The sequence below is a fragment of the Rutidosis leptorrhynchoides genome, chromosome 1 (genome assembly GCF_046630445.1).
Source record: "Rutidosis leptorrhynchoides isolate AG116_Rl617_1_P2 chromosome 1, CSIRO_AGI_Rlap_v1, whole genome shotgun sequence".
NCBI lineage: Eukaryota > Viridiplantae > Streptophyta > Magnoliopsida > Asterales > Asteraceae > Rutidosis > Rutidosis leptorrhynchoides.
Window position 1 is genome coordinate 609839532 of NC_092333.1, and position 72089 is coordinate 609911620.

At 34.5% G+C, this 72089-nt stretch overlaps 1 protein-coding gene and 1 long non-coding RNA gene across 6 annotated transcripts; one reads left to right on the forward strand and one right to left on the reverse strand.

Annotated features, from left to right (window-relative positions):
• Window positions 1–39822: 39822 nt before the first annotated feature.
• LOC139857159 (uncharacterized) lies at window positions 39823–42984 on the forward strand. Of its 5 annotated transcripts, XR_011762873.1 has the most exons (8): window positions 39823–40013; window positions 40079–40207; window positions 40304–40468; window positions 40782–40921; window positions 41664–41743; window positions 41830–41890; window positions 42225–42332; window positions 42615–42984. It is a non-coding gene; the product is annotated as an uncharacterized lncRNA (long non-coding RNA). The 5 variants fall into 5 exon arrangements; XR_011762771.1 differs by having other exon boundaries at window positions 39823–40207; window positions 40286–40468; XR_011763009.1 differs by having other exon boundaries at window positions 39823–40207; window positions 41830–41967.
• Window positions 42985–46715: 3731 nt separating this feature from the next.
• LOC139884799 (uncharacterized) lies at window positions 46716–50143 on the reverse strand. The gene is made up of 9 exons (XM_071868782.1): window positions 49102–50143; window positions 48966–49019; window positions 48783–48885; window positions 48625–48699; window positions 48374–48530; window positions 48185–48254; window positions 47934–47999; window positions 47193–47315; window positions 46716–47112 (listed from the first exon to the last, which is right to left on the reverse strand). The coding sequence occupies exons 1-9, from the start codon at window positions 50093–50095 to the stop codon at window positions 46925–46927; spliced, it is 1830 nt and encodes a 609-aa protein (XP_071724883.1). The 5' UTR covers window positions 50096–50143; the 3' UTR covers window positions 46716–46924.
• Between the last annotated feature and the right edge of the window lie 21946 nt (window positions 50144–72089).

The window sequence follows — 72089 nt, forward strand, 5'->3', positions numbered from 1 at the left end:
AATTTTTTCCCAATTATTTTCGTGGCTAAACTAGTCTTGGATATCCGATTTTGTTTCGGTCATAGTTTCTTCGTTACAACTCCGTTTTCGTTGATTCAACTTGCCATCTCCTTGGATCGAGTCCCTCTTTAAGACTATGAACTGTAAATACCTTAGTTTGTATTCAAAATCACACGGCATAGGTCAAACTTTAGTGAAACTTATGAAGTTAATCATTTTCCATCATGTAAACAACCTCAAATGATTATTTTTCTAAAAATACTTATACTTTGAGTTAAATCATGAAATTTTTATGTGTTATCATATTCATAGTAAAAATCATTTTTCCAGAAAATAAACCTCCAATTCAAAGTTTAAGATGGTTTTTAATTATCCAACCCAAAACAGCCCCCGGTTGCACTCCGACGTCGTAAATTCAGTTTTTAAGGTGTTCTTTGAAAAACCAAGTTATACCTTGTTAAGTTAGCATATAATTAAGATATGTTACAGGTCTTGAAGTATTTTAAAAGTTAAGTTAGAAGGATCTATTTAGTTTGCGAAAAAGTTTGAAATCATTCAAACTATGTTCTAGTTTATAAACTCTTATATATATAGCTTTAAATATATGAATTGAAAAAGAGTTGAAGTAGAGTTTTTACCTCAAGTTTAAAATGTAAAGTTGCTGGAAAGAAGTAGTAAAATAAAAGTTGAGAGAGTTCTTGCAAGTGTGTGTGAAAATTGGAAGTAAAATTTGGAAAATGAATGTGTAAAAATGAGTTAGAAATGGTGCTTATTTATAGGCTTGAAAATTTGGTTTTTAGTGAAAATATCTAAGATAAGTTAAAATTTATTATGTCATGAATGACATATTATTCCAATAATTGAAGATTTCTATTGGTATATACCAATAGTAAATACTTCTAGAAGCTGTGTATAGTACCCTAGATATACGTATAGGATTATTGAGGAAACGGAACGAGAATTCAAATATAACTATCTTTTGTAAATATACTTATATTGTTTTATGTATAAAAGCCCTTTAAAAATGATTAAATACATTACTTATACGATATATGTATAAACATTATAAATCATCAGTATTTATGTCAAATAACGTTACGTAGGTTATTGTTTTGAAAACTTAAGTTAGTAGTTTCAAAATATACTTATGACTTTTTGTTATTAATACAAAATGAGATATTAAAACATCCTTAGATCATGTTAAATATGTATGTATAATTATCATATATTGTATAGTTCGTGATATCATCGGTCAAACTAGACGGTCAAACGTTGTGTAAAACTCTTTTCAAAAACATAAGTCTCAACAATTTGGATTGCTTATCATGTTGGTAAGGTTTAATTTATGTAAATATTAATCTCATAAGTATAGAACGATCGGAAAAGTGCGGGTCGTTACAAGTAGTATGTTGAGGGGTGATGCCAAGTTGTTGTGGGATGTAAAAATCCAACTTTATGGTGAAGAGCAAAGTATGAGTTTGACGTGGGATGAGTTCAAGGCGGAATTTTTCAAAGAGTACCGAACTTCGGCAGATCTTTCATGGCTTAAGGACGAGTTGCGTGCCTTGAGGCATGTGTCAATGGATTTGAACACTCTCAAGTCCACTTTCTTATCAAAGACCCAATTTTTTTCGGAGTATGTCGGGAATGATCATATGTTGAAGGAAGATTTCTATCGAACCTTGAATGACAACTATCAAGAAAAGATTAGTAGGAACTCGGTGAAAACTTTTGATGAGTTGTTTGATATAGCTAAAGGCTTTGAGTTGCTCGTTCTGAAAAAAGAGTGACTTTGCTTTTAGTAAGAGAAAGTTTGAGGCTACTAGTCATTCCAACAAGAAGAGTAGGGGTGCGACCGAGAGCGTCGGTAGTGTGAAGAAGGGTGCGTCCGGGGGTTATGATCCCAAGTGTTATAATTGTGGACGACAAGGACACATGGCTCGTGATTGTACAAACTCATCTTCAACACCCAAACTCACTTGTTACAATTGTCAGAAGGAAGGGCACCGAAGGACGGAATGTCCCGAATTGCTGAATGATCAAGTTAATAAGTTAGAGAAAGCGGCGGGTACGGCTAGGGGACGCAACTATTTGATGACTAATGATGAAGCCAAACAATCCAATGAAGTTGTCTCAGATACTTTCATGGTTAACTCTAATCTGGCAAGGATACTATTTGATAGCGGTGCTAATTTATCGTTTGTGTCACCAAGATTTGTGCCTAAGCTTAATAAACCACTAGCTAAGTTGAGTCAACCGGTAGAAGTCGAAATAGCGGATGGTAAGACGGTGCTAGGGGTTGATGTGTGTAAAGATTGTAATGTTGTGTTCGGTGCCGAAACCTTTAAACTCGATCTTATCTCTATGACTTTGGGTGAGTTTGATATCATTGTTAGTATGGATTAGCTAGATCGTTCTAGAGCCGATATTGCATGCCATGAAAAATTCATTCATGTAAAGACCCCAAGTGGGGGAGAGTTAATTATTCATTGTGAGAAACGGAGAAGACTTGTTCCATTATGCACTTATGCACGGGCACGTCGTTTCCTTGGCAGTGGTGGCATGGCTTTTCTTGCTCATGTAGTTGATACCCGTGAAGAGCCTCCATCCATTCGTGAAATTCCGGTGGTTAATGAATTCGAAGACGTTTTTTCGGATGAGTTACCGGGTGTCCCTGTAAAGACCCGTCCTAATCCATAAAAATGAATACAATAACATATGATTACATTGCGAGGTATTTGACCTCTATATGATACATTTTACAAACATTGCATTCTTTTAAAAGACAAACTTTCATTACATCGAAAGTTGACAGGCATGCATACCATTTCATAATATCCATCTATAAATGATCTAATCTGTCATTTACTTAATCATAATCTTTACTGAACTCAACGACTTGAATGCAACGTCTTTTGAAATATGTCATGAATGACTCCAAGTAATATCTTTAAAATAAGCAAATGCACAGCGGAAGATTTCTTTAACATCTGAGAATAAACATGCTTTAAAGTGTCAACCAAAAGGTTGGTGAGTTCATTAGTTTATCATAAACGATCATTTTCATCATTTTAATAGACCACAAGATTTTCATTTTCATTTCTCATAAATATACGTCCCATGCATAGAGACAAAAATCATTCATATGGATTAAACACCTGGTAACCGACATTAACAAGATGCATATAAGAATATCCCCTATCATTCCGGGACATCCATCGGACATGATAAAAACGAATTCAAAGTACTAAAGCATCCGGTACTTTGGATGGGGTTTGTTAGGCCCAATAGATCTATCTTTAGGATTTGCGTCAATTAGTAGATCGGTTTACTAATTCTTAGGTTACCAAGCAAAAGGGGCATATTCGGCTTCGATCATTCAACCATATAATGTAGTTTCGATTACTTGTGTCTATTTCGTAAAATATTTATAAAAGCGCATGTATTCTCAGTCCCAAAAATATATATTGCAAAAGCATTTAAAAGGGGAGTAATGAAACTCACAATACTGTATTTTGAAGTAAAAATACATATGACGACATTGAACAACTGAACAATGTAGGGTTGGCCTCGGATTCACGAACCTATATCATTTGTATATATATTAATACACATTGTAATCGAACAATTTATATACTATTATTATTAATGATATATTTATTATTTTAATGAATTTTATGTTTCATTAATTAATTAATTAACTATATTTATTTTATAAATCCTTAATATAAAGTATTAACATAGTTAGGTTATATGTTTTAACTATATTTTTATAAAAATATTAATTCTTTGTTAAAATAATAATTATAGTATTACTACAATAATTATAATTATAACAATAATAATAATGATAAAAAATCATAAATTTAATAATAATGTTACTAAAAATGATAATTTTTCTAATAATAATAATAATAATAATAATAATAATAATAATAATAATAATAATAATAATAATAATAATAATAATAATAATAATAGTAATAATAATAATAATAGTAATAATAATCATAATAATAATAATAATCATAATAATAATAATAATAATAATAATAATAATAATAATAATAATAATAATAATAATAATAATAATAATAATAATAATAATAATAATAATAATAATAATAATAATAATAATAATAATAGTAATAAGTAATAAGTAAAATACCTCAAGAAGTAGTCCTTAAAAAAAATGCTCAGGCCCGGGTTTGAACCCGCGACGTCCCGCTAACCCGAAAACGTCCTTAACCATATTTATTATTATCGTTATGAGTCATAATCATCATCATGATACATCGTCTTATTATTTATATTTAATTCGTTATTCGTTATCATCGTCTTCATAATCACCAATAACGTGATCATAATCATAATCAACATTCGTCAACATCATCAAAGGTTTTTAATGGATTCCACCATTGTCATTCGCTAATTACTCCGTAACCCTCATGATCATTTACACCATGATAAACATTATATTTATGATCTTCACAGATTCATTATCCATATCATGTATCCATTTTTTTCATAATCACCAACTATACTCATCGTCTAACCTCATTTCTGTCTTATTTCATCATCAAATTATCATTATTATCTCCATGATTTTATCCACCATTATCTCATTCGTCATGATCATCTTCATCCTAATTTTTGTATATTACGTATCATTATTGTCTTATGTTTCATCCTGATCTCATATAACGAGTATCATCTTAATCATAATACCTTAGTTTTAAGAACAAGTGTATGTGTCGTATGTGAGTTTTGTTCGAGATCAGGAACAATCAAAACAAGTGATCGAATAGATTTGTTCTTGAGTGGTTTCTTGGCCCATCAAAAGTTCAATAACATATATGATCTCAGCCCAACGGCCCAATAACAAAAGGAAACTCTCATCCCAAGAATTAGCCAAATCATATCACAAGTCCACGGCCCAAGTAAAAAAAAATTTACGGCCCAAGTTCAAAATAATATAAATGAAGTAAGTGGATTTGCCTGGTACAATCGTATGGCATAGAAACAAAATGTGAACATCCTTCTCCTAACAACCACCCTTATTAAATCAATAAATTTCACAAGTGGATCTTTTGGTGTGGATTGTCGACCACTAGGGAAAGGAAAAAAGAGAGAAAAAAATGTCCTTATCAACTTCCACCAATGTTATTATTTTATGTACCTAGTCAATCATCATCTTGTTTTATACATGGTTTGCAGGTTGTTTGTCGACAAAAGAAATACAATTTAAAGTGCAGCAACAGTAGTTTATTGTGGTTTAAGGTGGTTTTAAAGTGGCGGGTAAACCAGGAAAAATAGGTACGATGCAACAGCAACACCACGATAGTTGTAGCAGCAAGTTACAGTTACCTGGAGTGCTTTTGCAGCTGGAACAGGCACGACAGAAAAATCATGAGCTGCTGCAGTATATAATTGCTTGTTTGCAACAGAAACGGGAGAAGAAAAGGATGACGGGTTTTGTGTGTTAACTCAACATTATAATAGCAGTATAAAGGGTGACGATTTAATATTGTTTGGGGTTTTGATGTTTAGTTTTGGTTGCAAAAGCGGTAGTAAAGTGGGTTCAAAAGGTGGCGGTTTTTGGTGGGTTTCTATCATAACAGTAAACACGAAAACAGTGGTGGCGTATCATAGTTGCAGTGGTTGTCGAAAACAGAAATAAACATATAGTATTCATGTGTATCTATAGGTGGAGGGATAGTGAACATTAATGGTGTTGATGTTGGTGTTTGTTTGACTAGTATGCAATCGAAACACATGAAATGGGTTTTAATTCCTTTGGGATTGGGTAGTCGATTAGGTTGCAGTTGTGATGATCAAAGACGAAGGTGGTGAACCAAGATGATGGTGGCCGATGGTTGGGTTGATCTATGATGTTTATTTAGTGGTGATAATGGTGATCGATATTAGGGGGGAGAGGAGAGAAAGAAAGAGATAGGTGGCGGATTGCAGTGGAGAAGGGTGATAGTTATAGATATTGCACTGAATGATCATATGCTTATGCTTGTAGGCAATTGCATATATATGTATAGATATTTGTATTCAGATAGTGGAAGGCAAAATTATGTATAGTGAATCTCAATTAGTGCATCAATTAGCCACAGTACTTGTTTCACTTCAGTTCACGGATATGAGATAGACAAAGTTTAGAATAGGATAATAATAATAATAATAATATAATAATAATTACTAAACATGTGAAAATATATTAGCATCCATCTATTTGATTTATAGTTTCCAACAGTTCTTCATGGAATGCTATATCGTACTCCGTTGTAAATTAGTGGCGGATAAAAGTTTTCGAAAAAATCCCAAATTTTTACCGTAATTAGATTTATTTATTTTAGTCATTACTGTAAAAGAATTCGGTCATTAACTAATTAAATTTATTAAATAAAAATTAAATTAATTATTAGCTCCCAACCCTAAGTAAAATATGCTAAGTGTAAAACTTAACAAATAACTCCTAAATATATATTTAATAAGCCTATAAATTATATATATACACTCACATATCTATTTACAATTAGTTGTTCATGAATCATCGGGAACATTTGAAGGTCAATTGCATAAATAAAACAGTTCAAAATTTTTGAGATTTAGTTTAACAGACTTTGCTTATCGTGTCGAAACCATATAAAGATTAAGTTTAGATTTGGTCGGAAATTTCCGAGTCGTCACAGTACCTACCCGTTAAAGAAATTCCGTCCCGAAATTTGATTGGGATCGTCATGGTTGACAATAAGTATGTTTTCATGACGCATATGAGTTGCTAAATAGAGTTTTATTACTATTGATTAATATAGATAAAACGATTCGATTACTCGAAGCGTACGAATGAAGTTATCACAAAAGAGTGAAAATGAGTAAATGCAAATTCGCCTTGTCTGGTGAGGTAGTCACGGTTGATTTTCGAAAATCAAGGAATTTAGAGGAAATCTTCGTAATAAGATTTGGTTCTTCGATAATTAAGGAAATTAGGATCATCTTTAGTTAAATACGATAATCTGTTTTGATTACTCTGTCTGATATTTCACTATAAATCCACCCCTTCGTTTCCTTTCAACTCACACCTTCTATTCTTTCTCCCTCAACTCATACTTTAAAGCATTCGTTAATATGCTCCATCCCGTTCTGATCCTTGATATACTCCTAACTTTCATATCTGTCATTCTTCTTTTTCATCTACCACCGGAGGATTTTATTTACTTTTACTATTACCTTGGGGTTATAGTATTTTTAATTCTCCTGTGCCTTTACGTTGCAATACGTATTGATATGCACAGTTTGTAATTTACGTGTTGTTGTCGAGCTTTATATTTTCTTTTATATTCAAGGGTTCCATACTTTTGTCTCCTCTTCCCGACTTCAAGTCAAGTGAATAACGGTCCAGAATTCGTAGGTATGGATTTCGAAATGAACATAGTTAATGTTCTAAGAAGGAAATCGTAATGGCACGATCTTGATTTGTCAAATTACCAGAATATCCTAGAAAAGACCGAATCATCAAGAAATATTTTCTTGATATGTTTAGAGGTTAAGTAGAATACAAGAGTCATGTAACATGGCACATGATGATGATGTTATGATCTGTGAATCATCACGTTCCATTTAGAAACTCAGCATGACTTACTGTAATATAATCACGTTGATCAAGTGTCATTATATTATACTAACTCATGCTTCAGTTCCCAACACTACTTCAAAAGTATTCATATTTTTAAACTTTGAAGGTTTCAGAATTTAGTAACTAAAATAGTTTCTTTTATGATGTAACACAGATAGCGCGAAGAGGTAAATAATTTCGGATAACGATAATTATGGAAATATCTTCAGAAATATGGAGGATATTTATAATGAAAGATATGATGATGTCTTAGAATTTCTAATATCAGAGGATGTTGAAGAATATTGTTCACAAGGGTTTAGAGTCAGGAGCAAGGTATTCGATAATAACTTCAGCAGACACTGAATCATTTGGATTCTTTGAAGGCATGTTTAGTCTCTGTGATTAAGTTGACAAGGAAGAATGCGGGATTTAATTGGGAAAATGAGCAAGAAATTGCTTTCCAATTGTTAAAAGAGAAATTGTGTCAAGCTCCGGTTTTGGTGTTACCGGAAGGTGTAGAAGATATGACGGTTTATTGTGATGCCTCATTCAATGGGCTCAGATGTGATCTAATGCAACGGGGTAAAGTCATCGCTTATGCCTCTAGCCAATTAAATGAACACGAAAAGAGATATCCGACTCATGATCTTGAATTGGCGGCGGTGGTTCATGCGTTGAAGATTTGGCGCCACTACTTATATGGTGTCAAGTGTACGATATATTTGGATCATAGAAGTTTGAAACATCTCTTCGATCAATGACACTTGAACAATAGTCAACGACGTTGGATCAATTTGGTAAAAGATTACGATTGTGAGATACTTTACCATCCGGGTAAGGCGAACGTGGTCGCGGATGCGTTGAGCCGAAAAAGTCAACATCCGGTGATACGAGTAGGATCATTACGCATGACTATTACTAACGATTTTCTTGTAAAACTTGGTGAGATTCAAATTGAAACTTTTGTTAACAACAAGCATGAAGAACGAATCATGGGGAAAACGAAGTCTATTACCTTAGACCCGCATGGTTTGTTATCCTTTCAAGAAAGATTGTGGGTACCTAAATGGGTGATTATCGACAAGTGCTACTTGATAAAGCACATAAGTCAACATATTCCATCCATCTGGGTGTGACAAAGATGTACCTTGATTTAAAGAAAGAGTATTAGTGGCCCGGAACGAAACGTGACGTGGTTAAGTACGTTGAACAATGTGTTACGTGTTTGAAAGTTAAGGCCGAACACCAAAAGTCGTATGGTATGTTACAACCGCTAGAAATCCCGAAATGGAAATGGGAGCACATTACCATGGATTTCATTACAAAGTTACCAAAGGCGGCGAGAACTCAATTTGATACAATATGGGTGATAGTTGATCGATTGACGAAAAGTGCATTGTTTCTTCCCATTCGAGAAATGATATCATCGGAGGCTTTATCAAAGTTGTTTATCAAGGAGGTGATATCGAGACATGGGGTTCCTATATCTATTGTTTCGGATCGGGATACTCGTTTTACATCTCGATTTTGGAATAAGTTTCATGAAGATATGGGTACACAAAAGAAGACGAGCACGGCATATCATCCTCAAATAGATGGTCAAACCGAACGTACGAATCAAAAGCTGGAGGATATGTTACGGGCATGTATTATTGATTTCGGTGGTACTTGGGGTGAGCACTTGCCTTTGGTGGAATTCTCGTACAACAATAGTTATCATACTAGTATCGGGATGCCCCCCCCCCCCCCTTATGAGATGCTCTATGGGTGAAGTTGTCGAACCCCGGTTTGTTGGGGTGAAGTGGGATAAAGGGAAATCGGGAGTACCGATTTGGTTTTAGAGAAGAATAGTAAATTTGAGATGATTCAGGCTCGATTAAAGGCGGCGCAAGATAGACAAAAATCTTATGCCGATAAACGTAGGTGACCAATTGAGTTCCAAGAAGGTGACATGGTGATTCTTAAGGTTTCGTCGTGGAAGGGTATTATCCGATTTCGAAAACGGGGAAAGTTAGCTCCACGGTTTATCGGGCCTTTCAAAATTTTGGCTCGTGTCGGTGAGGTTACGTATAGGCTAGAGTTACCCGAAGAACTTGCGGGAATTCATAACACATTCCATGTTTCCCATCTTTGTAAGTGTATTACGGATGACTCGACGTAGGTACCGTTGGATGAGATTTCTTTGAACAACAAGTTAGAATATGTCAAGGAACCGATTGACATTCTTGATGAAAATGTTAAAATGTTGCGTAACAAAGAGGTGAGGACTTTTAAAGTCCAATGAAAACATCGAAAGGGTTCCGAGTTCACGTGGGAATCCGAGGAGTTTGTTTTGGTGTATCTTCCTGCTTGTCATGCGGCTTAGATTGCGAGGACGCAATCCGAATCAAGTGGGGAGAGTTGTAGGACCCGGGATTCGAATGTACATATTGTATATATAAATAAAGCTGGCAGCCTTAATTTCCTACTTTAGGGCGCGGCGCGGCCCATGGGGGCGCGGCACGGATACGATCTGATGAAGAATTCTTTTTTTTAATTAATTTTAAGGAGGGGTATTGTGGACTTTTCACTTGTGGCCAGTTTTAAGACTATCAAAAGGGTGGATGAGGCTCATTAACCTCATTCAACAACCTTATCATCTTCCTCATAAAGTAGAGACAGAGTAGTGAGAGAAAGTTGATTTTGTGAAGCATTCTAAGTGGGTTTTGCTAGATCGGCTCCAATTCTTCGTGTTTCTACCTCCTAGCATCTTATCAAGTTTTTTGGTATGTCTCTAAACCAAATTTTGTAAGTTAATTGTGTTAGTGTTCATATTTGGTTCTTGCTAGTAACCAAACCCTTGATGGTTGTGAAATTGGGGGTTTATGGTTTGAGTGAAAGTGTAAGTAACTTAAAATTGGTGATTTTGAGTTAGTTGAGGAAATTGATAATAATATGAGTAAATCTTGGTTAAGGTTCACTAATGAACTTGTTTTATTAGTGATTTGGAGAATGAGACTTACAAGTTTAGGGTTTGACCCATTATTAGGTCAAAATGGGTTTTGGGGTCAAAGGTGCACTAGCACGAATTTAATGACCTAGTGGTGTGTATTTGGGCGATTTAATGCCATGATCACTATCTTTAGTGATTAGTGGTGATTTAGACCTACGATTGGCATTGTGAGTGCAAATGGTGAACACTTTCACTAGGTGTCCATTTGGGCGGGGCGGAAGCTCTATTTAGATAAGTGTTGATTTATTTTAATGTAATAGGTGATTTCATTGACGGTTGAAGAGATTGTTGGCTTACCTTCGTTTTGGATACAATGTGAGTGGAATAATTATGCATGTATGTATATGGTGTATTTATTTGCGTGTTATGGTATGAACCACGGAGCCAATAGTGCCATAGCATGTGCGAGGCTGCTATGATGTGAACCGCGGAGCCGGTAGCATCATGGTAGGTGTATTGTAGTGTGAACCACAGAGCCGGTAGCACTATGGTACGTTTGTTGTAGTGTGAACCACGTAGCCGGTAGCACTATAGCACGAGTTGTTGAGGTGTGAACCACGGAACCGGTAGCGCCTAAACGTAAGTATGACTCAAGTTGTGATGTGAACCACGGAGCCGGTAGCATCAAGACAAATGCGTATGGTGTGAACCACGGAGCCGGTAGCACCATGACGCGTGTATGGTTAACCATATGGTTTTTGTATGTGTGGTAGCGTAGCATATTATATTATGTCATTTATATGCTATTGAATATGCTAGTTGCGATATTGGAGGTTATTAGCTTTTATACTTGAGATGGTTTGCTAATTATATTGCTAACATGTAAGCGGTATGTGAGTAAGTGTATGCAAGTAGGTATTTTATATATGTATGTGTATAATTATTTCATTCACTAAGCGTTTAGCTTACCCTCTCGTTGTTTACTCTTTTAGGCTCCGGCGTGGACAAGGGCAAGGGTATACATTTGGACTAGCGTTTTCCCTATACAATTGTGCTAGAGAATTCTTTTGAAGTTTGACCTAGATGTGGGCAGTTTAATCCCAAACACCATGCTCGGGTTTTCGTTTGGTATTTAAACTTGTCGGTCGAAACTTATTTATTTTGGTTTGTAAATCGGGCGAATGTGGCTCGGTTGTTAAAATACTCGAATTGTGGTTTAAACATGTAATTTCCTTAAATATGTCCTTGGAAGCCCTTTTGTGTCGATGTGTGTTTAAAGTTGATAAATTGGTGGCCTTATGTTTGTAATGAAAGGCAGAATCTGATCAAGGGTGGAGCCGCGCCGCGAAAAACAGTGTAATTTGGTGACAGCCGTTTTTAAGGCTGTTAACCTTCAACTCCCAGTGCCGCACCGCTGCTAGGGAGTGGCGCGCCGCGCCTCCACGCTGAAAACGGTGGTTTGCTAAAAAAAAGTTTTGCGTTAAATAACGGGTTGGGTCGTTACAAATTGCTAGTTGAATCGATGAAAACTCATAATTATCCTAAGGTTTGTTTTATTGGGGGGTTTGTATTTTGAAAAGTTTAGAAAACACTTGTAATATAAACTAGCAAAATTGAAATGATTAAGTAACTATCAATAATAAAAGCATGCACACTTGACTATTCTACTTGAAGCATTCGGATTTGTTCTTTTGTCTACTTAAGATCAAATTGTGTTCAAACTATGTGTTCTAGTATCCCAGTTCTAATGATCAAATCAACACTTACGAATTCCCATAAGCTTATATCAATATGATCTAGTTGAATCATGAGAGTGTCATTAGTACTTAACTTGGATTGAAGTCCCCTAAAATCCTTTGGTAATCAAAATCTCTTAAGAAAATCAAACTCCACTCTTTTTACTAAGGACCAATTGAAAACCAATTCAAACCAAGGACCCAATCCCTTGAAATTCCCAATTTGATTGTCTAGATCACCTAAGTGTTGAATTACAAGTTGCTATACTAATCAAATCCCTAAGAAAGCTACATAACTCATACAATCAAATTAAAAAACAAAGATAGCAAAGGATCTTTTAGCTAATTCTAACAACAAAACTCAATCTTCAACTCATAAATTCATCCAAACACAATCATAAACATAAATTTAGAACAATCTTTAGCTTACAAGCTTCATAATCAAGTGTACATAAAGGATTCTAGCCAAACATGGCTAGAACAAACACTAAATTAGTAGTAAAAGAAGATTCAAACATCATTGTGCAATAATAAAGATAAGATTGTACCAAAGTATGAAAATTACAAATTGACCTAAATGAAGAAGATAAAGATGATGAAGAACAAGCCCTAAATCTTGAACTAGCCCCAAATCCTTAACGTAGATGTTGAAAATTGATGGAAACTTGATGAAAACCCTAATTATTTAGCTATCAAGCCCTAATTACCTCAGCCTCTAACTATATGTAAGAGAAAACCCACCATCATTTCTATTTATACTCCAATTAAAATTCTGCCCAGAAATCACCAGTGGAACGTCGTTCCTTAATTTGGAACGACGTTCTTGTTGCCCGATAGGAAGGAACGCCGTTCTACTATGTGGAACGTCGTTCTGGTGCCCTTGAAAGTGGAACTATGTTCCTTTATAAGGAACGTCGTTCCCAATTCGGCCTCTAAATGCTCAAATGTTCTGTTTTTATATTCTTCATTTCCTTTGTAATGGGACATCATTCTTCAGACCTGAAACGTCCTTTTCTGCAGGTGGAACGTCGTTCTTTAATTTGGAACGTCGTTCTGGCATATGGAACGTCGTTCCCATGGACTGGAACTTCGTTCTTGGTCAGATTTCAGCACTATGGAGTTTTCTTTATCTTTTTCACACACTTTGGTCAATTTTGCACCAATTATATCACCAAGACTGCAATCATGCCTAGAACGCGACTTTACTCAATTTCTTAACTTTTAAAGCACAATGGACATCAAAACCGGAGTAGAACGAGGTAGATATTGCGTGAGAAACGTAGTGTAAATGATGGGAACAAAATGAGATGCCAATTCTTGTTAGAGTTTGAATGATACATGTCAAGTAATAATTAACTTTGGTCATATTACTCCAAATGGTATTCATCTTTCTTTTACGTAAAAGATCCAAACTTTGTGTATGATCCTACTCAAGGTTGCAAAATTCGCTATTCGGGGATTAATCAGTCAGGACTTTAGAAAGATTAATCGGTAATTCGGAGATTAATCGGGGATTAATCGGATTGTACTTTATACATTTACATATTAAATTTTAAAATTATATGTGTAAATATAGAAAAAACCATTATATAAAAATAAGCTTTAACATAATTGTCTAAAATTATTCATTTTGCTCAAAAACTATAATGTTCTAGTTTAAATTCATGTTAAAATGTTAATCATTTTTTACTTTGACCGACTTTAATTAACAAATTCGATTTTGACCCATCAATTGACGTTGACCGTTTAATTAAACGAATTTTTGAAAATCGAACGGATTGCTCTTAAAAATGATTAATCTGAAATTAATCAGTGAGTAATCGTGTTTATTACAATACTGATCCTACTCATAGGAAGAGGATTGAACATACAATTTCATTACCATTACTCCCTAATGCTAAAGTAGTGTTACTTTTATTTATATACATTACATTGTAATCTTATTTCATAAACTATATTACAAAATGCTTTTACTTTTACAGTACATATTCATTTTCATCATTCATATTCCTGATTTGTGTACTCGATTTTTAACAAATTGGCTAAAGAAGAAAACGTACAACTTATCAAAATCTAGATCTTTAGTTAATATTACGATATTTTATTTTCATCTATCACACTCTTTATTTGTGGTATTTCATCATTTTTTTAGCGGCAAAATTTTTTAAAGCTACCACCCCGTAACAAGGCACTAGAAGCGGAGAGCAACAAGCAACAAACAACAAACAACGAGAGAATTCCACGGGTTTTAAAAGCCAATCCGTCCAAGTAATATTTTGTTTGCCTCTACCACTAACCCAATCAAAAGAAAACAAACAAATAAAATCGAAAAGGTCTTGTTTTTTCATCGTATGAGTCGCAAAGAGAACTATATTCCGATATCTCCAAACAATCCAAGTCGTCGCCGCCACGATAGAGAACAGACGAGTTTTCTTTTTATCATTTTTATTTTGTTTGCTATTGTTATACGTAAATATTTATTTAAGACATTAAACCACTAAAAATAATATAATATAAATTTATTCATCAACTCGTGAATTCATGAATCACTAAACGTTACTGATTAAACTCCGATTATATTATGTAACCACATGCCATTTAAACGGTAGATTTCGAGGTAATACCAACGACCCAATTTGCAAGTCATATTTTGGTGGCCAAAAGATGTGGCAAGTAATCACGTAATACAAGAAAACGACAAGAAGGTTCCGTTGTCCCATAACATATTGGAGTAACATGTTTAGGTATAATTATAATATAATAAAATTATTGCTATATAAAATTAAGCATTCAATCATTCATTTTTTCATTACTCATGGAGTATATAACTTTAACTTATATATAATACTCGTAATATAATATTTCGTATGACGTAATCGACCACATTTTCAGAATATACTTATTATATTTTCGTTTAGATTTTCATGAATCCAGTATAACTATAATTTTATCAACAAATAAATAAATATAATAAGACGTATAGTGGAGAAAATGATTATTCTCTAAATAAGCGCCTTCACCGGTATCTTGTAAAACAATAAAATAGTTATTTTATTTTCTGTGATATATATGGTTACATATTTACTATTAAAAGTTCATTTACCGTTAGACTTATATTTTGCTTTCAACCCTATAATGAAATAACTTGTGACGCCCCGTACAAAACCATCGTGTACGATTCGTCATCAACAGGATCTTTACACGGTCAAATACTATATGCTGTTTGAAAACCAGTTTTGCATTCATAAAAAGATAGCGTTTACAAAAGATAGCGTGACACAAAGGTCGTTACAAAGTCATTATTTGAAAATAACATAAACTACGAATGCAAAAGAAAAGTTCCATGATTGAGACATCTCTAAGTTATGCAGCGGAATTCTAGCACAGCAGGTCCTTAACAGCAAGTTTAAACACCAAGACAGCAAGCCTAAACAGCGGAAGCAACAAACCTCTAAGCACCTGAGAAAACATGCTTAAAAACGTCAACAATACTGTTGGTGAGCTATAGTTTTAGTTGTAACAGTAATGTAAGGTAGGCCACGAGATTTCAGTGTTCCAAAATAGTATGAAAAGTATATGTTTAACCGTGGGCACTTGGTAACTAACTTAACGTTTATAACCCCCTAAAAGTACACTTGGCGAGTGCGTATGATTACGAAGTATTAAACACCCGTTAAATGCTAGCGCGACTAGCCCGAGTGGGGATGTCAACCCCTATGGATCCATATCTAAGATTCGCGTTCACCGGTTCAAAAATCAATGACTAAACGTTACCGAGCTAAGGGGGAAAGTTTATGCCGTTGTATAACCCACACATATATAAAGTTTAAGTACTCGTGTCTAGTATGTAAAACGTAAAAAGCGCATGTATTCTCAGTCCCAAAATAGTTAAAGTAAAAAGGGATGTTATAACTCACAGTGATAAGAGCGGTAAAGTCGATAATGAAAGTACGCAAGTAGTAAGTCGGTCCGAAAGGTCGTCAACCTAAGTCAAAGGTTACTAGGTCAGTATGTTATCCTCATAAGTTCTAATAGTGCATAAAATAAGTTTAAGTGTCATCATCATCATCATAAAAGCTAAGTAAGTTTGACAAGAATAGAGATCGAAACAATAGGCTGACTTCGGTCAGCTGCTACGACCTCTATACAAAACGAAAAGACGTGTTGATGTGCGTAGAGGTGTATACGAAATAGTTATATTTTTACTACGAAATACGACGAAATATGATACAAGTTTACACAAGTTATTTATTTATTTATAGAGTAGATATACCTAAACTCTGCTACAACACTATAGGCAGTGTACCTAATCGTAGAGTAGTATAGTTTTTAGTAAGTCCGGTTCGTTCCACAGGGAGACGACTTATTTTACACTATATTTTAAACAACTATATTTGTACAAAATATATATTTATATATACAATAATAATATAAAAGGGGGTTTACCGTTTAATGACCGGTTTGTCGATTTTATATTTTAAGTCATAATTAAAACCTAATGAAAAATATAAGTTGCGATAATTAAAAAGTACGATAATTAAAAGTGCAATTAAATACAATGACAGTAAATAAAAGTATGATAATTAAAAGTGCAATTAAATATGAAATATATAAATTATGCTTATTTAAACTTCCGTAATCATGATGTTTGACGTGTTGATTTTAGTTTATTACCATGGGTTAATTGTCCTTTGTCATGGATTATTCAATATGTCCGTCTGGTTTTTGTCCATAACAGTCCATCGGTAATAAATTTAGAGTGCGAGTGTCCTCGTCAAATTATCCTTATATCCGAAGTCAAATATTCCAACTAATTGGGGACTTAAACTGTAACAAGGTCTTAATACTTTGTTTAATAATTATACCAGGATATCGACTGCGTGTAACCCAAGGTTTTAATACTTTGTTAACAATTATGCCAAGTATCCTTGTACATAATTCACCCCTGTTTTAATAAGTCTATTAACTATTAATCCATTCCCGTGTCCGGTTAAATGAACGATTATTCGTACATATAAATATCCCGCCCATCGTGTCCGATCGAGTGTATGTGGTTATTTATAGGTACGTCCAATTGTAAATCTTTATATTAAATTAACAAACTATCATTTAATTAAACAAATATAAAGCCCATTAATAGTCCATAGTCTAATTTTCACAAGTGTCGTTCTTTTGTTCAAACCCCAATTATGGTACAAAGCCCAATTACCCCATCTTTAATATTTAGCCCAACATCATGATTACTTCGATTTAAATAAGCATAATAATAACTTAGTTACAAGACATTAATTTAAAAAGGAGAACATAACTTACATTGAGTATTTATCGCGTAGCTTTACACAGACAGAACTTCGACTTGAAAACCCGTAAAATAAACGTTACGCTACCCAAACTTGTAGAAATCTAACCACTAAATTAACCTACTCCTACTCCTAAAACTAAATTACATAAAATAAAAATTAAAAACTGAATTTGAAAATATAAAAGAGTGTCTTTGAAGCTCGAGCACAGGCCTGGTATTTATAGCATTTTGGCCTGCTACAGTAACCCATGCGATCGCATGGGTTTTATGCCTATTTCCCATGCGATCGCATGGCCGCCAGATCCAGCTCACATATTTTTTGTACACTAGCTTGTCGACATATTTAATAAATATATATAATATATATATAATTTTATATAATTATATATATATATATATATTATATTATATTCTTGTGCATAGTTGACTCGTAATTTTGGCTCCGATGTTTCGTACATTTACGCCCGGTTTATGTCTCGGTTCCGGTTTCTCGAACGTCTTTTCATACAATTTAATATCGTGCAATTTGCGTTCCGCGACTTGTGTTCTTGTTAATCTTTAGACGTTTTTCTTCGATAAATTAAACCACTTGGAGTGTAACTTGTACGTTTGAGCATTTTGGATGTTTTCGCCTTTTAAATCTTCGTTTTCGACTTTAAATCTTCGTTTTCGAGCGATCTTCGTCTTTCGTCTTCACACTTATTTATTTTAAACAATTACAACTAAAAATAAGGAAATTACAATTAAAAACATTACATTTTGGAATGATATTGTGACTAAATATATGTTCTTTTGGAGCAATATCATTATCCCTACACTTGAGCGTTGCTTGTCCTCAAGCAATACAGAACTTGAAATTAAATCACACGAATCACTTCTTTATTCTTCACACTTTATACATTAGTGATTTTGATACGGCGGTATAAACAATGATAGTAACGATGTGGTTTACAGTCCCACATGACTATAAAAATTTAGATCCTTAAGGAAATTGGATCTTTATGAAAACATTTGATCTTTTGAAAATTCATTCTAGCTTTTACCCTAGATAAGTTTTCCGGAATAACCCTTCACCGGTGTATGGAAAATGTTTTTGTGGGTTTGGTGGGTTTCAGATTTAAAAATTTTAGCTCAAAACTTATGGTTTTGTGTCACCCACTTGCTAACCTTGTATTAGGAAAGCAACACGTCCAGTATACTTGCTCTGTATATTACCTTTCGGTAAACTACCGTCCGGTTGTAAAGGAAAGCGTTGAACAAGCAACTGTTAGGGCGATGTCTAATGACATGCAGATGTTCATGGTCTACAACGTGTCGGATGCAATTACTATCCATTGTAGGAGCAATAGTAAAGATCACCCTATAATTTTTTTTCGGTCTGGCACAAGGTCCTGTCTTCGACCATGCTATGCAACCATCGTTCTTACGATTGACACCCGAATTGGTTCAGGTGACCTAATGAATTCCAGGTGAATTCCTAGGATTTTACGTTCAATGGTAATGAACGCATTGAAAATGGGTTTTCAGAAAACAAATCGGTTTTAATTTGATCAATATATTTTCTCGTTCAAGCTCGAGTTTAGATATCATAGAATTCCATGAGTTTGTAATTCTCAATCTTTAAAGTCAATCTCAAGGATTGAGTAATATCAGTCTTAAAAGCTGATTTTTAATCTTTAAGGAGATTATCCTTTCTGGGGGTCTGATTCATTAGTCTTATCAAGCTAATTTGCACGGCGCCCTCCCCATTTTACGAGACATATCCTCTCATGGTTAGGATAAGTATGACCACTTGGCGACCCTGTTTAATGCTGAGGTCCGTGGATTTCCTGCTGATTTTAGAGATGACTTTTCTAGATTTTTCGTCAACCTACAGCTGGTCTGGACGACAACTTCTTGACCTAAATCAAGAAGCGCGTGTCTTTTTTGGAAGACTTTACTTCCTTTTAATGATGGAATTGATTCATCGTGTAGATCCATCTTTTATTTTATCTTTATTATAATATTGCGGGTAAAACAGTCAATTTAGTCCAAAACAAAAGCACCTGCAATAACTTTACAGAAACATGTGATAGATAGTTTTTTTAATTGAATAACTTGTTACATTCTCCCCACACTTAGTTTCTTTCTTTGCCTTTTTATTCCTTTTTTCCATTTTAAATGAATTCAAGTGTTTTAGGGTGTTTCTCAATTTATGTCCTTTTCGAGGTAACGATAATTTCGGTATTAACACCTAGTTTTCATCGTTCATAAATATGTATAAAGATGATTTTGAATTCATTTATTTAAAAATTTTTAAAATTTTCACAAAATTTGGCAAATAAACTAAGTGCAAACCCAAATTTGGCAAATAAACTAAGTGCAAACCCGAGAGAATTTATAACCCTTCCCCACACTTGAGATCATGCAATGCCCTCATTTGCATGAAATCCAACTATAATTATAAATTCACGAGGGTGATAAGTGTAGAAAAGTGATTAAAAATACCCAGTTTGTAATTACAAAGCTCGTCGAATGATAGATGGCGCGCCTCATCGTTAATTCCTTCTTGTTTTATCACGCATGTTTTTCTTCAAAAATGGTTGCTTTTCTGAACTGTTTGATAATCTTTGAAAATGCGTCTTTTACCTTAACTTATTATGCATGTTTATTAACGAGTTATGCACTAACCCGAACCCCGAATTTAACGTTAAGTGGGGTTAGACTTCCCCATACTTAGCTGACGACATGTGAAGTCGGTAGAATAAGTTCCACGAATTAAAATAGTGAGCCAGTTATTTACATCTCGGGTGGTATAAAATATATCAATGGGTTTAAAGTTTAGACCCACCCGATCGTCACTACTTATTCTTTTTTAAGTGTAGCTTTTAGTAAATGGATATGTCTCTTTTCTGGTTCTTGGTCAAATGGATCGATATATACCGACATACATATTTCTATAGGGTGGACAATTCCTAACATTTTCTTTCGTTCATTCTCGGAATCAAGGTTTTCACCTTTATTACCCAATTGGGTGAAATTCGAGGTGTCAATATCTATTACCGCTTGTAGTTCATCTTTGGTAGATGACTCGTCTATTGAGAATATTGGGTTAGAAGGTTGTGGAATGGTGAATTTCGGGATCGAAGCAAATTCTTCTTCATTAATGGTACTTATCGGTCCCACCATTTTGTTCTCGGGGGTAAAATTTTCAATGTTATCATTTTCCCAAGAGTACCAATTTGTCACCCTTACTTCTTCTTCATCCATTGATGGATCGATGATTTCGTTAGTAGAGGCTAATGTGTCGATATGTTGTGAAATTGGTAAGACTGAATAAAAAGTATCATCGGGATAGTTGGTGATTTCGGAGCTCTCGAATTCATCAAAATTCGATGATATGAGATTTTCTTGCACACGACTCCTCAGATCAACAGGTGTGTAATCTGATAGATTTTCAGCTTCCCGATTTACAAACTCTCTCATTTGTTCATTTTGAGCATCAAGTTCTTCGAGTTTGATTTTCATATAATCTAAAGAATTTTCAGGCACATAATTTTCCTCGTCTTCTGGTTGTTGAGTTTGGATATATTCTTGGGAATAATCCCAATTAGAATTGTATTCCTCATAATCATTCCATTCAGGTTCTATGGGTGCATAATTTTCCATAGGAACGTAATAAAAACATTCCCATGTTGAGTGATAATCTCCACAGATTTCACAACCAGTTATTGTTTCGTCATTCGTGATCCAAGATTGACCGAACGAATTGTCATCAACACCCGTTTGAGAGTATTGATTAAATTGATTTCGGATGTCATAAAGAGTTTCCAAAATATTCTCGAGATTTTCCATAATGCGCTTATTATCAAATTTTAGCTACAATGTGGTGCATTTACTAATTATCCTATTAGTTATAAAACTAAAAATTATATAAGTTATCAAATTAATAGACTTTTATGCTTTTACCCACGTTTCGAATAGCCAATAAATGCAGCAGGGAGCCAGAACCCTTTAAATCGGAAGCTCACAACTCAGCCACTAACAAATCCAACTATTACTACGAAGCATAAAATTTAGATGTCTATCAATTTAACCGCTTAAAATAATTTTTCGTTTGGAATTTTAAAGAAACTAAAAATCTATGTCCTAAAAACTAGCGTGTCGAGAAATAAGAAAGAAAAAGATTACGCGTCGAAAAACGTCGAAAAATAAAAATAAGAAAGAAAAACGTCGAAACTTAAAAGTCTAAAAACTAAATCTAAAAAGTTGCACCTAAAGGTCTAAAGGTAAATGCAATTTTATTCGGAAAACGACAATTACTTAAATTGGCACTAAAATCTATAAACGGCGTCGCAAAATTCTAAAGCGCCTAAATCTTAATCTAAAGAAAAAGCACTTAAGGGATTTTACGGCAAAGCCTAAAAATATAGAAATATAAAAATAACTACGGCAAAACTAAATTTAAAACTATATAGCGAACGATAAATATTACGAAATAAACGATAAAAATACAAATTAGAACTAAAATGATAAAAATACAAATTTTATAAAAATATAATTTTTATATTATTTATTATATAAATATATTAAACTATATAATTAATAATAATAATTAAAACTTAATATTACTAATTAAAAATTAAAACTAAAATAAACTAATTAATATATTATAACTAAACCCTAAATAATAATAATAAATATATTAAAACCCTACGTGAATTAAATGCAGTCTAAGGTTTGGGTCTGTCACGTCAGCCATGCGACCGCATGGTTTTACAACATCCGGCTCATGCGATCGCATGGGCCTGGTTTCCCATTTTTTTTTTTTAATTTTATATTGTTTTTCTAAAAATTATATATAAATATATTTATACAAAAATAAATTAAAAATATAGCGTTTTGCCGAGTCCCCGGCAGCGGCGCCAAAAACTTGATGTGCGTAGAGGTGTATACGAAATAGTTATATTTTTACTACGAAATACGACGAAATATGATACAAATTTACACAAGTTATTTATTTATTTATAGAGTAGATATAACTAAACTCTGCTACAACACTATAGGCAGTGTACCTAATCGTAGAGTAGTATAGTTTTTAGTAAGTCCGGTTCGTTTCACAGGGAGACGACTTATTTTACACTATATTTTAAACAACTATATTTGTACAAAATATATATTTATATATATAATAATAATAATATAAAAGGGGGTTTACCGTTTAATGACCGGTTTGTCGATTTTATACTTTAAGTCATAATTAAAACCTAATGAAAAATATAAGTTGCGATAATTAAAAAGTACGATAATTAAAAGTGCAATTAAATACAATGACAGTAAATAAAAGTACGATAATTAAAAGTGCAATTAAATATGAAATATATAAATTATGCTTATTTAAACTTCCGTAATCATAATGTTTGACGTGTTGATTTTAGTTTATTACCATGGGTTAATTGTCCTTTGTCATGGATTATTCAATATGTCCGTCTGGTTTTTGTCCATAACAGTCCATCGGTCATAAATTTAGAGTGCGAGTGTCCTCGTCAAATTATCCTTATATCCGAAGTCAAATATTCCAACTAATTGGGGACTTAAACTGTAACAAGGTCTTAATACTTTGTTTAATAATTACACCAGGATATCGACTGCGTGTAACCCAAGGTTTTAATACTTTGTTAACAATTATGCCAAGTATCCTTGTACATAATTCACCCCTGTTTTAATAAGTCTATTAACTATTAATCCATTCCCGTGTCCGGTTAAATGAACGATTATTCGTACATATAAATATCCCGCCCATCGTGTCCGATCGAGTGTATGTGGTTATTTATAGGTACGTCCAATTGTAAATCTTTATATTAAATTAACAAACTATCATTTAATTAAACAAATATAAAGCCCATTAATAGCCCATAGTCTAATTTCCACAATTGTCGTTCTTTTGTCCAAACCCCAATTATGGTACAAAGCCCAATTACCCCATCTTTAATATTTAGCCCAACATCATGATTACTTAGATTTAAATAAGCATAATAATAACTTAGTTACAAGACATTAATTTAAAAAGGAGAACATAACTTACATTGAGTATTTATCGCGTAGCTTTACACAGACAGAACTCCGACTTGAAAACCCGTAAAATAAACGTTACGCTACCCAAACTTGTAGAAATGTAACCACTAAATTAACCTACTCCTACTCCTACTTCTAAAACTAAATTACATAAAATAAAAATTAAAAACTGAATTTGAAAATATAAAAGAGTGTCTTTGAAGCTCGAGCACAGGCCTGGTATTTATAGCATTTTGGCCTGCTACAGTAACCCATGCGATCGCATGGGTTTTTTGCCTATTTCCCATGCGATCGCATGGCCGCCAGATCCAGCTCACATATTTTTTGTACACTAGCTTGTCGACATATTTAATAAATATATATAATATATATATAATTTTATATAATTATATATATATTATATTATATTCTTGTGCATAGTTGACTCGTAATTTTGGCTCCGATGTTTCGTACATTTACGCCCGGTTTATGTCTCGGTTCCGGTTTCTCGAACGTCTTTTCATACAATTTAATATCGTGCAATTTGCGTTCCGCTACTTGTGTTCTTGTTAATCTTTAGACTTTTTCTTCGATAAATTAAACCACTTGGAGTGTAACTTGTACGTTTGAGCATTTTGGACGTTTTCGCCTTTTAAATCTTCATTTTCAACTTTAAATCTTCATTTTCGAGCGATCTTCGTCTTTCGTCTTCACACTTATTTATTTTAAACAATTACAACTAAAAATAAGGAAATTACAATTAAAAACATTACATTTTGGAATGATATTGCGACTAAATATATGTTCTTTTGGAGCAATATCACGTGTAATCAGTAGCTATGGCTCCGTATATGAGTCCCCTAACCTCTGACCAATTTTCAGAACCTAACTCGTCTTCGTTTGACCGTGGCGACAGTTTAAGTGCGAGTAGGTCAGAAATTTAAGCACAACGTTAATAGGGTGTAGTGACTTTCGGAAGGTCATAAATCTCAAACCATAACTCGGATTAAGACGAGATCTAAACGAAAAATCATCTACTCGAACCAAAATAACTGAAAATTAACTTTCCAGTAGCCCAGGTGGTCTGATCAGATCCCGAAAACAGTAAGCAAGGTGCTCCGGTGGGGTTCTTAGTGCTTGATGCTCATCACGGTTCTCATCCTTGATGCTTGTAGCTTCAAGTGTACAACTCGTTGATGGGTTAGCATCACCTTGACCAAGATTCTACCATCAACACACAATATGTTAAGACCAAGTAAGAACACAACTCATTTAAGAGTCTTAGATGGATGATGTACCAAGGTTACATCATATCCTTAGTCTTAACACAATTACAAGTTACATTTTCAACTAAAGCTACAAACTTTACTTCAATCAAGCAAGTATGAACATAATCTAAGTCAAATAAAGTGATGAAACCCTAAGCTATAGAGCTTGGATCCCTTTCACACAAGTTATAAGGTCACAAAGCTAGAAAGTTTGAACCTTTAGTGTTCTTGAAGAACTTGAAGCATAAAGCTTAGATCTTTAAGTTACATGAAGATTACAAACACAAGTTTGAATCTTTATAACAAAATAGCAAGATTAAAGTTAAAAGATATAGATCTACAAAGTAGGTGAAGATTCAAAGCTAGAAAGCTTGAATCTTCCATGTTCTTGAAGGATTCAAATCGATGTTTGAATCTACAAGATGTAATCAAGATCAAAAGCTAAAAAGCTAGACTCATGATGATGATGATGATGAATTCATGAGAGAGAGAGGAAGAAGAAGAAGAAAATCAATACTTACACTTTTTAGAGAGAGAAAGAACTAGAGAAAGAATTAGAGAGTGAGTGTGTGTAAATTACAAATGAAAGCAAGTGTAAAATGGATGGAATAAGGCTTGTATTTATAGGTAGTGAGGGTGTGGGTGGGTTAAGGTGGCCGTGATTTTAGAGGGGGGGACAAGGGAGACCAACTTTTGCTTTTTGGTTAATGGTTGTCTAAAGTTGGTGCTTATGTTAGGATCTCATGCAACATTAAGGATAATACTTGACATAAATGCTAGTATGTTCCCTCTAATAAATGGGCATTTGTCTTACATATTAATGGGTCACTAGCTATTTATAATTGGGCTAATTAAATAGTCCACTAACTAGTGTAAGGTGGGCTAAGGCCCAACAAGGTAGAAAGTCCAACAAGACTAACTAGTAAGCATAAGTAAATTACTACGCGTAATTAAGCATCCAAAAACCCAAGTAATTATTATTATAAAATAATAATTAAGATTTCGTAGTCATAATATTTCGATTACGATAAAAGTTAAACGTGTACACAGTACGCAGTTTGTTCATAACGTGAAGTGACACTAACGGTCATAAAGGCTTCCGGTGATCAAGTTAAGTATCCTACGTACTTAAAGGTACGTTTTATCACATAAATGAAAGTAAGCCATGTGTATAAAGATTCTAGAGTATAAGGTAGCACAGTACGCACAAAATACGCAGTTTTGCAAAAACACAAGGCACAAAAACAAGTTGAAAAAATCGGGTCGTTACATTACCCACCTGTTAATGGAAATTTCGTCCCGAAATTTTAAGCTGAGGCAGGTGTTGCAGTCGGGAAAAGGTGAGGATACTTCTGCATCATTTGATCCTCTCGTTCCCAGGTAAACTCAGGTCCACGTTTGGCATTCCATCGGACTCGGGCAATTGGAATCTTATTGTGCTTCAAAGTCTTAACCTCACGGTCCATGATTTCGACAGGTTCTTCCACAAAGTGGAGTTTGTCATCAATCGTAAGTTCATCGAGAGGGATGACAAGTTCTGGTTCGGCAAGACATTTCTTCAGATTCGACACGTGAAAAGTAGAGTGAACTGCGCTCAACTGAGTCAGAAGATCTAAACGGTAAGCAACGGGTACAACACGCTCCAAGATTTCAAAAGAACCAATATATCGCGGGTTTAACTTTCCGCGCTTTCCAAAACGGATCACACCTTTCCAATGTGCGACCTTCAACATTACACGGTCACCCAAGTTGAATTCGAAGTCTTTACGTTTAAGGTCGGCATAACTCTTTTGGCGATCTCGGGCCGCCTTAAGTCTCGCTTGAATTTGGACAATCTTCTCCGTTGTTTCATGGACTACCTCGGGTCCGGTGATTTGCTTTTCGCCTAATTCGGCCCAACAAATAGGAGAATGGCACTTGCTGCCATACAACGCTTCAAAAGGTGCAGTATTAATACTCGAATGATAACTGTTGTTGTAAGAGAATTCAGCTAGCGGCAAATGTCTCTCCCAAGCCTTTCCGAAGTCAATAACATAGGCACGCAACATGTCCTCCAAAGTCTGAATTGTTCGTTCGCTCTGACCGTCGGTCTACGGGTGATACGCGGTGCTCATGTCGAGACGAGTTCCCAAGGCTTCTTGCAAAGAACGCTAAAATCTAGAAGCAAAACGGGTATCGCGATCTGAGATAATCGATAAGGGCACACCATGACTGGATACAACCTCTTTGATGTATAGTTGAGCGAGTCTCTCCATCGTATCCATTTCCTTCATGGCTAAGAAGTGTGCAGATTTGGTAAGTCGGTCAATAATAACCCAGATGGTATCATAACCGCCTACCGTCTTCCGTAGCTTTGTGATGAAGTCCATCGTTATCCTTTCCCACTTCCATTGCAGGATTTCCGGTTGTTGAAGTAATCCAGATGGCCTTTGATGTTCGGCCTTAACTTTCGAGCAAGTCAAACACTTACCAACGTAAGTTGCAATATCCTTCTTAAGATTAGGCCACCAATACTGTTCCTTGATATCGTGGTACATTTTACCGGCTCCTGGATGAATCGAATATCTCGACTTGTGGGCTTCATCTAGTATGAGGCTCCGTAGATCTCCATAACTAGGTACCCAAATCCTTCCGGCAAAGCTTCGGATTCCAGTCTCCTTAACCTCGAATTGTGAAACTAGAATGTTCAAGTGTTCTTAAGAAATATTCTCCTCTTTGAGAGCCTCATCCTGGAATACTCGGATCTGACTATTGAGATTTGAATGAATGGTGATGTTCAAGGTGCGGACACGAAGAGGTACCATCCTCTCCTTTTGGCTCAGGGCATCGGCTACAACATTTGCCTTTCCAGGATGGTAACGAAGTTCACAATCATAGTCGTTCAGCGTCTCGATCCATCGTCGCTGCCTCATGTTCAGTTGTTTCTGATCGAATATGTGCTGAAGGCTTTTGTGATCGGTGAAGATGGTACTTTTAGTTCCATAAAGATAGTGTCTCCACAATTTGAGCGCAAAGACAACGGCTCCAAGCTCAAGGTCGTGAGTAGTGTAGTTTCGCTCGTGAATCTTTAGTTGATGAGAAACATAGGCAATAACCTTCGATCTTTGCATCAATACGCAACCAAAACCATTTTTCGAGGCATCACAATATACGACGAAATCATCACTGCCTTCAGGAAGAGATAAGATAGGTGCGGTGGTCAATTTCTGCTTCAAGTTTTGAAATGCTGATTCGTGTTCTTTTTCCCAAACGAACTTCTTCCCTTTGTGAGTCAGTGCGGTCAAAGGACGTGAAATCAGAGAGAAACCTTCAATAAATATTCGGTAGTAACCGGCAAGACCTAGAAATTGGCGGATGTGAGTCGGAGTAGTGGGGGTTTCCCACTTGCTATAGCTTCGATCTTTGCGGGATCAACTTTGATACCTTGATCACTCACAATATGACCCAGAAATTGAACTTCCTTCAACCAAAATTCACACTTGGAGAATTTGGCATAAAGTTGCTCTTGTCTCAAGAGTTCCAATACTAGTCGAAGATGTTGTTCATGTTCTTCTTCACTTCGGGAATAGATGAGGATATCATCTATGAAAACGATAATGAACTTGTCCAGATATGGCTTGCATACTCGATTCATGAGATCCATAAATACGGCAGGTGCGTTGGTTAAACCGAATGGCATCACAAGAAACTCATAATGACCATAACGGGTTCTAAACGCAGTTTTCATTACATCACTCTCCTTCACCCTCAATTGGTGATAACCGGATCGCAAATCGATCTTGGAATAAACGTTGGATCCTTGCAGCTGATCGAAAAGATCGCCAATTCTGGGAAGGGGATACCGATTCTTAATCGTCAACTTGTTCCGCTCACGATAATCGATACACATGCGGATAGATACGTCCTTCTTCTTCACGAATAAAACAGGTGCACCCCAAGGCAATGAACTCGGTTGGATAAATCCATGGTCTAGCAATTCCTGCAGTTGACTCCGCAACTCTTGCAGTTCGGAAGGTGCTAGTCGATAAGGTGCGCGAGCTATGGGTGCAGCTACCGGCACTAGATCGATCTGGAACTCCACTGCTCTCGGTGGCGGTAATCCAGGCAATTCTTCCGGAAAGACATCGGGAAATTCGTTCACAATTCGTACATCATTCACACTCTTCACCTCGGCTTCTAACATTTTCACATGTGCTAAAACAGCAAGACGTCCTTTCTTCATGATCTTTTGTGCTTTCATGCAACTAATGAGGTTCAGCTTCGAACTACATCTCTCTCCGTAAATAATCAGTAGCTCACCATCTCCGTGGGGTATACGAAGAGCTTTATCTCCACAGATAATGTCGGCCCTTACTTTGGTCAACCAATCCATACCGACAATCACATCAAAGCTTCCCAATTTGATGGGTATCAAGTCAATCTCGAAATTCGCACCAGCTATGTTGATAATAGCTCATCGGCCAATTTGGTCAACTTTCTCAAGTTTTCCATTGGCTACCTCAACAAGCATACTCTCCTTTAAAGGAACTAACGACCAATCTATCTTAGAACAAAAGTGTCTACAAACATAGCTCCTATCGGCACCAGTATCAAATAGGACAGAAGCTAATAGATTGTTGATAGTGAATATACCTGTAACCAAGTCGGGGTTCTCACGGACATCCCTTGCGTTTACATTGAAAGCTCTTCCACGCACTGGCCCGCCGTCCTTTCTCTTGTTGGGACATTCATTCCTGAAATGGCCCTGTTGTCCGCACTCATAGCACTGCCTTGGTCCAGTAGGGTTTGTCTTCACTGTTGGGGTGGGAATCTTGCAGTCCTTACCAATATGCCCTGTCCTTTTGCACTTTTCACAGACCATATTACAATACCCTGTATAATGCTTGTAGCACCTCTTGCACTGCGGTAGAGTACCCTTGTAGTTGGGGTTCGAGCTAGGGGTCGGGTTGGAGTTCCTCCAGTCGTTGTTTCCCTTGAAACCCTCATGCCTCTTAGCTTGGTTTTGATCAAAGACCTTTCCCTTGTTTCCATCCCACTTACGCTTCTCATGACTAGTCCCCGATTCTGATTTCGCTTTCTCAGGTTCCTTGTGGGTGATCTGGTTCATCAGGTTGTGCACCATGCGCATGGCTTCCGGGACGTTGGGTGGCTTAGAAGAGGTGAAATTTCCCTGAATGGACTTGGGAAGTCCCCACAAGTATCGTTCCATTCTCTTAAACTCCGGGGTAACCATCGTGGGACACATCAGCTCTAATTCCAGATACCTACAGTTGTAACCATCAAGATCGTTTCCCACAACCTTCAACTCCCAGAACTCAGCCTCCATTTTCTGTATCTCTGTTCTGGGGCAGTATTCTTCGATCATGGCTCCCTTAAATTCTTCCCAAGGAGTAGCATAAGCCTCGTCAATACCTTTGGCCTAAGCAAGTGTGTTCCACCAGGTTAGGGCGCCGTCCGACAGCGTACAGGAGGCATACTTGGTTTTGTTCGTCTCTGAGCAGTTGCTTACACGGAACACAGCTTCTAGTTTCTCAAACCACCTAGTCAATCCAACTGGCCCCTCAGTACCACTAAAGTTGTGGGGCTTGCAGCTTTGAAACTCCTTATATGTACACCCGTTACGAATGGGCTGGTAAACTGGTGGAGCTTGTGGGTTGATTTCCACAATAGCTGCAGCTACTCTTTCAGCAATCATTTCCTCAATTTGTGCTGCTGTGGGCACTGCTCTTCCGTTTGCCATTGCTCTTCTAAATAAAATTTTGACTTAAGTCAAAATCCAGCATTTAATAAATAATAATATAGTATATGGAAACCAACATGGAATCAACGCAACACATGGTAACTTAAGTAATGCAACTAGGTACAGATACTACAGAATCATCATACAGTAACGTAATTAGAACACCGTGCAAAAAGTAAACAACACTAAGTTCCATTCATTAATAATAAGTTGCATACCTCCGCATAGGTTCGCACAATACATGAGTAAAAAATGAAACTACAAACGAGATTACATAATGAAATCTACTACAATGCCCTATGGTGACGGTGGGTAAAGGATGTCCATTACGTGGGATATCTGGTCCTCGAGCTCAGTTATCCGAGCACGGAGGATCTCCACTTCCCTCGTCAGTTCATCGACGGAGGGAGATGGTGGGGTAGGCGGTGCAGTCGGTACAGGTGGTGCAGGTGGTGCAGACGGTCCAGCGCCAGAAGTAGATGGTGCGTAATGATAAGCCTTACGCACGAATGGATCGGCAGGATACGGCACAACCCGCTTGCAGTCGGTGACCCTAGTCCTCAGTCCGTGTGTGTTAACGGACGACCTACCTCTGTTAACCCCTGAAATAAAGGTACCATCGAAACAATACCGCTTCTTCGGCGGGGTAGAGGGTGGCTGCACGGGCGCCTCCTCAGGGTCCTCGTCGGAATCCTCGTCACTGGAGTCATCAGAGGATGAGTCGTCAGATGATGAGTCGTTGAAAACAGCTATAGGTGGCTCTGCTCAGCTGGTAGTCATAATCCAATATCTGAAAGGTGGGATCGGCACAACACGCCCATCAGGAAGGCGTCTAGCCCAATGGTTATGCTCGTTACGGAACGGAACGTCCCCGTATTCCCCGGGAATCACAACACCACCGGAATGGTGTTGTGGCTCCGAGGGTCCTGGGATGAGTGGAGCTGGAATCTTCGGTGGATCCTCGTGTCCGTCTGAGGTGATCGCTGGGTCGGGTGCATGGCCACTGGCTCCAGAGGACGAAGTGCCAGAGTCACTGAAGTGTGTCGACGACGGGATCTGTGAATCGGCAACAATGGCAGGCGAGGTGGAGGGTGAGTCTGAGTCGCTCTCCAAAATGATAACGGGCGGGACATCCGACATCTGAACAGGGAAAAATAACTTTTTCCATGTCAGTAAGTCATAAAGCAAGCACGTATTAGGCAAATTAACTACGACAGTCTAGATTATCTATAGCAGTAAATAGCATGGCAATAATAGCAAATCGTACAGAAGTATCATGCAATCGAAAGCAGATAGTAGCATGCAGTAATGAAAATCAAGTAGCAGTATACGTCATAAAGCAGTAAAAGTAAGCAGAAGCATGCAGTAAGTTTCGCAGAAACAAGTAAACTAGCAAGTTGTAGATTAGTCCTATTAGTGAATCCTACTCGGTCCGGTCTAGACTCACTAATGCAACCTAATTCCCTACAACCAATGCTCTGATACCAAATGTGACGCCCCATACAAAACCATCGTGTACGATTCGTCATAAACAGGATCTTTACACGGTCAAATACTATATGCTGTTTGAAAACCAGTTTTGCATTCATAAAAAGATAGCGTTTACAAAAGATAGCGTGACACAAAGGTCGTTACAAAGTCATTATTTGAAAATAACATAAACTACGAATGTAAAAGAAAAGTTCCATGATTGAGACATCTCTAAGTTATGCAGCGGAATTCTAGCACAGCAGGTCCTTAACAGCAAGTTTAAACACCAAGACAGCAAGCCTAAACAGCGGAAGCAACAAACCTCTAAGCACCTAAGAAAACATGCTTAAAAACGTCAACAATAATGTTGGTGAGCTATAGTTTAAGTTGTAACAGTAATGTAAGGTAGGCCACGAGATTTCAGTGTTCCAAAACAGTATGAAAAGTATATGTTTAACGGTGGGCACTTGGTAACTAACTTAACGTTTATAACCCCCTAAAAGTACAATTGGCGAGTGCGTATGATTACGAAGTATTAAACACCCGTTAAATGCTAGCGCGACTAGCCCGAGTGGGGATGTCAACCCCTATGGATCCATATCTAAGATTCGCGTTCACCGGTTCAAAAATCAATGACTAAACGTTACCGAGCTAAGGGGAAAGTTTATGCCGTTGTATAACCCACACATATATAAAGTTTAAGTACTCATGCCTAGTATGTAAAACGTAAAAAGCGCATGTATTCTCAGTCCCAAAATAGTTAAAGTAAAAAGGGATGCTATAACTCACAGTGATAACAGCGGTAAAGTCGATAATGAAAGTACGCAAGTAGTAAGTCGGTCCGAAAGGTCGTAAAACTAAGTCAAAGGTTACTAGGTCAGTATGTTATCCTCATAAGTTCTAATAGTGCATAAAATAAGTTTAAGTGTCATCATCATCATCATTCATCATCATAAAAGCTAAGTAAGTTTGACAAGAATAGAGATCGAAACAATAGGCTAACTTCAGTCAGCTTCTACGACCTCTATACAAAACGAAAAGACGCGTAATCAGTGGCTATGGCTGCGTATATGAGTCCCCTAACCGCTGACCAATTTTCAGAACCTAACTCGTCTTTGTTTGACCGTGGCGACGGTTTAAGTGCGAGTAGGTCAGAAATTTCAACGTTAATAGGGTGTAGTGACTTTCGGAAGGCCATAAATCTTAAACCATAACTCGGATTAAGACAAGGTCTAAATGGAAAATCATCTACTCGAACCGAACTAACTGAAAATTAACTTTCCAGTAGCCCAGGTGGTCTGATCAGATCCCGAAAACAGTAAGCAAGGTGCTCCGGTGGGGTTCTTAGTGCTTGATGCTCATCACGGTTCTCATCATTGATGCTTGTAGCTTCAAGTGTACAACTCGTTGATGGGTTAGCATCACCTTGACCAAGATTCTACCATCAACACACAATATGTTAAGACCAAGTAATAACACAACTCATTTAAGAGTCTTAGATGGATGATGAACCAAGGTTACATCATATCCTTAGTCTTAACACAATTACAAGTTACATTTTCAACTAAAGCTACAAACTTTACTTCAATCAAGCAAGTATGAACATAATCTAAGTCAAATAAAGTAATGAAACCCTAAGCTAGAGAGCTTGGATCCCTTTCACACAAGTTATAAGGTCACAAAGCTAGAAAGCTTGAACCTTTAGTGTTCTTGAAGAACTTGAAGCATAAAGCTTAGATCTTTAAGTTACATGAAAATTACAAACACAAGTTTGAATCTTTATAACAAAATAGAAAGATTAAAGTTAAAAGATATAGATCTACAAAGTAGGTGAAGATTCAAAGCTAGAAAGCTTGAATCTTCCATGTTCTTGAAGGATTCAAATCCATGTTTGAATCTACAAGATGTAATCAAGATCAAAAGCTAAAAAGCTAGACTCATGATGATGATGATGATGATGAATTCATGAGAGAGAGAGGAAGAAGAAGAAGAAAATCAATACTTACACTTTTTAGAGAGAGAAAGAACTAGAGAAAGAATTAGAGAGTGAGTGTGTGTAAATTACAAATGAAAGCAAGTGTAAAATGGATGGAATAAGGCTTGTATTTATAGGTGGTGAGGGTGTGGGTGGGTTAAGGTGGCCGTGATTTTGGGGGTGGGGGGGGACAAGGGAGACCAACTTTTGCTTTTTGGTTAATGGTTGTCTAAAGTTGGTGCTTATGTTAGGATCCCATGCAACATTAAGGATAATACTTGACATAAATGCTAGTATGTTCCCTCTAATAAATGGGCATTTGTCTTACATATTAATGGATCACTAGCTATTTATAATTGGGCTAATTAAATAGTCCACTAACTAGTGTAGGGTGGGCTAAGGCCCAACAAGGTAGAAAGTCCAACAAGACTAACTAGTAAGCATAAGTAAATTACTACGTGTAATTAAGCATCCAAAAACCCAAGTAATTATTATTATAAAATAATAATTAAGATTTCGTAGTCATAATATTCCGATTACGACAAAAGTTAAACGTGTACGCAGTACGCAGTTTGTTCGTAACGTCAAGTGACACTAACGGTCATAAAGGCTTTCGGTGATCAAGTTAAGTATCCTACGTACTTAAAGGCACGTTTTATCACATAAATGAAAGTAAGCCATGTGTATAAAGATTCCAGAGTATAAGGTAGCACAGTACGCACAAAATACGCAGTTTCGCAAAAACACAAGGCACAAAAACAAGTTGAAAAAGTCGGGTTGTTACATAACTATAATATATTATAATAAAATACTTAAATCTAACAAAATAAACTTACAATTTTCATATTTAGTTTTTCATAATCTATATTTTATAGTAAATTTAACAAATTTTGTTATATTTTCGACAAATATTACATATTCTTATGGATATATTTTAATTATGTCATATTATATTTATTTTTACTATACTACATTTTTGTTTTATGCATATTATAAAGTATTATTACATTTTTTTAAATATTCATTGGATATTAATTAAACCGCTTAATCGACTGGATATGGATGACCTGAAATTAAATAAATATGAATATGAATATGAATATGACTATGGATAAAAAATAACTAAATGGATATGGATATGGATATGGATATGGATATAGATATGAATATGGATATGCATTCGTTATCACCCTTGCCATCCCTACCTACGTATAGGGATGCAATGGCCACCCGATCCGGTGGATATCCACCCGATCCACCCGCTTCGTGATGGATATGGATGAACTTAAATGGATATGGATACGGATATGGATGAACCTAAATGGATATGGATATTGATATGGATGAAAAGTTTCATCCATGGATATATCCATTACCACCCGAAATACATATACGAATACATTAATATAGATATATACTTATATATTTACCATTACAAGTTCATTTACCGTTAGATTTACATTTTGTTTCAACCCTATAATGAAATAACTATAATATATTACCATAAAGCACGCGTATCTAACAAAATAAACTTACACATTTCATATTTCAATTTTCATTATCTATGTTTTATAATAAATTTAACAAATATTGTTATATCTTCGACAAAGATTCCACATTCTTATAGATATATTTTAAGTATGTCATGTTATATTTAATTTTGCTATAATACGGTTTTATTTTAATCGCATATTCGAAAATATTATAAAAAAAAATTTATATCCATCGGATATCCATTAACTCGCTTAATCCATTAGATATGGATATGAATGGATGAACTGAAACTAAATGGATATGGATATGGATATGGATGAACAAAAATTAAATGGATATGGATATATGGATATCACAAAAACAACTTCCACCAACATTAGTAGTTGTTATCAAAATTTAATATGGAGCGGTAAATTAAATCAACAATGAAATCTATCTATGAGTAAAAATTATATCCCAACCAAGATCAAAAGAAAACTGCATGCTTCAGTTTCAATTAATAAGATTCAAATAAGTCAACTATAGATTAAGTAGACTCGGACCAAAAATTAGGGGTTCGAGACAAAAGGAGATTCGAAATCCGCCATGACTGCAAACACACACAGTTGCACCAATTATATGCCTTCTGGGTATTGCCCCGCCAAGATACGGGCCGGATATCTAATATCCTATAGTTGCCCCGCCTAGAAACAGGGCGGATATCCAATATCCGTTAAACATCTAACTTGATATTTACAATGATCATCACCAGCCTTTTTGGCCATATATTACTACCATCCATTCATTCTAATTGCGAGCAGTAAGCAACTTATATATGTAAATTTACAATCAAGAAAACATTGGTTACCATGGCTGCAACTCATTGGTTGCCCCACCATGTGTTAACCAAAGCAACAAATGACCATATTAGGGGGAAATCAGCAGCAAAAAACGACAACCAAATGCCAGAGGTCAGAGTAACTCCAAACCACTTCCAAACCTAACTAACAAATTAGAAGCTACCATGTGTCAACTAAAGCAGCAAACGACCGGATTAAGAGAAAATTAGCAGCACAAAACTACAACCAAGGGTTTGGCTGTTATTAATATGGATAATAACCATCCCAACTAACAGACAACAATTCAATTGATAAAATTAGGGTTACAATTTGCAGAAACCTCAATCGGAAAACTTACTACCAACAGATGACAACATGAAAGAACTCACATATAGATAAATCGATGCGGTTTAATGATAACAAAATGAGTAAGATGTACAGAATTATTAGATTAAAATCGAAACACTAAACCTCTCGAATCTATCGTGAAAGTAAGAACCATAGATACAATTACAAAACGATTACCTAGGGTTTTATACGATGTGATAAACAATAAAATTCATGATTTGCTAAAAAAACCAGACATTTAATCGCTAAATTTACTCAACTACCCATCCAGACTACCTCTTCTTTCTTCTGTGTTTGATTCCTTCTGCGACAATTATGATAATCAATCTTAACGGCGATCTTTGTTTATACTGAATTGATGTCTGGCTTTTAGCAAATCATGAATTTTATTGTTTATCACATCGTATAAAACCCTAGGTAATCGTTTTGTAATTGTATCTATGGTTCTTACTTTCACGATAGATTCGAGAGGTTTAGTGTTTCGATTTTAATCTAATAATTCTGTACATCTTACTCATTTTGTTATCATTAAACCGCATCGATTTATCTATATGTGAGTTCTTTCATGTTGTCATCTGTTGGTAGTAAGTTTTCCGATTGAGGTTTCTGCAAATTGTAACCCTAATTTTATCAATTGAATTGTTGTCTGTTAGTTGGGATGGTTATTATCCATATTAATAACAGCCAAACCCTTGGTTGTAGTTTTGTGCTGCTAATTTTCTCTTAATCCGGTCGTTTGCTGCTTTAGTTGACACATGGTAGCTTCTAATTTGTTAGTTAGGTTTGGAAGTGGTTTGGAGTTACTCTGACCTCTGGCATTTGGTTGTCGTTTTTTGCTGCTGATTTCCCCCTAATATGGTCATTTGTTGCTTTGGTTAACACATGGTGGGGCAACCAATGAGTTGCAGCCATGGTAACCAATGTTTTCTTGATTGTAAATTTACATATATAAGTTGCTTACTGCTCGCAATTAGAATGAATGGATGGTATTAATATATGGCCAAAAAGGCTGGTGATGATCATTGTAAATATCAGGTTAGATGTTTAACGGATATTGGATATCCGCCCTGTTTCTAGGCGGGGCAACTATAGGATATTAGATATCCGGCCCGTATCTTGGCGGGGCAACACCCAGAAGGCATATAATTGGTGCAACTGTGTGTTTGCAGCCATGGCGGATTTCAAATCTCCTTTTGTCTCGAACCCCTAATTTTTGGTCTGAGTCTACTTAATCTATAGTTGACTGATTTGAATCTTATTAATTGAAACTGAAGCATGCAGTTTTCTTTTGATCTTGGTTGGGATACAATTTTTACTCATAGATAGATTTCATTATTGATTTAATTTATCGCTCCATATTAAATTTTGATAACAACAACTACTAATGTTGGTGGAAGTTGTTTTAGTGATACATCGGGTAATACTCAAAGTAAAGCGGATGGACTGCCAAATCTTCTTCAAAATCGCTAATAAGGTAAGTGCAGGTTGTTTTTTGTAAAATGCATAATTTTTATAACCAACAAATGCCGGTTTATACTCCTACTGCATTCCAATGGTTTGATTAAATGCTTAATATATAAATAGATAATCTGAAGTGCTTGACACTAGCAAGCTACGAGTATTAAATTTTGTGGAGTTTTTTTTTTTTTTTTTTTTTTTTTTTTTTTTTTTAAAGGCGAAAAAAATATATTAATTAAACCTTCATCGGAACGATGAAGAATATCAACATATTACATTGAAAGAGGCGTGTGAGCCCAAAAGAAATGATGGAAATTGAAAGAACATCGAAAAAAAACACCTAAATGAAACACTAAGCCCAACATTGACTAGGCTTAGGAGTCCACTCGTTGTTGGGCCGACAGTCAACAAGACATAAGCATCAAACAACACCTAAAAAGATACCCAACATCGTTATTGGGCTCAGGAGCCCAAATTGCAGCAAAACATCTGTAACAAACACCTAACTAGAAATCCACGACGTTGCCCTAAATTTTGTGGAGTTGAAAGCAGGTTTTTGTGTGCCTTAATGCTGTTGATTTAAACGATGGAGGTGTAGGCTTGTATATGATTGTGATTGGTTGCATAGTGATGCTCAAGTATTTTTCATTAGATTAGATATTAAACACGTACTAAGAAAAACGTATAAAATATGTAAAGATGGAAGTAAGCCTGAAAATTGAGGGCGGAACTTAGTGTATTACAAAAGGGGTATCCGCCCCATCTGAATTTAACGGGGAAAAAAAGTTTACACTATTTTTTTTTTACCAAAAAATAAGGTTTTTTTTTAGTTTTGAAAATTTTATTAAATTTTTACACTCGCCCCATCTGTATCCGGGTTCAAGTTCCGCCACTGCAGTGAAAATGTATGCCAAATGAATGGTATACAAGTATAGCGAATACTCAAGGGTATTTTCGTTATAAAATTATAAATGTAAGTATTCCGAATAGGAGTATAAAATATGGGATATTAATATATTATGCATATATCAAGAATTCATATATCATGGTGGAATACATGTATCATAGGAGTATAAAATAGGATCTGTTGTATGTGATAGAGAATGCGTACTCACAGGTTGTCAACATTGGAGGTATAATATATTAGGTTTATTTAACATCATGTATCGAATGTATAACCTTATGAGTAGTTTTATGTGCCTGAAGCCATTTTTAAGTTGCTTCATATCTGAAAGGATGGCTAATTCAGTATTGATGGTATATTATTGGTTACTACATATTTGAAAAGAGGTTAATTCTTTCATGTTTGCTTATTATGGATATTTTTTTATGATCAATGAACATGTGTAATGTTTATCAGCTGAGCCTGTTTACATATTCCTGATAGTTAATATATGAACTATTTGAATACATGATGTATGTTTGATTTGGTACATATCTTTTGTCCCTTTTCACTTGCTTTCCATTGATCCATAATTTTCAAAGGTTTGTGTAGCAGCTCAGACACAACGAAAAAGAAAAAGGACTAACAAATACTACATTATACTATGAAGCTTTTGCTGTAGACTTGTATCTACCTTTTATTCTGTAATAAGTATAACAGCCAAGCTGAATGAAGCTGAATGAACAGTAACGGGGTACTCCTGTCTTTTTGTTTCATGTGTATTTACCTTCCCTTACATGCTTCCGCTTCTCCCTTGCAAACCTTCCAGCGATTTCTTTCCCCTTCTAACAACCAAACATTGGGTTATCGTCTTCGTAAGCTGCTGCGGTAATCGATGTTTACATGGGTTTCTAGGTCACCGATTAAAGGTACTGCTCTACTCCGTATCATTATTTGTAACCACTACCATACCTGCACCTTCCCATTCTTTCAGAGTCGGTGACGAAGACTGTCAAGTGCGATGTGCTCCACGAACGATTCTTGGACTTTGATACGATCGATAAATGGTTAGGGTTTTTCCATTCTTTTTGGGTCGGTAATCGACACCAGCAGGGTTTGAAAGGTAGGGTTTCATTTCCTGGTTTCTTGCAAATAGTGGGTTTGAATTGTTTCAATCGTTTGATTAACCTTTCATAACAAGTTATTTTAATGTTGGAAGTTAGGATTTTATCAGTAATTGGGGTGTCAAGATGTGATGGAATTCGAACCGGTATGTCGTGTCATTGCTGCTACCTGTTTACTTGCCGACGGTCGCCACTGTTCCCTTTCCGTTGTTGCTTCGCCTCAACATTTTTTGTGGTCGTCAATATTACATATCGTTTAGGTCGGATTTTGGTTACTGTTTTTTTTTTTTTATTTGTTTATAAACTCTATACTAGATTAAGATTAGAATAAATTTTCCGAACTTTATATATGTTTGACGGAACTGTTTAACTTCTAATCAAAACTAGGAGTGTCCTTAGGGAGTAGAGATGACCTTCTACATCTTTCTGGACCAAAGGAAGATGATTTGGTGATGCAAACTATTTAGTAAATTATCTGTCACACATTTTTGTTGCTGCCACTTAGTATCATGCTGTAAGTGTTGAGGGCTATTTACATAATAATGTGTATTAATCTGCTTTGTATTTCTGTAGGATGACAGACTTTGTTGACAAAGTAATAGCTTAAACTTTAAGGAATGAACAAGCACCACAGTTCGACATGAAGACTTATGAATTACTAGAAAGAACACTGATAATTGCCGCTTCTTCATGTTGCGTCAGTGAATACAGAGGTACACTCTAGCCAAAAACATATGTACACATATGTTTCTTAATACTTGCAGCTACTATTACTGCTGCTACAATCCAAACAAAAAAATACCTAAATAATTCTGTAGGTGCTCAACTCAAAAAATGTCTAGATGTATTTTTTCGTTTGAACCATAGTACTTCCCCTTGGCATCAGGAAATGAGCTTTCAGCTGCCTTTAAATATTGTTTAAATACTAATGTGATCGTCGATATTTACGGCGCTACTGCTACTGTTATTTGCTATTGTCTATACATGCATCATTGATTTATTATAGTGGAATAAACATAGATAACTAATGAATTAAAAGTTATAGCCTTAGTTATGTGTTAACCTAGAAAAGTTATATAATTGATTTAGGTTGAGATAGAGACCCTGATCTTAAACACAAGATATTTATTATATATGTTAACAGGTGACTAATGCGTTGTCTTTTATTTGTTGTGTTGTTTTTTTTTTTTTTTTTTTTTTTTCTTATGCTTCATGTAATGTTATTGCTAGTTGTTGGGTTTGAAAACGACTGCGCATTTGTGGTTGGTAGCATAGTTTTTGAATCATATTTAATCCATTTACCCGTGAACCTGACCTGTACTGAAATGTTCAAATAACCTGTTTCGATCTGTACCCATTTTGATTTTCTGCCTGTCCGCCCATTTTGTCACTGATTAAATACTTTCATACTTCATATAGAAGCTACGCTTACACTATTCTTTGGTTCATTAACAGATATGGGTAATCAAGCCAGAAGGGATTTATTGTATTCATGTTTATGATTCAAAGAGGCCGTACAAAATGCTGCTGTTAAGGTTAGATATTTAGATTGAGAAACTTAAGAGTTCAATGCAACAAAACATGACATAGCAAACTGAATTATATATATCATCTCTTATAGATATATAGCTGATCAGGAAAAATGAAGAATGTCCACATCATGCAGTCGTTTTAGCATACATGTGAGTTTTATACATGAAGTATAAAGCTTAATTTTCCCGTTCCACAAAATACGTATCGAGGTCACAAACATTTAAATGTAAGTTGGGCTATTCGGGTTCTATCTTATCTGAAATGGGTCAATTGGAAAGAAGTTAGAAAGTAGGGAAATGGGTCAAACCATTGAATATGCCTAAACTTTAAATTTTATTTATGTAGCTTCTTAATTTGTTCCGAAGGAAATACAATACTCTTGTAAATTTGTAATAATAGTGCTTCAGCAATCATGATTAATATGCTAGCTCATTATATCATTCGTTATTTACTTCGTCTAACTTTATCTTAATTTATTAATAGGTCATTCAAGAGCTTGGGATGGGTCCAAGAGGTTCGGCTCTTATATATGGCTATACAATTTATCAAAGATTTTTGTAATCCTGTTTATCCGAGTCAAAGAATAAGGAGGTCAGATTCTTCTCTTTATATCACATATCACTGAACTACTTCAAAGGGAAATGTCCGTAATATCATATTAATCAATCACTCGAAATATTATACGACTTAGATGAATAATGGGAAGAATTATGATAAACTTTCATGGAAATGGGTCAAAGTGGGTTACATTTGCATTATAACACGTCATCCAGGTTATATTTGAAATTTAGAAAGTGACGCTCTCTAAATGGGTTGTATAGAAACTCTCTAAATTATTACACCTATTGTCTTAACACTGTTCTTTTGTTTCAGGACGCCAACACGCTTTTGTTACCAACTACTAGATCCGCTATTTGCCATTCGAACAACACACAATGACAATCTACTGTAACTGCAAAAAAAATATTCGAAAACTAGCAGCGAAGCGCGACGGGCCTCACTCTAGTTCTATATAAAGGGATACTAGCCAACCACTATGAATAGTAACCACTGGCGTCATACCGACATCATAACTATGTCAGCTGTTTCGTCATTTTCCTATTTTTTCAGAAAATTTGTTTTCTTGGGCCCAAGTTTTGTTTTTTCGGCCCAAGTATTTGGCCCAACTGAGTGGGCCACCGGACCTCCATCTAGTTATGTATATAATTCCTGCAAACAAATCCATGAAGGCTTTTGTAATGCAGCTACTAATGTATATATAACGTAAGTACTTCGACTACCAAAATACTCTTTTATGTGCATCTATATCTTTTGTATATGCTAAAACTGCATCTTTTGTAATGTATATATATGTATCTGCTAAAACTGCATCTGTTGTAATTTATATATAACATTACTACTTCGACTACCAAGATGCAGAGCACAATAGCAACAACGGAACCTTTTTCTAATTATATACGATTAAAGAACTGAACTTTTATGTGACCCAATCTTTTATTTCATTATTGGGTTTTCAACTTATAATAATTTTACAAAAGACAAACCTAACTTATATGAACAAAGATCCACCACTACTCGTCTTTACTTGTCTTTTTGTAAATTTTGATGAGCTAAGACCATCGAAAAATTTTCAAAGGTTAATAAAGACTACAAAAACATGCTAACGACCTTTGGAGTGATCTTATAACCATGTAAACATAATAGAATTTCTGCCGTTTGAAAAAAAAAAAATTAGACAGATATAGTTTTTGGCGTAAAAATATTTGTAATGGTAGCGGTTTTAGTGAAATTATTTCATTACCTTCACATGTAAAATAATAACAAGTTATACACATTAATATTACACGCAACTATAAATACTTCTAAACAAACAACCAGATAACTGACATATACTTATCTTGGTGCCTAAGACCAAATATAACGCATCGTTAAATTCTCTCGTTAGATGATGTGGACAAACACTGACGGACGAAAGGTTGATTAACGCAGCTTCAGTCACATGCGTCAGTCATATTGCTGACGAAAAGGAAACAAGCTAGGTGTGAAAAACAGTGGAACTAATGAGTGATTTTAAAATTAATTAATTTATGTTATTTATTTATTTTAATCACCCAATTTCCAATCAGATTTTACCACGTCATCGTATAAATATTTGACACAAAACTTTGACATGTTTGGCTATCGGGGGTCAAATTTAAAAACTCACCTTTTTACCAAAAAGTGCATCATCCGTCTATGACGTCACAGACAGAGTTAAAATTGGTCTATATACACTAACAAATCATTGAGATTTTACTACTCTCCGATTTACATATTTACATAAAGTACCCGAATCTACAAATATTTTTTTTATCAAATAATGAGAAGACTAGTTGTAAAATGGCGACCATATGATGTCGTCACTAATTTTTTTTGTACAAATTCAAATTAAAATCAGTCACATGTTGGGGAGGTTTGTTATATTCTGACCCCCAACCACCTACCATGAATTAAAAGACCAAACTCTAATTTTATGGTTCTGAGTACGTGGTCACAAGCATATATTATTTTTGATCTACATGTAACTGAACAAATCACACAATCAACACAAGACTGAAACTAATTACCAGAAGATTGAAACAAATTACAAACACCTCTACTTTGTGAGGGTTAGCCAGAGAGAAAACGAAACTTGAAAATGATTGAATGAATGAAACAGATCTATTTTTTTTTTTGAATGAATGATTGATTGAATGAATGAAACAGATCTATTTTGAGACCTATTTTATTCTATGCTTAATGACGGCTAATAACAAATATCAAAGATAGACCCCTTCAATAAATAAAAGCATAGATTTGGACCCTGGAGTATTAGTTAGATCACAACTGTGTCCCGTCGTTGTGTTAGTTAAACAAACCCCATACCAGGTATGTTATTTGTATTAACTAACACCTGATTCACATTGTGTCTAACCCTTCTACACTTGACCAGCAATATCCAGTATCCAACCTTGTAGCTTTTCTGCAATGTTCCTTCCAAGCTCAAACTTAATCAAGATGCCTGAAAGCACAATGACTTAATGAGAAACGAACAACATAACCAAACAATTAGATTAATCCTTTTAACAGTAACTTTAAATACTGCATTAAACAGTTTGTAAACCATTGTTGTTTAAACATGTGAATAAAAGTTAATATCAAAATATTTAGAGAAAATCTTAAAGTCACATCTAGCATTAAATCTATTTTTATCTTTCAAATTTGGTTCGTGGCATATGGACATTTGAGATAATGTATATCGTAACATGTATTTTGTAGTTTTAACTCTTGATTATTTATAATTAGAAATAAGCATTGTACTCCGTATTAAATAACAATCATATGTTTGTGGCGTTTAGATGTATAAATATTCTGTAATTCACTAAATTCCGTAACATGCATATCGGTATATATATGTATACATTGGTAGAATTATAGACCCAACAAGACGTCAATCAATCACTAATCCACAAATAATAAACGAACTAGCTAAAACAAGAACGATAAAATAAATGCATAAAATGACACGGGATTTAACGTGGTTATATCCCAACTCCAAAACGTGAAGAATGGTTTACTCCACGAGTAACAAACATGGGCGGAGCATTGTGGAGACAGGGCGGGGCATCCGCCCCAGCTGGATTTTTTTTTTTTTAAAAAATTTACACTAAAAAAAAAATTTATACTAAAAATAAGGTTTTTTTTAGTGTTCGCCCCAACTTCAATAAAAAATTAAATAAATTTTTGTACTCGCCCCATCTGTGGTCGGGTTCAAGTTCTGTCAATGGTAACAAACCAGAAATTATTTACTATATTTTTCGTACACACATTGTATGAGTTACATATGGTCAATTTATAGTGATAAACAAATAAGAATCCAAACACAATTCAAAGTCCTAAATAAATTCCAACTGCTAGCGGGACATCATCACTTTGCGATCGCGACATGTATACTTCCACTCGCGAGCTTTAAGTTCCAAACAAGCTCATCTTTCTGTTTGCTCTTTCGATGTCGCAACACATACACTCGCGGTCGTGAGCCTCTCACACTAGCAAATCCGTTTCTTGTTTAATCCGACTTCGAACTCCACATATATAACTTATTTATATATAAAAATGATTGCAATTTTGTTTGATTTCCGCACGGTGTCAATCTTAAATTGTTAGGACGCTATATAACTTCTAATTTATTAGTACTAATCATAATATCTTATCGAGACCAAGTTCGCTTAATTTAAATTCATAATTAACCTTGTCTCGACTTGCAAATTTAAAATATGTGATAGTACTATGTTTTAGCGTGTTTATTATTTGGTTTCAAACTGTTTAACATGATTATCGAACCAAATTCAATCTAATTAAAATTAAGCTATTAAAAAAGTTCAAAATCAATTAAAATCTGAAGGAGTTTGTATCAGTTTTAAGCACGCCACAAAAAGGAGACTCAGCACACCACACTACCATTGGGAGCACACTACACCGATGATGTGATGGACTTAGAGAATTGAACCATGGGAGGCATCTAGGCTTAAAAGATTACAATATCCGCTAATAGTCTATCTTTCTTTAACCTCCACTTCCTTTTATTTCTTCTGAACATAAAACTTAGGAACACCGGTTCTCTTTATTTTCCCACAATTAAATTTAATTTCACTTCAAATTAAAACTTGACAACAAAGGCGGGTGTGTGTTGGGGCGTCAAAATGAAGTGGATTTTTTCTTCCGATGATGACGCTTGTTACAAGGCGTGAAAAGTATCGAAAATGGAGGCAGATGATGGAAAAACTCAAATTTCGACAATTTATCAAATTTTGAGAGTTCATTTCTATATTATTATTTATCTTTTCACCAACTTCCAATCATATTTTGGCACATTACTAAAAAACCTTTCTACAAAATTTGATACTCAAATTTGAAATTCACCATAACGCAACTTTAAAACTTGACATTGTCACGTCATAGTCAAAATATGTCCTCTTTTGTTAAAACACAAAGATTGCATCCACGTCGCAACGAGTGTAACAGGTGGTCAAGGTTGTGACAACATATTTGATCTTTCATTTATTTCACTATATATACTCCCAATTTATTTCTTTGTTATAGCACTGCTTACTTTATCGACATGTCCTATCATCACATTTTCCATTGTGGTTAAACTAATAAAATCAGCATCTTTTCCTTAGTTTTGAGCTTTCAGTAGATGTAGTTGTATCTCCATTTCTTTGTTCTTGCCAAGAACTTCGATTTCTTTGTGTAACTGGTTGTGGTTCCTCCTCCTCTTCTTCCTCATCAACAATTTCGTCTTTCATCATGAATTGTTGATAGTATTTGAATGCCACCAACAACATGAACACTATGATATAAACATTCTTAAAAAGTTTAGAAAAACAATTATGTTATTTATCAAGGAAGAAAAAAAGTTGTGCTACATACCTGCCCAAATACGAGCAACGGTAGAAGAAAGATTCCAAACTAGGGTGAAAACACCAAAGGCGACGGCTTTCTTTTGAGTGCATGACTCCCAAGCATCCTTGAATCGTTGAACCCAAAATGAACCTTCATTTACACACATAATATTCTTTCAGAATTAGATGGTCGGAAATTAAATGAATATAGATATAGTCAGATACCTACAAAGTAAAACAAAGTGCAACCGACCCTTTAATGGCCCACCCACTCGTCCCACAACATAAAATAAAGTTATTCTATCATAGATTCCTCTGCAAGTCCAAAAATTTAGGTCATTGACCTTTAAAATTATTAGTACGTGACTTCTACAAAAGCAAAAAAACACACGTCTTGTAACATGATGATTCTTTTTGTATTTATAGTTTTATTTATATTGTTCAAAATCAACGTTATTAAAGCATAATAATATAGCCGTTGGGGAATTTAATCAAAGTGCAATTTCATACTTTCACTAGATTTCTAACAGTTGACGAATGTAAATGGACCCACGTCAATTACTGTAGACACATGCACTAAAAACCTGTAATGGGGACCCAATTAACCTGAACCGCTTGGTTATTTGTACAATACAAAAGCCATGTACGCGTGTCGTGATGTCTTTAATATGCAAAGCACACAACACAAAGGGCAGTAATGAGTGATGGTAAAATAATTGCAAATGCAGGAAATTCATGTGAACTTTTGTTCCCTTATTCATTTATTTACCGTATGCAGTAAGTTGGGAAGAATATGAGGAGCAGATCTTAGGCACCGTAAAAACCGCAAAAAAAGCTGCAAAAAAAAAAAAAAAAAAAAAAAAAAAAAAAACTTCTATCAGAATTTCTATATAAATAAAATAAAAATTCCTTTATAATTAAAGGTAGAACCTTGATTTTCAAGACTCAAGTACAGTATTTTACTATGTATATGATAGAATTTAACAAATTTCACACTAGGTTATCTATCACAAAACTGACCCAATTTGGCCATTTTCCAAATAGTTATTGAACTGCCACTTCTTGCCAAAATAAATAGCAGCACTGCTAACTGTCAGATGACACCAAAAAATTGTAAATATTCTAACTAATCTTGCAGAAGATGTAATTTACATAAAAATCAGTGAGAAAGGTAAAAAAAAAAGAAAAAGATAATAGTTTTACTTTTACCTTCATTGTAGTAGCAGGATCACCTGAAAACAAAGCTTTCACCTTTATGAGAAATTCATTGATGTAAGGAAGGAATAATTTTAATGCCCAAATTGCATCTTCTTCAACAACAACACATTCTTCATCATCTGTACAGTTATCTCTATCTACAACTCTCCTGTTTTATTTAAAGGGCATGAATATCAAGAATATATATAAAAATGGTTTCATGTTTAGTAGGAGTAAATGCATTATGTATGTGACTGATTTACCTTAGAATCAATGATTTGAAGATGAAGATTGCACCAAGATATATGAGACTCATATAAGAAATCACAGCAATGAAGCTGAACAAAACAGTAATGCAGAAAATTGTATTAAAATGGGATGATCATTTTGTATGTAAAAATGTAAATTTTTTTTGCATTACCTGATATTGAGGTCTTGAGTGTATGATGATGAAAGAATAGAAAATGTCCCTAAACCAAAAATTAGTGCTGATTTTGATGCATCTCTCCACATGATCAAATCAGCTGAAAATTATAAACAAATTGCATAAAAATCAAAAATTATGATATTAAAGTTTAAATTTTTATATCAACAATATACCAACCAAAAGTTTGCAATTTGCTATGGGATTTGGGAACTCTCTGCGAGGGAAATTCATCTACAAAATCAAAGTTAGATTGATTAGAATTGAAAAAGAAAAATAAAAAAATAATTAAATTATAGAAACAAAATATGCTTACTTTTGCTTGGTCTTGAAATGATTCTTGGATGATTTACAACAGGAATAGGATGTTTTCTGATAGTTCTTGGAATGGGATGCGATCTTTCATTTCTGTGATGAACTTTTTTGTCTTCAATAACAGTTTCCAGTGACTTGCTTTTCTTGATTGTAGAAATGGGTTCCGTTTCTTTTTCTTTAACAATTACAATAGCTCTTTCTTCATTAATTTCTTCATTATTCATATTAAAAGCTTCACCTAGTTCTTCACAATCTTCACTTTTGACTATTGCCATGTCAAGTGTCATCAATTTCTCATCACATTCATCTATTTCATCTAAGTTGTGACTAGACTCTGATATATTATCCAATTTTTCATCATCATCATCATCTCTGTTTACCGTGTCAGTTACATCAATTTCGTGAGTTTCATCACTAACTGGAGCTAATTTAGTTAACAATGGTTTGACTTGCTCAATTCCAATACTTAAACTTGCGCTCTCTTTTCTTGATAAAGCTCTAGTCTTTAATGTCATCTGAACTGGGCTTCTTTTAATTCCATCAATTGAAACATTCTGTTCCTTATTCCATTCCTGTCTTCCTTTCTTCATCTGAATTGGGCTTTTCTTGATTCCATTCCCATCAATGGAACCACTTAAATATTTACTGAATTCACCCAAAACTTTCTTGTTTTGAGATCTAACCTTTGAGATCTGATCTGGGCTCTTCCCATTTTCTTCTAAATTACCATCAGATTTCCAAGTTTTCCTCTTTCCCCCACCACTGATTCCATCAGACCTCTGTTTTATTCTCAAACCCACCTTCTCCAAGTCTTGATTTTTATCAATGGGTTTTTCAATTTCTTGAATTTTATCAATGAGGTTTTCAGTTTCTTGATCATTATCATCACCTTTAAAAACTTTGAAACTGCCTCTCATTCTGCTTTCCCAAACAGAACCTACAACCACCCCATGTTTTGATGAATTAGCTGCCATACTTTTTCTTTTTGAGTCCATAATGGTATAACTTCGACCAAAATTTGATTGTTGTTGGAAGCTTTCAGATGAAGAAATGGCAGTTAGTTTGGTGAATGTTGTTGTTCTAGTATGGTTCTGATGATGAAACATTTGGGTTTATTTATTTATATGTATTAGTGAAAAAGAAAGAAAGCAAATATTTTTAAAAGCAGGGGAAACAGAGGGTTTTAGTTTGTGTTTAGCCTCTTCTCCATAGCTTAATTTTGTCAAATTAAGAATGTGCAATATTTGTTGCAAAAACGGAACAACATAAAAAGTTAATTTAGAGGTTTAAAGTTTGCCTCACTTTGGTTATTCTTTACTCTGCCCCACACACCTCCTTAATATTTTATTATATTGAATATATTAAAATTAAATATTAGATTAAATCTTAATTTTATTATATTGAATATATTAATATTAATCAATATATTAAATACTAATATTAATTAAATTAATTTAGTTTGATTTAATTACTACTCCCTCCGTCCCAGATTAATTGTCCCCAGACAAAAAACACACAGTTTTAGGAAATCCCACTAACTTTATTTCTCCACCAATGAAATATCTTCTCTCTCCAGATCCACCAATGAAATATCTCCTTTCCTTTCTATTTATGGAAGTAGACAATTAATTTGGGACATCCCAAAATGGAATACTGGACAATAATTTAGGGACGGAGGGCATATTACGAAGTATTTATTAATTAAGTACATATTATATTACTCATATTATTATATTATTATTTGTGGGGGGTACTTTTAAGATTTGTGTAAGTGTGTCTGGTGGTGGGTTGCTTTCCAATTCCTTTGTTTGGTAAAATTATGGGAAGGCAAATCTAGTAATGTGTAGGGGCATTATAGATTGAATGATGAGTTTTAAGGATTAGGGAGCATTTGGGATTCAAAATTTTAGTCAAAAGGTTATATGTCGGTTGAGGCTTTTTCGGCGTTTGATGAAATGATGACACGTTTAGCCGAGGAGAGTGTTATGGGTGATGGATCCGTCAACGTTTTATCTTACAAGATAGAGAACCGGTCCGGGAAGAACACTTTAAAGGAGACAGTTAATGGTAAGTTGAAAAGGGCGGGACCTAGAGGTTGATAGGTCGGGTTTGTCTCATGTTTTGGTTGGGCCGGTTCATGTTTTTTAACGTGTAGTTACGTTTTAGCATTGTTTAGTTTGTATTAATGTTTTTCGGGTTGTTAGGTGAAGCTCACTTATAGATAGTTTTTGTTTAGATTGTTACTTTCTAGGCGCGAGCTTCCCCGTTTCTCCTATTCTTTTGTATTCTCTGTTAAGGGCGTTTTCCTTTGGAAATCGACCTCGTTTCTATATGAGTTTTCGTTATTTTGTCGGGAAAAAAAAGTGTATGCATTTCACAAATGTAACTTTTTAAGGAATTTTGAAGCAAATTCATATGGGTTTTTATCAAATAGACAAATACTGACACTTTTTGAAATATTTATATTATTATTAGACACAATTGCTAAAATCGTCCCTGTATTTATGTACTTTTGTTCAAATCATTCCTGTATTTACAAAATTACATCCTTGAATGCTAAAATAAGTCCCAAATCAGTCCCTGCCTTAAGAGTTTTTGACTAGATACATGTGTTTGCAAAATATATTTACCAAACTAATGCTTCTTAAAAAATATATCCATAACTCAAGTACATCCTCTTATCTCTAACGTTGTGTTCTCGAGTTTTTTTTAAAGGGAAGTTGAGACGACCCGACCCAATCCATAGGGACGAATACAATAACATATGATAACATTGCGAGGTACATGACCTCTATATGATACATTTTACAAACGTTGCATTTATTCTTAAAAGGCAAACTATCATTACATCAATATTTGACATTTTCGTCTAACATTTCATAATATCCAAATGACCTAATCTGTCATTTACTTATTAATATTCTCTATGGAACTCCAATGACTCGAATGCAACGTCTTTGTATCATGGCTTAAAAGGTCCCAAGTAGTATCCTTAACATGAGCTAATGCACAGCGGAAGACTTAATTCATACCTGAGAATAACATGCTTTAAAACGTCAACATAAAGTTGGTGAGATATATAGGTTTGATGCTAGCAGCGTTATAACAATGGAACACAAGATTTCATATATAAACATTTTAATAAAAATATTCTAAGTGGTTGAGCACTTGGTAACCATACTTAACATTTAATCACGTCGCATATTCCCTTTATTATGAAATCTTACTACACCGTACCAAGTGTAGTCACGAAACGAAGTACTGTGCAACCGTTGAATACTGGTCGTCCAGTCCGGTTGGGGTTGTCAGGCCCGATAGATCTATCAACAGGATTCGCGTTTACAATACCGCTGTAAATAACAGTTACCAAGCTACAGGGAAGTATGCCAGTGGTACAACTCAACGTAGAATATATTTTTCAGTTACTTGTGTCCATAACGTAAAACATAAAATACATGTATTCTCATCCCGAAATATTTAGAGTTTAAAAGTGGGACTATATACTCACTTTTGTCTTGAAGATATGTAATTTCGACTTGGTCTCCGATTGATATCACGAACCTATCCATATATAATATATCAATACTTTTTCTTTTTAAAACAATCGTCACATATATATATACTTATAATACTTTTAATACTTTTAATAATTCCTTAGTCCGTAGTTAGCAGTCCGATGTTAGTAATTCAATTTTAATGGTTCATTTTTAGGTGTTTAATAAACCCCCAATGAAATCAATAAAACCCCCCATCGTATATGTATTGGTCGAGATTAATCTTGACCCACGGTACCAGTGTTGTCAAATGACGTGTTGCGTACATAAAGTACCGGTGTTGTCAAATGACGTGTTGCGTACAATCATGGGATCTTATGATTAATCTTCTCGTATTGTTTACGGGTGATCCTGAACCATATAAAATTAAATTATGAGTACATATATATAAAATATCATGTTATTTTAGAAAGATGTGATTTATTTAATTTTTCTCCAATTATTTTCGTGGCTAAACTAGTCTTGGATATCCGATTTTGTTTTGGTCATAGTTTCTTCGTTACAACTCCGTTTTCGTTGGTTCAACTTGCCACTTCCTTGGTTCGAGTCCCTCTTTAAGAATATGAACTGTAAATACCTTAGTTTGTATTCGAAATCACAGGTCAAAGGTCAAACTTTGGTGAAACTTATGAAGTTAATCATTTTCCATTATGTAAACAACCTTAAATGATTATTTTTCTAAAAATACTTATACTTTGAATTAAATCATGAAATTTTTATGTATTAACATATTCATAAGAAATATCATTTTTCCAGAAAATAAACCTCCAATTCAAGGTTCAAAATAGTTTTTAATTATCCAACCCAAAACAGCCCCCGGTTGCACTCCGACGTCGTAAAAACAGTTTTTAAGGTGTTCTTTGAAAAACCAAGTTATACCTTGTTAAATTAGCATATATTTATGTTATATTACAGGTCTTGAAGTATTTTAAAAGTTAAGTTAGAAGGATCTATCTAGTTTGCGAATAAGTTTGAAATCATTCAAACTATGTTCTAGTTTATAAATTCTTATATAGATAACTATAAACATATGAATTGAACAAGAGTTGAAGTAGAGTTTTTACCTTAAGTTTAAAATGTAAAGTTGCTGGAAAGAAGTAGTAAAATAAATTTGAGAGAGTTCTTGCAAGTGTGTGTGAAAATTGAAAGTAAAATTTGGAAAATGAATGTGTAAAAATGAGTTAAAAATGGTGCTTATTTATAGGCTTGAAAATTTGGTTTTTAGTGAAAATATCTAAGATAAGTTAAAATATATTATGTCATGAATGACATATTACACCAATAATTGAAGATTTCTATTGGTATATACCAATAGTAAATACTTCTAGAAGCTGTGTATAGTACGAGTATAATACGGGTATAAAATATATAAAGATGTTTCATGAATCATATATAATGACAAAGATGTCATTTTCCATGATAAAAGGTTGAAAATGATGTTTTCCTACTAGTATATTCCAATAGTAAATACATCTTAATACAATACATATATATTTATTTTAACTTAGAAGTTATAACGTCGTTAAGCTTTATATATATATATCGTTTCGAAGTCCTTAAGTTAGTAGTCTCATTTTATGTATATAATCCATTGTTAATATATTTAATGGGATACTTAATTATCATATATTCAAGATAGATATAATCCATATATATCCGTATATATACATAAGTATATAATTAATACAAGTTATGATGTTCGTGAATCGTCGGACAAATAGATGGTCAAAGGGTAACTAATCATCCGAATAACAATTTCAAACTTTCTAGACTCAACTTTAGGGTTTTTGCTTATCGTGTCGGAACCATATAGAGTTTAGGGTTTAAATTTGGTCGGAAATTTCCGGGTCGTTACAGTACCCACCCGTTAAAGAAATTTCGTCCTCGAAATTTGGTAGAGGTTGTCATAAATAACAATAGGAATGTTTTCATGACAATTATGAGGTGATAATTAAGTTTTATCTTTATTGATAAATATAGATAAAATATTTCGATCATGTGAAGCGTACGAGCGAAGCTATCATAAAAGAGAGTGGAATGAGTAATATGATATCGTTTTAACTGATGACGTGGTTTAGAATTGATTTCCGGGATTTAAGGGATTTAGGGAAAATCTTACGTAATAAGATTTGGTTCTTCGGCGATCAGAATCTTCTTTGATTTAATGCGGTAATCTGTTTCGATTTCTCTGTCGAATATTTCACTATAAATCCACCCCTTCGTTTCCTTATTTTTCACAACCCGCATCTTCTACTCTTTCTCCTTAATTCCTACTTTAAGGTATACTTTAAAATGCTTCATCCCGTTCTGATTTTTGTTATACTTCTAACTTTCATATCTTTCATTCTTCTCTTCCATCTACCGCCAGAAGAATCTATTCACTTTTATGATTTTCTTGGAATTATAATGTTTCTAATTCTCCCGTGTCTTTACGTCGCCATACGTATTGATATATACGGTTTGTAGTTTCTGGGTGGTTATTGGGTTTTATATCTTTCCTTATATTTCGATGCTCCTGCTTCTGTTTTCCATAATCATTGTCATCCATAGTTAATACTCTCTCCTATTTGCTGTGATCTATACCCCAATTTTTATTTTGGGACTTTGTCCCTTCGTTTCTTCTTCCCGTCCTTGAGTAAAGCGATCAATAGTTCGGAATTCGTATGTGTAAAATTCGGAATGAACATAGCTAATGCTCTAAGAAAGGAATGGTAATGGCACGATTTTGATTTGTCAAATTACCAGAATATCCAGGAAAATAGAACTATCAAGATGATTTGTTCTTAATAGGTTTCGGAATTGGATAGAATGTAAAAGCCGTGTAACATGGCACATGATGACGGTACTGTGAATCATCACATTCCATTAGAAACTTAACAAGCTTACTGTAATATAATGAAGTTGATCAAGTTTCATTATATTATACTAATTCATGCATCAGTTCCCAACACTGCTTCAGAACATTCCTATTTTAAACTTGAAGGATTTAGAAACTAACACGGTTTCCTTTATATTGTAACGCAGATATTACAGAGAGATAAATGATTTCAGATAAGGATAGTGGTGAAAATATCTTCAGAAATATTGAGGATATTTATAATGAAAGATATGATAATATCTTGGAATTTCTAATGTCAAAGGATGATGATGAAGATTGACCCGTAAGGGTTTAGATTCAGAAGCAAGGTGTTTGCTACAGAATTGTCATAATTCTTTATGTACAAGTTTAGTCCTTGTAACTTGTTCAGAGTCTCCTTCATGGTTTGCTCAATCCGGTTTTCAGTACCAATTTTCTATCGAGCGTTCCTAACACTTCCTTCTTTTATCATCAACTTTTGGTCATTAAGACCTTCTACAACATGCTGCTTCGTTAGTATTTTCAAAGTTATCGGATCTGGGTCATTGGTTATCAAACCAAGATGGTTTAAGGAGAATTGTATTTTTAGATGATTAAACACAGATGGTAATATGATGGAATATAAAAGGTTCTCCGGTAACGATGGCTAAAGAACAACGTATATATATATATCGAGATTGTAATAAGAGTAGTCTTACTAAGATATCGAAGTGGAGCTGTGACAAAATTAGTTAATTGAAAAGGAATCGCGTGATTGTTTTTGCTAATGGATGATAAGGAATTCGATGCGGATACGTTTTAACTATAACTTCGAGTTCGAAAATTTTCAGGTGCATAACTGTATGCATAAATCTTTCTTCCGTAGACGAGGTGCGACTGGTTCAACTTCTCGATCGAGATGTTTTCAAGAATCATGAAAAGTTGTGAATGTGAATTGTAATCGTCAAGATACAAATGAGGTTTAAAATAGAATCAAGTGGCAAACTTGAAGGATTGTTTAGTTTCATATGTAATAATCATCATTTTAACTCATTTTTAATTGTCCAAAGTTAGCAGTCCTAATAGTCCGATTGTCCAATGGTTCAATAAATTCATATATGAACTAAATATATAATATTTGAATTACTTAATACGTATCGTGACCCGTGTACCGGTCTCGGTGTCGATCACAACTCAAAGTATATATATATTTTGGAATCAACTCCGACCCTGTATAGTCAACTCTCACCTTCACATATAGAGTGTCTATGGTTGTTCCGAAATATATATATAGATGGATCAATATGATAAGTCGAAACCTTGTATACGTGTCCCGTTATTTAAAATGCGTAAAATAAATAAATATATATCATGACCCATTATACAACGTGTTGTCTCAGAATTAATCCGACGTGTTGTTGTACATGTGTCCCGACGGTATGTAAAGTACAGAAATTAAAATTGCAAGAATGTAAATTGCGATAAATTAAATATTAATCAGTTAGCTGGGAACAGTTAGCCGGAACAGTTAGCGTGTAATCCTATCACAATTTCAATTAATTAATTCATCTGTTTCTAACAATTTTTATTTTGCCAATGTTTCTTCATTATGCCACTTGTTAGATTCGGATAGGTAAAAAAATCCAAATATGAAATTTAAATGGAAATGGTTAATCTGGGGTGAACGGATACGTATATCGGTAATTGTAAGTAGGATAATAAATGATCGTTGAATCAGATTCGAAGAATGTACAGTGTAACTTGTTAATGTGAATTCTAAATATTCCTTGGGTACTACCCACCCGTTAAAATATTTTCATCATTAACCGTTTGTACGAAAGAAATTTTTAATTACAATCTTTATGAAAATATATTTGCATATATATTTTCTTCGGATGTAACTATGAATTTAATGAGTCAATAAAATATTCAACTCATTTGATTTATCGTTATTACTAGATTACATAATCTCCAAAACATTAGAGATTACATAATCGTCATGTCGAACGAAGAACGATACGTAAAGAAGAGGTAATCGGTGTAGAATGATATGTAGAACAAAGATCATATTCGAAGTTCAGATGATGATGTTGAGGTACGTGGTGCGGATGTGATTGTTGGTGGTGGTAATGATACGGTTGGTGTTGATGCTGATGATGCTGTTGACGTCGATGATGCTACTGGTACTGAAGATTGCAAGGTTGATGTTGTTAACGGTACTGGTTATGCTGCTGGTGCTGCTGCTGGTGTTTGTAACCTTCGCACCGTGTTCTCCAAAGCCGTCACACGAGCGCGAAGTTCGTTAATTTCTGCTAGTACACTAGGATGATTGGCGGTTGGAGTGAGCGAATGAACAAGATCCGAAATATGGGATAGGATATAATCGTGACGAGATACTCGAGAAATGAGAGAGAAAATGGTTTCTCGAACAGGTTCGCCGGTAAGTGCTTCAGGTTCGTCGCCAATGGGGCAATTCGGTGGGTGAAAGGGATCACCTTCTTCTTGTCTCCAATAATTTAGTATACTACGAACCCATCCCCAATTTATCCAGAATAGATGATGAGAAATTGGTTGATCCATTCCAGTGACGCTGCCTTCGGAGCCCGAATGGAAATCCATATCAGCGTAGCTGTCGGAGTCGGAGGAATTCGAACTGGACGCGGAGTTCATCTTGTATAGTCGGGGAAATGAATTTTTGGTTTGGAATAGATTATAGGAGTTGGGTTTGGTATTCTTCAATACATAATTTACATATGTATTTATAATACTCAAAATCCCGTGAATTACGGAGAATCTTTGAAATTCGTCAGGCAATGTCTATAGCAACAGATACGCTAGGATACGAATTTTGTCTATACACTATCGATGCACTAAATGCAGTAAGACGTGTCTAGACTTAAGAATACTAAGCAGGCAATTCCTAAGGATGATAAGTAGATGATTTTCGACTAGATATGATAAGTAAAACTTTTGACATGTAGACACGGTCAAAGTCCAGACTCATTAATGCATCCTAACAACTACCAGTTAGACACACTAATGCAAGGCCTGGTTCGCTAAGACCAACGCTCTGATACCACATGAGACGACCCGACCCAATCCATAGGGACGAATACAATAACATATGATAACATTGCGAGGTACATGACCTCTATATGATACATTTTACAAACGTTGCATTTATTCTTAAAAGGCAAACTATCATTACATCAATATTTGACATTTTCGTCTAACATTTCATAATATCCAAATGACCTAATCTGTCATTTACTTATTAATATTCTCTATGGAACTCCAATGACTCGAATGCAACGTCTTTGTATCATGGCTTAAAAGGTCCCAAGTAGTATCCTTAACATGAGCTAATGCACAGCGGAAGACTTAATTCATACCTGAGAATAACATGCTTTAAAACGTCAACATAAAGTTGGTGAGATATATAGGTTTGATGCTAGCAGCGTTATAACAATGGAACACAAGATTTCATATATAAACATTTTAATAAAAATATTCTAAGTGGTTGAGCACTTGGTAACCATACTTAACATTTAATCACGTCGCATATTCCCTTTATTATGAAATCTTACTACACCGTACCAAGTGTAGTCACGAAACGAAGTACTGTGCAACCGTTGAATACTGGTCGTCCAGTCCGGTTGGGGTTGTCAGGCCCGATAGATCTATCAACAGGATTCGCGTTTACAATACCGCTGTAAATAACAGTTACCAAGCTACAGGGAAGTATGCCAGTGGTACAACTCAACGTAGAATATATTTTTCAGTTACTTGTGTCCATAACGTAAAACATAAAATACATGTATTCTCATCCCGAAATATTTAGAGTTTAAAAGTGGGACTATATACTCACTTTTGTCTTGAAGATATGTAATTTCGACTTGGTCTCCGATTGATATCACGAACCTATCCATATATAATATATCAATACTTTTTCTTTTTAAAACAATCGTCACATATATATATACTTATAATACTTTTAATACTTTTAATAATTCCTTAGTCCGTAGTTAGCAGTCCGATGTTAGTAATTCAATTTTAATGGTTCATTTTTAGGTGTTTAATAAACCCCCAATGAAATCAATAAAACCCCCCATCGTATATGTATTGGTCGAGATTAATCTTGACCCACGGTACCAGTGTTGTCAAATGACGTGTTGCGTACATAAAGTACCGGTGTTGTCAAATGACGTGTTGCGTACAATCATGGGATCTTATGATTAATCTTCTCGTATTGTTTACGGGTGATCCTGAACCATATAAAATTAAATTATGAGTACATATATATAAAATATCATGTTATTTTAGAAAGATGTGATTTATTTAATTTTTCTCCAATTATTTTCGTGGCTAAACTAGTCTTGGATATCCGATTTTGTTTTGGTCATAGTTTCTTCGTTACAACTCCGTTTTCGTTGGTTCAACTTGCCACTTCCTTGGTTCGAGTCCCTCTTTAAGAATATGAACTGTAAATACCTTAGTTTGTATTCGAAATCACAGGTCAAAGGTCAAACTTTGGTGAAACTTATGAAGTTAATCATTTTCCATTATGTAAACAACCTTAAATGATTATTTTTCTAAAAATACTTATACTTTGAATTAAATCATGAAATTTTTATGTATTAACATATTCATAAGAAATATCATTTTTCCAGAAAATAAACCTCCAATTCAAGGTTCAAAATAGTTTTTAATTATCCAACCCAAAACAGCCCCCGGTTGCACTCCGACGTCGTAAAAACAGTTTTTAAGGTGTTCTTTGAAAAACCAAGTTATACCTTGTTAAATTAGCATATATTTATGTTATATTACAGGTCTTGAAGTATTTTAAAAGTTAAGTTAGAAGGATCTATCTAGTTTGCGAATAAGTTTGAAATCATTCAAACTATGTTCTAGTTTATAAATTCTTATATAGATAACTATAAACATATGAATTGAACAAGAGTTGAAGTAGAGTTTTTACCTTAAGTTTAAAATGTAAAGTTGCTGGAAAGAAGTAGTAAAATAAATTTGAGAGAGTTCTTGCAAGTGTGTGTGAAAATTGAAAGTAAAATTTGGAAAATGAATGTGTAAAAATGAGTTAAAAATGGTGCTTATTTATAGGCTTGAAAATTTGGTTTTTAGTGAAAATATCTAAGATAAGTTAAAATATATTATGTCATGAATGACATATTACACCAATAATTGAAGATTTCTATTGGTATATACCAATAGTAAATACTTCTAGAAGCTGTGTATAGTACGAGTATAATACGGGTATAAAATATATAAAGATGTTTCATGAATCATATATAATGACAAAGATGTCATTTTCCATGATAAAAGGTTGAAAATGATGTTTTCCTACTAGTATATTCCAATAGTAAATACATCTTAATACAATACATATATATTTATTTTAACTTAGAAGTTATAACGTCGTTAAGCTTTATATATATATATCGTTTCGAAGTCCTTAAGTTAGTAGTCTCATTTTATGTATATAATCCATTGTTAATATATTTAATGGGATACTTAATTATCATATATTCAAGATAGATATAATCCATATATATCCGTATATATACATAAGTATATAATTAATACAAGTTATGATGTTCGTGAATCGTCGGACAAATAGATGGTCAAAGGGTAACTAATCATCCGAATAACAATTTCAAACTTTCTAGACTCAACTTTAGGGTTTTTGCTTATCGTGTCGGAACCATATAGAGTTTAGGGTTTAAATTTGGTCGGAAATTTCCGGGTCGTTACAGAAGTGAATGAGATGGAAAGAAAAACGATGAGTAATGATGGAAATGAATGTAATGTAAAATAAGTTTTGTGCATTCTCGAGTTAGAAAGAAAGTAAAAGAAAAATAAAAACTAATTGCAAGTTATTATTAGTTAAAAATTAAAAGTTAAAAACAAAAAATTGTATCATAATATCCATCGATGATCTTAGATGTGGTAAAACATCACAATTATTGAAACTTACCACAATCATTTGGTATTGCTCGTGGCAGTCATGTACATCTTCACTGCTATATTTATTTGTAACAGTAATTGTGGTTTCATGTGTGTACTGTATGTGACGACCCGAAAATTTTCGACCAAATTTAAACTTTAATCTTTATATATTCCCGACACGATAAGCAAAGGTTGTAAGTTGAATCTCAAGAATTTTAACTGTGTTCATATACTCATTTAACCTCGACCAAATTCCAATGATTCACGAACCATCATATGAACGGATTAGAAGTTATAGTCAATTGAATTTTTATATTATTAATAAAAATGATTATTATTATCGTCGTTATTATCGTCGTTATAGTTTTTATTTAATTATCATTATCATTATTATTATTATTATTATTATTATTATTATTATTATTATTATTATTATTATTATTATTATTATTAATAAAAGGTATTATCATTAAAAATTATTATTTTTATTATTATTACTATCGTTATTATCATTAAAATTATAATTAAGTATTATCATTAATATTATCATAATATTTATTATCATTAGTTTTATTATAATTAAAAACTAATATTAGTAACACCTAATTATTATGATTACTATTATTATCATTAACATGAACACGCTTTAAAAGATGATTAAAAGCTATTAAACGAATCGATTAGGAAATAATGAGTATGAGTATCATGATGAAATTAAAATATTGTAAGATATTGATTTAGATAAAATTATCGTTCTTAGTATTTTTATCATTACTATTATTAAATGTATCGTTAGTATTAAAACTATCTTTTTAACAAAAATTATCATTTTAAATGAAATGTCATTGTTATTATAAAATATCATTATTATTATCAATTTAAATAAAATTATTATTTTAAAGTTAATACTAAAAAGTATCGTAAATATTAAAGTTATCATAATTAGAATTACCATTTTATCATAATATCATTTTTAGTAAATATAAATATTGATATTTTTATTAATAGAATAATAATAGTTATTATTACAAAATAATACAACTTTTACTTATTATTATTAACAATGTTATTTTTTTTATCAAATAAATACGTAATACAGATAATATAATTACCTTAACCTATCATAATATTTTATGAACTTTATTACTTAAGATATATAAAAGAATATTTTTGTATAAAATTTTATTTATTAATAAATGAATTATATTATTTACTCTAATAAATCTTTTAAATATATTTAATAAATATAAAATGACGATATTTAAACTATATAATAATCATGTATAAATTTTGGAAATCATTTTGGGTCAAATTGACTTTTGTTGACTTTTGCATATTTAGTCTCGAGCATTAGGATTGTGGTACACTATGACATAAACTAAATTGTTAGACAAATATTGACCAACATATAAATATATATAATTAATATAGGTTCGTGAATCCGATGCCAACCTTGCACTTATTCAATGACGTTAAATGTATTTTTACTACGAAATACTGTATGGTGAGTTTCATTTGCCTTTTTACCCTTTTATATTTTTGGGCTGAGAATACATGCGAAATTTTTATAAATGTTTTACGAAATAGACACAAGTAATCGAAACTACATTATATGGTTGAATGATCGAAGCCGAATATGCCCCTTTTGCTTGATAGCCTAAGAATTAGTAAACCGGTCTACTAATTGACGCGAATCCTAAAGATAGATCTATTGGGCCTAACAAACACCATCCAAAGTATCGGATGCTTTAGTACTTCGAATTCGTTTTTTATCATGTCCGAAGGATTTCCCGGAATTATAGGGGATATTCTTATATGCATCTTGTTAATGTCGGTTACCAGGTGTTCAATCCATATGAATGATTTTTGTCTATATGCATGGGACGTATATTTATGAGAAATGGAAATGAAATTCTTGTGGTCTATTAAAATGATGGAAATGAATGATTATGATAAACTAATGAACTCGCCAACCTTTTAGTTGACACTTTAAAGCATGTTTATTCTCAGGTATTAAGGAAATCTTTCGCTGTGCATTAGCTCATTTTAAAGATATTACTTGGAATCATTCATGGCATATTTCAAAAGACGTTGCATTCAAGTCGTTGAGTTCAGTAAAGATTATGATTAAGTAAATGACAGATTAGATCATTTATAGATGGATATTACGAAATGGTATGCATGCATGTCAACTTTTGATGTAATGAAAGATTGTCTTTTAAAACGAATGAAATGTTTGTAAAATGTATCATATAGAGGTCAAATACCTCGCGATGTAATCATATGTTATTGTATTCGTTCTCGTGGATTAGGACGAGTCTTTACATGTGGTATCAGAGCGGTGGTCTTAGCGAACCAGGTCTGCATTAGTGTGTCTAACTGATAAGTCGGTAGGATGCATTAGTGAGTCTGGACTTCGACCGTGTCTGCATGTCAAAAGTTTTGCTTATCATTTCTAGTCGGAAATCATCTGCTTATCATCCTTAGGAAATTACCTGCTTATCATTATTAGTCTAGACACGTCTTGCTACATTAATTGCATGAGTAGTGTATAGACAAAATTCATATCTTAGCGTATCTGCTAAATCATATCTTATCGTATCTGTTACTTTAAATTTTGCCTGATATATTCTGTAAATTCCTCCGTAATCTACGAAATGTTTTGATCTATATATAGATATCCTATGTAAATAGAATACCACCCGATAGCCGGAAAATCATTTTTATATCGGAAAATCCTTTATTCAATCGTACGAAATAGAATTCGTCATTAATTTAAGTTCCTCGGATTCTGAAATGGAATCCCACTTCAGCTCCGAAAGCAGTGTGACTGGAATGGATCAACCAATTAGCCATCATCTATTCTGGATGAATTGAGGATGGGTTCATAGCCTCCTCAATCATTGGAGACAAGAAGAAGGTGATCCCTTCCATCCACCACACTGCCCTCTTGGCGAAGAACCTGAAGCACTTACCGGCGAACCTATTCGAGAAACCATTTTCTCTCTCATTTCCAGAGTATCTCGTCACGATTATATACTATCTCACTGATATTACTCAAATTAGTCATATCTTTAGTCGTAATATCGCGTCCTATTGTTATTTATTTCATATGTAAACATTGTAATTCCGTTTGTATTTCATAGTATTGTAATATAGTCTAGAATCATTGTAAACTTGAAGAAATATGAAGATATTGTATGGTAACAGCTCAGAGATCAAAAACGAGACCAGAAACCCAAAGACAGAAGAGTGCGCTCAGCGCACCCCAAAATGTGCGCTCAGCGCACATTGCATAAATTTGATCAGAGGATTTCTTGGCCAAAACCAAAGTGCGCCAAGCGCACATTTAGGTGCTGCGCGCCGTGCACAGTAGTGCGCTCAGCGCACCCATTCGCGCACTTTTAACAGAAAAGCAGATTTGAACATGCGTAGTCGAGCTGTAAAGTAAAAGGCGAAGTAGGTGAGAGTGCGCTCAGCGCACCCTTACTGTGCGCGCCGCGCACAGTGCTTTTTCACCAACTTTTCAGCTTATTTAATTCCATTTCCAGTTTCATTTTAGGGGTACCAGTTTTCTTTCTGCTCAGAGACAAAAACATACGATTCAGAGCAGTTCCTAGGCTTATCAAAGTGCATCTAAGCACTCAAATCATTGAAGAATCCAAGATCATTCAAGAGCTTCATCCAAGATTACTCCTAAAAGGTTAATCTTGTATTTACAATGAATTCTATCTTTGTTACTGTTATGTTTAAGTTTTCAAGCATGATTGTTGGCTAGTCCATTTTATGTTCATCTAGATAAATAACTGAGATGTTGAATGTTTACTATTGATTGATTGTAATTATGCACGATAGTTTGATGTTTGAATACAAGAACCACTCTTGTTAAGTTTAATCCTTTCGATTCAACTAGTTGATATGTTCATTTGATTAAGAAACATCATCTTGTTAAGTTAATGTATTGATTTACACCTAGTGACATGTGTTTATCCGTCTTTTACCAAAAGGAATAAGTTGAGTTCAAATGGTTAATTTGCATAAGAATGTAAGAACGACTCTTGTAGATACTTTGTAATAGCTTAATTAGTATTTGTAATTGTCTAGGAGATTGACCAATTCCTTAGAATCTATTATACACACTTTCAACTACCTAGTTACATCAATTAACATGTGTTAGTGACTTGCCTTATCTAGTGACGTTTATAGGGATCTTATTATAACACTTAGTTAATTATTTGGGTTGGGTGAATTGAGCATTTAACCGGACCAAGGGAATGAACTAAGTTAAACCTTTAGTTGATATAGGAGTGGATCATGTACAACACACCATTGACTTGATCATTCTTCAAGTCTTCAAACTAGTTGAATTAGTTGATTACAAATAGGAGGTCCTAGATGATAAGAACATCACTTGCATCATGTAATCCCGTTTGAGTGTTTGCGCAAGACTACTCTTGGTGAACCAATTAATTAGTTCTCATGCATAACCAATCAATCCGATCTTAATCCTAAATAACATTCAACATTAAGGGTAAAAAGTCTAGATGAGCATATTTCTTTAATTTGAATTCAAAACTATCTTTCTGTTTTCATAAACTAAAAATACAAAAAAAATATTGTCTTTTTAATCTCATTCATCATTTGATTCGCCTATCGTAAAAGGGCAAACCAAAATATATCTTGTACTTGTAATTTTCTTAGATAATCACAATTTAGTCTATGATCCTAATTTGATTTAGATACTGTCCTTGGAACGATACACGGATTTTACCATTTACTATACTACTACACGATCGGGTACACAGCCCGTTAGTGTGTAGCAATCTATAATCGGTATTTTTCCATACTATTTCATACGATAATTCATATACCACGTTTTGCACATCAAGTTTTTGGCGCCGCTGCCGGGGAAGTTTTGTGTCAAAATAGAATTATTAACTAATTTGTGATTAAGTAGTTTCTTAATTATTTTTAAATTATTAATAGTCTTTGAATTTTAAACTTATAGAATCGGTACGTTTAATAGTTTTTGTTAGTTGTGTGATTGACAGATTTTAGGTTGCATATGCCACATACCCGAAGTTCAGATTCTCCATTACTTACACTGCTTACAGAACCTGATAGAAAGCTTGGTAGGATCCCAAAAGAGGTACTTGAACTTTTTGAATCTTCATCAAAGCAGGAAACTTTTGATTCAGAATCAAGTACAACCAAGCCGAGATATTCTGAATTTGGTGAGCCCGTTCCTCCTCCAAAATTTGAAATGGAAGGAGAAGCAAGACCGGTGGTACCGAGACAATCAATGGCGGCCAAGATGAAGGCAACCCGAACCGGACAAGGTAGTGCTATTACTACGCCCACTGATGAGGTAAATTTTGAAATAAAAGGACCTATTCTCTAAATGATTAATAACAGGTGTCAATTTGGTGGTGGTCCGAATGAAGATGCAAACGAACATATTCGTCTTTTTCAGGATATATGTCTTCTTTTCAAACATAAACCAGACACTGACCAAGCCATATTTTTAAGACTTTTCCCATGGACACTCCACGGGGAAGCACGAAGTTGGTTAGATTCATTGGCCGAGGCTACAATAGAAACTTGGGATGGTATGTTGGAAAAATTTCTTAAGAAATATTTTCCAGCTTCTAAGTCCGCGAGACTCCAACACAAAATTACCCAATTCTGTTAAAAGCCGATGGAAACCTTGTATGAAGCATGGAATCGATTTTCCAAAATGTTAAGAGGTTGTCCAAACCATGGTTTGGATACCTTCCAAAAAGTCCAAATCTTTTACAAGGTTTGTGATGTTGCAACCCGAATTTCCATTGATCAAGCGTCCGGAGGTTCACTCATGGACAAAACCGAGCAAGAGGCTTATGAGATAATCGAGAAGCTAGCCGATTATTCTCATGAGTGGCATCAAGAACGACCAATTACTCGTAATGCTCAAGTCCAAAGCGCCAGTGCTTATGATGACCTTAGTTCCCTGAGTGTAAAAATAGACGGTGTTGCTCGAAACATGGACAAAATCACCAAGGAAATTCATAGTATGAAAGTAGGTTGTGAATACTGTGGTGGTCTCAATTTAGGAAAAGATTGTGATGCCGGTATAACAATGGCTCAAAAAGAAGAAGTGGCTTTCATAAGCCAAAGAAATAATAATCAATTTCAAGGAAGAGCCCAGTTTAACCGAAACTTCAACAACCCATACAACCCTCAACGTCAAAATTCCAATTACCAACAAGGGTCAAGTAGTGGGTTTCAACAACAAACTCCAGGTTTTTATCAAAAACCCCAACAGAAAGAAAAAAAAGTCAAATTTGGAGAGTATGTTGGAAAAGTTGATTGCATCACAAACCCAGCTTGTTACAAACATAAACCAAACAAACGAGAAAAACGAACACCAGTTTAGAAATCAACAAGCCTCAATTCAGAATTTGGAGAAGCAAATGAATAGTTTAGCTAATTTACTTAGTGAAAGAAAACCAGGAAGTTTACCGGGCGATACCAATAAGAACCCCCGAAATGAGCACGCCAATGTTATCACCACACGGAGTGGTTGATATTGCTCAAAATAGACATATCATTAGTCGCAATATCAAGTCATTTTCATTGTTTTACATTTTTATTTGTATTATTTCCTTGTATATTTCATTGTATTGTAATTAAGCATAGAATCATTGTATACTTGAAGAAATGTTGAAGATAATGAATGAAACAACTCAAAGATCAAAACCAGAACAAGAAACGAAGAAACAAAAACGTGCACCCTGGGTGTGCACTCCGCGCACGCCACCGCGCACGACCAATTTTGATCAGAAAGTTGCTTAAACAAAACATAAATGCGCACCGCGCAAAATTAAAGTGTGCACTCCGCGCACTACAGTGCGCACCGCGCACATCCTCCGCGCACGATCCCCTTTTTCGTCTGTAAAGTAGATCTGAGACGTGTAATTGAGCTGTAAAGTAAAAGGTGGTAGGTGGCTAGTGCGCCCCGCGCACCTACTTTTGTGCGCGCCGCGCACGCTGGATTTTCCAGCTATATTCTTCCTTTTTAAGCCCCTTTCCAGCTTCATTCTTCAGACACCATTACACAGTCATTTTTAGAGGCAGAGGTTACGATTCAAGGTGATCCTTGGAGTAATCCAGGATCACCTAATCCATCATTTCAATTCGGATTCAAGAATCATCAGGATCATCATCCAAGATTCATATCAAAGGTCGATTCTTGTTATCACAATGAATTCTATCTTTATTTCCAATTTGTTATTGTCTTTAAATATGATTTTTAGCTAGTTTTTTTTTATGCTTGTCTAGATTAATAACCGAGATGTTGATTGTTACTTTGGTTGATTGATTGTTCTTATGTATGATAGTTTGATGTTTGAATACAAGAACCATTCTTGTTAAGTTTAATCTTTTCGATTCAATTAGTTAGTATACTTGTTCAACTAAGAAATACCATCTTGTTGATTTAGTATATTGATTTGCACCTAGTGACAAGTGCTTGCCCGTCTTTTACCAAAAGGGGTAAGTTGCGTCCAAATGATTAATCTATATAGGAATGTAAGAACGACTCTTGTAGATACTTTCGGATAGCTTATTTGATATGTGTAGTTGTCTAGGTAAACGATCAATTCCCTAGAATCTGTTATACATATTTTCACTACTCAATTCCATATAGCTAATAGGTGTTAGAAATTTGCCTTATCTAGTGACGTTTATAGGGATCCTATTACTACACTTAATTGATTACTTGGGTTGGGTGAATTGAGCATTTAACTGAACCAAGAGAATGAACTAAGCTAAACCATTAGTTGACATAGGAGTGGATCATGATCAACACATCATTGGCATGATCATCATTCAAGTCTTTAGACTAGTTGAATTAATTGATTACAAATAGGAGGTCTTAGATGACAAGAACATCACTTGCGTCGTGTAATCCCGTTTGAGTGTTTGCGCAAGACTACTCTTGGTAAACCGATTAATTAGTTCTCGTGCATAGTCAATCAATCCGGTCTTAATCCTAAAACAACAATCAACAATCGAGGGTAAAAAGTCTAGACGAGCATATTTGTTTAATTTGATATAAAAACTATCTTTCATCTTCATAAACCTAAAATACCAAAAATATTGTCTTTAAACTTATTCCTTTATTGATTTGCCCATCATTAAAGGGCAACCCAATATCTTGTACTTGTTTGATTTCATTTATTTTAGCTTAATCACAATTTAGTTTATACAATCTTAATTTGCACATATAACTATCCTTGGAACGATACACGGATTTTACCATTATCTATACTACTACACGATCGGGTACACTGCCCGTTAGTGTGTGTAATCTTTAAAACCGGTATTTTCCATACAACAATTCATATACCACTTTTCGCACATCAGTGGTCTAGCATACGAAGCTCCAAGAATGCCCGAAGATTTTGATTTCAGTGTTCTGTTGAACAAAAATGATGAACCGGTTAAGGAGCCGGAACAAGTGGTTGAGAAGGAAGAACGGGAAAAACTCGTAGTGAAGCCATATCAACCACCGCTCCCACACCCAAGGAAACAACAACAAGAAAGGCTCGAAGCCGAAAAGTCAAAATTTTTAGATATGTTAAAACAAATTAACATAAATATGCCTTTCATTGATGTGATTTCAGGTATGCCCAAGTATGCTAAGTTCTTAAAAGACTTACTTACTAATCGGAAGAAAATGGAGGAACTTTCATTTGTGGTGGTTGTGTTACATACACCACTTTTATCTATTATGTTTTGTGTGTTTGTTTATTTTATATTGTTAAGGTTTAGTGATGCTGGCATTAAGTTCAGCGAAGTACAATCAATTGGGAATTTGTGATAGAGATCAAGGAATGAACGATGTTCTTATGCTGGCATTAAGTTCAGCGCCATCGCTCACCTACATTTCACGATCTCCAGCTTTATGCCAAGGTTTTTCGAACTCTTTTCACACTAATGCCCTCGCGAATTTTTAAATTATTTCTGATTTTAATTAATGAGGGTCTTACTTAATCTTAAGTGTGGGGGAGGGGGTAATTCTCTCGGATATGCAATACAACTTGGCTTATTGTCGCATTTTATGAAAAAAAATTTAATTTTAGAACTAAAAGTATTAGCGAAAAAGCCAAGTGTGGGGGATGTTACTAATCTTTTCAAATTATTATCACAAATTTTTGCAAAGTTAAAACGATTAAAGTACTTTTGGCTTGGAAATAAAAGAAATAAAAGTCACTGAACGAAAGGGATGACACACTTGCTAACTTATGTTAGAAGATGTAATCCAGAACAGCTGTAGGTTGACGAAAAAACTTGAAAAGTCATCTCTATCATCGGCTGGAAATCCACCTCACCTCAGCATCAAACAGGGTTTTTGGTGGTCAGACTTATCCTAACCATGAGATGGATCTGTCTCGTACAATGGGGGGCACATTGCAAATTAGCTTTTAAGACTAATGAATCTAATCCCCAGATGGATGATCTCCGTAAAGATCAACCGCATCTATGTTTGACCGCGGTCAACATACATATGCCATAACAAATTGAGGAGTGCAAACTCATGGTTCACCGATGATATTTGGACACGATATAAGTTTCTTCTAAAACTTATGCTATTTTATGAACTATATTATGTAAAACCATTTTTTGAGCGCCCGGTTAAGAGTTCCATGATACTACAATCATGGGGGCGGATAGCTTGCTAATCGCCGACTGAGACTTCAGTTTTCAGTTACCCTCAACTGAAATTTGAGGTTAAAACCGAAAAACGTGTCTAGTTTAAAAACTAGCATTGACATTTTCAAAATCTTAAAATGTTTTCTCAAAGATCCAATTTTCCCTAAGGATCCAAACTTTTAAAAAGAACTTTCACCAAAGTTCGTCTCTCCCAAATAATCCAAATGTGTGCGTGTGTTTCATAAATTGTGTGTGTACCTAAACGAGTGTGTATTCCAATGGTGTAAACTTGTGTACTATATCGTGTGAGTATGTATTCCATTTGTGTTTTATGTGTTTCATATAGCGTGAGTTCGTGTGTGTTTTGCGTGATTCGTGTGATTTGTGTAAATTGTACCTCGAATAATGCATGTGATTCATTGATGTTTGTATTTTGTATATGAATGATTGGAACAAGACTTGCTTGAGGACAAGCAAGAGTTAAGTATGGGGGATTTTGATATTACTCAAATTAGTCATATCTTTAGTCGTAATATCGCGTCCTATTGTTATTTATTTCATATGTAAACATTGTAATTCCGTTTGTATTTCATAGTATTGTAATAAAGTCTAGAATCATTGTAAACTTGAAGAAATATGAAGATATTGTATGGTAACAGCTCAGAGATCGAAAACGAGACCAGAAACCCAAAGACAGAAGAGTGCGCCAAGCGCACATTTAGGTGGTGCGCGCCGCGCATAGTAGTGCGCTCAGCGCACCCATTCGCGCACTTTTAACAGAAAAGCAGATTTGAACGTGCGTAGTCGAGCTGTAAAGTAAAAAGCGAAGTAGGTGAGAGTGCGCTCAGTGCACCCTTACTATGCGCGCCGCGCACAGTGCTTTTTCACCAACTTTTTAGCTTATTTAATTCCATTTCCAGTTTCATTTGAGGGGTACCA

What these genes read in the sequence shown, in the direction of transcription:
- LOC139884799 (XM_071868782.1), bottom strand. Translation starts at nt 50,095, where the DNA reads ATGGACTCAAAAAGAAAAAGTATGGCAGCTAATTCATCAAAACATGGG. An exon ending in ACTCAAGACCTCAATATCAG is followed by an intron (nt 48,700 to 48,782) that starts GTAATGCAAAAA and finishes TGTTTTGTTCAG; the next exon opens with CTTCATTGCTGTGATTTCTT. An exon ending in TTCAAATCATTGATTCTAAG is followed by an intron (nt 48,531 to 48,624) that starts GTAAATCAGTCA and finishes TAAATAAAACAG; the next exon opens with GAGAGTTGTAGATAGAGATA.